Source organism: Antechinus flavipes, chromosome 6 (genome assembly GCF_016432865.1).
Source record: "Antechinus flavipes isolate AdamAnt ecotype Samford, QLD, Australia chromosome 6, AdamAnt_v2, whole genome shotgun sequence".
Lineage (NCBI taxonomy): Eukaryota > Metazoa > Chordata > Mammalia > Dasyuromorphia > Dasyuridae > Antechinus > Antechinus flavipes.
In genome coordinates, this window is record NC_067403.1 from 261008135 (window position 1) to 261080223 (window position 72089).

Consider the following 72089-nt stretch of genomic DNA (forward strand, 5'->3'; position numbering starts at 1 on the left):
AGAGAGGTGACAGAAGTTCTCTGATTAAGGGTACTTCTGTTAAAAGATGCAGGAATTACGAGTCCACTTGTTCTCAATCAAGGAAGTCTGCTGAATGTAGAGCTCCTTATAGCCCCAAACCATTGTGGATGTTTGGGTGTCCTTTGCTATAGAACAGAGACAACATAGGAAAGAGGAGGCTTACCTTGGCCAAGAAGATGTAGAATTTTGGGGATCCCCCAGTGGGTCACCAAATGTTGAGGGGTGAGGGATACCTGAACAACGATGAGGTTCCCAGGCCAGTCTCTCAGGTTTTTGTAAAAGAATTCGCAGTCCTGATCTCCAAGCAAGTTTTTTTTTTTTTTTTTTTTTTTTTTTTTGGCAAAATGGGTTTATTCACTGAGAAACTTTCTCTTAGCAGACTATTTCCTGATTAAGAAGATGGTAAAGGCTTGGGTACAGAATCTGATTGTTTAATTAGCTTTCTATGGTTTGGGGCTAGGGAGCAATTAGGGGCCAATTTTCAAATCAATAAAGGATGGTGATTATTTCCCAGACCAAAGTGATTCCCACATTAGTTGGAGGTGGGAGTTCCCTGTGGGAACCAGATAGAAGAGTGGGGATCATTTTTAGGAATTTCCCCAGGCTAGGAGGCCCACCTTCCACAAAGATCAGAGGATACAGTTCTATTACATCAGTAGGATTCTCTAAACCAGGGGGAAGAGATACTCTTTTCTCTCTCAATCAATTAATTAGCTTGTATTTTATGAAACATATTTTATACTGTTAAATTGATTGGGGCAGGAAGACATGCAGTCACTATCAAGGGGCATTGTTTTAAAAATATTCCTTAATATTTTTATTTCAGTGGCATTAAGACTTTACCTGAAATTTCCTTTTCAAAACTCCAAAACCTTTTCTTTCATACTTTGAATGTGCATTGAAAATGCACACACTGTTTCTAATTGACCTAAGTAACTGATTTAAATTGCAGTCGTATCATTAAATTTCACCTATCTTTGCTTTCTGATTTCAAAATAAGTTTCCCTTTCCTGAAAGCACATTGGGATTCACCTTCGATAAGAAGTCCCAATCAGGACTTGCTTGGTGCCGTCAGGTAACTTATATTAAATTGTTTAAAAGCAGTAATAACAGAAGGGAAAATGAAGTCCAGTTCTACATTTCTACTATTTATTCTGTTCTGAAAACGGTCTAACTTTACCTTATTCTGCCTTCTAAGAATGAAAATTCCTTCTATCATAAACTTATCCCAAAATTAAGTAAAGTTTTTAAGGATACCTTTATTCTACTTTTAAATTAAATCTAATTTCACACGTTGATATACCAATATTTCAGACTTGTAGATTGGTTAGCTGAAACTTTTTCAAGCTTAGCAAATGAATTGCAGAACTATTTCAGCTCACAAGATTTGTAATCAATTTTCTTCTATGCCATTTCCTAAGTTTTTCCTCTTATAATACTTCCTTGAATTCCTGTTTTCATAAATTCCTCTTAAAGATATCTAATGATAAATAAGGTAGTTCTCAAAAGGCAACCTTCAAAGTGAAATCTAATTCTAGTTATTTTAAGAATCCCTTTTAAAGAATGACTGATCTGTGAATTTTTTTCTTATTATATTTTATTAATCTCTAGGGTTTGATAGTATCCCCATATGTTCATCCTAATAATTTGCAAAGACAACTAAATTATAATTTATAAATTTTTTAAAAAGCAATTTTTCTTTTTTTTTTTTTTACAACTTGGTTTCAAATCATTTCCTTTTGGGGGGATATTAATTTCCAATTATTTTCTTTCGGGGATTTTGAAGTCAAGATCTTACCTGTCTCCTAGAATAAGTATAGAACTGATGAACATCTTTTAAGTTGGGGTTCTGTTGTCAACCTGAGAGAATTCTTCTGTTCCCTAATTGTGCTAATTTTTTTCAGACTAATAATAATGTAATGGAGTAACAATACAAAATGGTGTTATTCTAATTTACCAATTGGGTTCATCATTTAAAGTGCACTCCCTATTTAGTTCTGTGTGGGGAAAAAGTGAAGAACTTACAGATCAAGCACATATTGATCAGAGACTGTTATCTAAAATCTTAAAGGCCTCAGTTTAGGAAGGATGTGATTTTAGATAAGGCCTGGATTATATTCTATTATTCAAAGAAGGATACTAGTTTGAAAGCTATACATCTACTGCATTCCACTGACCAAATAAGGGAATAGAGACTTATGTGACCAATCACACCAAATAGAGGTGGCATTTTGGGAGTTTTTTGTCTGAAATGTATAAAAGCTGTGAATACTCTCAATGGAATGACTCTCCTTCTGTGGGCACCTTTACTGTCCTTTCGGGCCCACAGGACAAGATAGTCCACTTCTTGAGACTCTAATAAATTCTTTCTGTACATCATTTGGAGCGACTCCTGAGAAGTCAATTTGGGCAGGTGTAATAGTCCTGAAGAGTTCCTAACAAATAGAAGAGCTGGTTAGATTTCTTTTTCTTAGATTTTTTGCCAAAGTATAACCATAGAAAGAAAAATTGAGAATGACAAAGAATTGAACACTATCAGTACTTCATTTGTTCAAAGGTGATCTTGTGAGATTGTTCAATAAAATTCCATATCTTCTTAAGTAATTCAAAGTTCTTCACTTTGGACAGAACAATCCATTCTATCCCTTTTTAATTCTCCAATCAAACTTTTCAGAACTTAATATGTCTTTCTTTAGTCATCCTCCTAGAGGGAGTACACCCTGTCCCAACTGAGATCCTATAGGATTCATTTTTTCTCTTCTTACTTACCCTTGTCTCCTGTGAATATCCCCAGTCAGGAGTGGCACTCTAAGTTGGAGCATCCCCTGAAAGAAGTGGGCTTGATTTCTGAAGTATCGACCTTTCAGCTAGTGCCCTCTGAGATCTTCTCCCAAAAGGTGCTAGAGTCTATTATGATTTGAAGAAGGTAATCTTTTTTTGTAATAACTTTTTATTGACAATACACATGCATGGGTAATTTTTTACAACATTATCCCTTGCACTGACTTCTGTTCCAACTTTTCCCTTCCCTCCTTCCACCCTCTCCCCTAGATGGCAGACAGTCTTAGACATGTTAAATATGTTATAGTATATCCTAAATACAATATATGTGTGCAGAACCTAACAGTTCTCTTGTTGCACAGGAAGAATTGGATTCAGAAGGTAAAAATAACTTGAGAAGAAAAATAAAAATGCAGAGTTCACACTCATTTCCCAGTGTTCTGTCTCTGGGTGTAGTTCATTCTGTCCATCATTGATCAATTGGAACTGAATTAGATCTTCTCTTTGTTGAAGATATTCACTTCCATCAGAATACATTCTCATACAATATTGTTGTTATGAAGGATATAATCTAACCACCTGAGTTCTGCCTATGTGTCTTTTACAGTAATACTATAATATTCAGAGATTCATTCTGGCAAATCTCCAAAACTTTCAATTCTTAATTTCTTAGTTTAAACTTCAGGGTTCTAAGAATGGTCAACCAGGGCCTATTGGTCCTTGAGAAATGAATATTCAGCAAATTTTATACCTGTTTCCTTTAAAACTTTCTGAAAATTGAGGTTTGATGGTCACTGACTGACTGAATCCTAAGCAAATATAAGTGAAATAACCTTTGCCATTCCTCATTTCTGTAAATCCAAAAGGAGCCTTCTTCTTAGTTTAGAGGAGGGTGGGATTCGTCCAGGATAGTTATAGACCCTGACAGCTCCTCACTGAGGGGAGAAATCTGTCCCCTAAGGCTATTGGCTTGTATTATGACTCCTTCAAGATGTTGTTAGAGCTCTCTAGAAGGGAAACACTCCTTGAAGGCCCACCCATCTAGGAACTGATTAGGGGAGTCCTTTAGATGGGTTCCTTACCCCACTTTGAAACACTGAAAGCTCCCCTTTGAGCGCAAACAATAAGGGGAACCAAAGATCTCTGAACCAAGTGTCTGAGGTGGAATCATTAGTGAAAATTCTATCCAGGGTGTACTTCCTTTTTGGGGTCCCTTACAGGACTCGGACTTAAGAGATTCAGTTCCATGCATCAGCATCCCATCTCAGGATGCCAAAATTATGGAGATTAAAGGTATCCAATCTACAGTAAGAGAGTCTGAGGTAGAACTCTGAGCCAATGGTTTATAGTCCCCTCTAATAAAGTGGACCTCAGATCTATCTTCTGACACAATGACCTATTCTTCCAGAGCCTTGTGTTTATATAAAGTTTGATATCCAAATATGCAAAAAAAAAAGGCATAGTGAAATAGAGAACTCATGGGATGATAGAGCTGGCTCTTAAAGTTCAAACATGACACATCAGCAAGGGGGGTAACAGATTGGAGGCATCTACTCCAAATAAATGCTCATGACATAGTCATATAACGGTCACCTGCTCATGTTGGACAGGAAAAAAAGGTTCCTGAGGTACAAAACTAAATTGGAGGATTTTCCATGGAGTAGAGTCTCCTCTACCACAATGAGATTGTCATACTGACAAGAAGAACCAGAGGAAGAAAGACCTCTAGTTGAGCTCTATATGATATGAGCAAGTAAACTTGCAATATGCAATCATACTTCTGGGGCTTAATACACAGAATTTATCATCGCTAACACTTTGTAATCCTCTGAAATGGATTAATACCAATAGAAAGAAAGTAGCCATCCAAATGGCTAAATATATTTTTCAATATATTTCAAAATATATTTTTCTCTTTTTTTTATTCTTTCATGTGGGACAGGACACTAGACACACCCTTTCTCTAAATGACTACTTGGAAGCATCTCCAGATAGAAAGATAAAGCATTTGTTTCATCCTTGCAAGAAGAGGTTCAAGCACATCAACTGGACAGTTCAGCAGAGAATGGATTATATAGCAGAGCAGATGTGGATACCCCCATTTCTGTTGATTTTAAAATTCATTTGATGGATGAAAAAGGAAGTAGCCATTGCTCAAAGGTCAACCATGCTGCCTACTTCCTGGGGATTAAGTGACTTCCTGAAGTTTAGATCTAAGTTCTGACCTACTTTACTCTATAGTCTCTGAGGAATCTTCACTGATCCCATTCATTTTATGTAGTGTCTGGGCTAGTTTTCTGGAGGGCCTTGGGACTAGCCTTGGTCTCAGCAGAATAATCACCATGAGAATAGTCAGAAATAAAGTCCAGGTCTTTATTGTCCCTTCACAGTCTGTGTCTGTCATAGTGTGACCCAGTCTCCTCTGCCAGTCTGATCTTAGTGCAGGAGGCAGGACAACCACCACTAGTTTGGTCAAAGATAGAATCTCTGTGGCTGACTTTGTCCTCAGTTTAAATACCCTATTACAATTACATCAATTGTAGAACTATTACATCACTATGCTAAGCACTAAGTATATGTAAACTAGATAACCATTGTCTCATCAATTTCTCTGAGTTAATGCCTTGTTTCAAGAATACTTCTCTCTTGGCTTTCTACAATTTTGAGTTTAAAACATGGTTTTTCTGTGGTGGAGAGCATATACAACAATATAAATTATGTTTAAGGAAAAGTTATTGATAAATATTTTAAAATATAAATAAATAAAAAATTGGACGGATGAATTTATGAACTGATCAAAGAATAAAGAAACAAAAATGCATGCATACATCCATCAAATAAACAAATGTCCATTGTTTTAAATGAAGTGGTTCAGCCCACCCTTAGGACTATGCACAGTACTTTTAGAAGGAAGCCAAACTTCTATGTACTAAAGAAAGAGGAGAAGAGAGAAGGAAACAAAGAGTGAATTTCAGTGTGGTCAGAGAAGAAAGGTGAGACAAGTGTACCCCCAATCTTCTCCAAAAGATTCATTTCTGTACCTCTCTCACATCATGACAACATGAAGAGGCAAAGGGGAAAATGAACCCAGCTTTTTTTTAATGGGGTACTTGGGTGCTAGGTAGAATGTTAAGAACACAACAAATGCTGTCTCATTTGATCTTTTGAAGATCTCTGTGAAGTTGCTGCTAATTTTGGTCTTAGTTTGGAACCTGGGGGAGAGAAATGTTGAATAATATGTCCAGGGCTACACATGTAGAAGACCCTTACCCAAAATGACTACTCAGAGATCACTCAAAATAGAAAGCAGGAAGTGTGGTGTTCTCTTCTTTTCTCTAAAATATGATCATTCTCTGGGAGCAGGTTTCTTGGGGAGGTTTCTGGAGGCAGCCTCAGTTTTAGTTCCAAGTAATAATCACCTCAAATGCAGCCAGCTTGTTAAAAGTCCAGTATTTTATTGTCTCTTCCAAAATATCCCAGTTAACTTTCCTTGGTTCCCAGAGCTCCTGCCACTAGTCCTTTGTCTCTTCCAGCTTCAGCTTTAGCTCTCTCTGAATCCTGGCTCTGAATCTCCCAACTGAATTCTGGCTCTCAATTTCTTTAACTGACTCCTGCTTTCTCAATCTCTTCAACTGACCCCTGACTGAAACTCTAAGAGCTTCTTATATATGATCTCTTAAAGGTGTGAACCCAAAGGTTGACTCCTCCTCTGAGAGTGGGATTGTGGGAGGTGTAAACTTGTGAATCTACCAGACTTGTGAACTCTAATGTGTGATCTAATATGTGAACTCTCAAAGGTGTAAACCTAAGCACACAAGCATTGTTTCCATCAATTCCAGTGAATCAACACCTTGTTTCAAGTTCTGGCCCATAACAAGAAAGATCTTTTATTATACCTTCAGAGGATGAGCCTTTCTATCACAAGATATGGGAAAGAGAAAGCTCAAGGTAGAAGGGCTAAAGAAGTAGTAAAGATACACAGCTTTTATACAAGAGATTACATCACAAGTAAGAGAGCATTGAGAAGGGGAGGGCGGGGATCTAATTGGTTGTTGCAATCCTGAGATATTGGAATGGAAAGTTTCTGTTTCCCCGAAATCACCTGATTTCTAGGAAACAGAAAATCAGGGCTTCAGGCTTCAGATACAGGTGGCCAAGGCTCAAGTACATATGGGCCTGCACATATTATACCAGTCATAGGGGAAATACAGAAATAATGAAAATAAATACAGAAAAAGAATTCACATATTCCTGTAAGTTCTTCATGTTATTATCTATTCCACACTTTCATGATGGAAAATCATGTACCTCAAGGATTTGAGCAAATTCATGCATCAGCAATGACCTTCAGAGACTGACTGAATAATGGATAGTGGGCTAGTTTCTAAATGAGGAAATAGGATGGGAAAAGCTTAATCCTAATTGAATAATTAGATATTAATATCCATGAAATAATGATTTTTCTCACTAGTAAGTTTCTGAAACAAGGTTATAATTCATCTTTTCCCTAGGCCTATATGCACTGTGACACTCCCTAGCTTCACCCTAGAAACAGGCAGTGAGGAAGAGGACTCTGACTTTTGAAAGGAGAGAGAGGCATAAATGGCCTGGAAACTCCCTGATGTCCTTCTATGTCTCTGTGTCCCCAGGGTGTCTGAGAGGAGCAGGGCTTCATGGAGCACGGACCATCCAATATGATTGTGACTCCACCTGAACATCGGGTAAACGATTCTTACAATTCAACGGAAAATAGTGAAAATAAGAGTTCATCTGGAAGACTTAACTTTTATGACTGGATGAAGATCCTCTCTCTATTCATTGCCCTGCTTGGGCTGGTTGGCAACGGCCCCGTCCTGTGGCTGCTGGGCTTCCGCATCCGGAGGAACCCCTTCTCCGTCTACATCCTCAACCTGGCGGCGGCCGACGCCCTCTTCCTTTGCTGCTCCTTTCCGATATATATAAATAGATTTGTTGAATATATTGATCGTTTAATGGGGAAAATGCTGTTCTTCCTCAGATTAATGTTCTACACCACGGGCCTGAGTCTCCTGGCGGCGATCAGCACCGAGCGCTGTCTCTCCGCGCTCTTCCCCATCTGGTACCGATGTCGCCGCCCCAAGCACACGTCGGCCTCGGTCTGCGCCTGGCTCTGGGCTCTGACCGGGGTGTTCTGTCTACTACCTTTAGTTCTTCCAGATAGTTTTTATAATTACTTTTCCACCTTCTTTACCATCCTGGGTGCGTGGCTCCTCCTCCTCACCTGTGTGATGGGCGTGTCCAGCCTGACTCTGCTGCTGAGGGTCCAGTGCAGCTCCCGGCCCCGGCGGCTCCCCAGGCTCTACCTCCTGGTCCTGTTCACGGTCCTCGTGTTCCTGATCTTCGGCCTGCCCTTGGGGATCCGGGATTTCATGTATTTTAACCTCAACATAGACCTCATGCCTTATTGGTTCTGTGATCTTCTGACCCTTGTGAACAGCAGCGTGAACCCCCTCATTTACTTCTTCGTGGGCAGGCTAAGGAATAGGAGGAGGGAGCCTCTCAGGGTGGTGCTCCAGAGGGCCCTTGGGGATGAGCAGGAGTTAGGAGACGAGATAACAAGCACCCCCCACACCAGCAGCCAGGAGACTACATTCTGAGCCTAAGAAAATGTTCAGATACATCAGGCCCTTGAAATCCCCACCCCTCCCCCCCACTCCATAGCAGCTCCCCCCTCTCTGGGGGGAAAATCAGGATTCTCCTGTTATTCCTTATTTTGGTGCCTAGGGTGTGAACTCTAGGTGATGAACATTTATTAGGTGCCTAGTGTATGCCAGGCAGCTGAATATCCAAAAAGGACAGAACCCCAAGGCCTGCAATAGGAAGAACTTAAGTCACATTTAGTCTGAGAAACTAGCTTTATAACCTTGCACAAATCACTCAACTCTGCCTCAGTTTCTTCATCTGTAAAATGAATGATCAAGAAAAATGGCAAATCTCTACAATATATTTCCTCAGAAAACCACAGATGTGGTCATATGACTGAACAAGAATATATTATGAATATAAGCCCTTCCAAATATCTCATTTAATCCTCACAATACACCTGGGAGATGTGTTCTCCACACATCCATTTTACACTTGAGGAAATTGAAGCAGACAGAGGTTCAGTGATTTGTTCAGACTCCCTAAACAAGTAAACATCTGAGACTGGGTTTGAACTCAAATAGTCCTAATTCCAGGCCCAATCAATGCTATGTGTACTGGGTGCTCCATAGCTTGCTGGAGGCTCCTTTTCCTAGGGACAGAGATCCAGGGACTCGTGTGTCAACAGCTCAGAGGAAGATTTACACAACAAATGGTCACTGTCCCTGTCCTGAAGAATAGAGGAAAGAAACACACACACACACACACACACACACACACAGACACACACACACACACACACACACACACTGAACAACAATTTCCTGTAGAATATCCTGGGATAAATCATTCAGCCTCCATTTTATTTCTCCAGTAATAATGACCTTCTTCCTCTGTCCTTTCAGATCCCATATTGTATCTGGTCTAGACACAAAATAGGGTAATTATGTGATATTTCTAAACTTTTTTTATTTATATAATCAATTATGTTGATATTTTCTTTACATTAAAATATCCTCCCTGCATTTCTGACATAAAGTCTATACCTGATATATAAAGTCTAACCTTTGTAATATATTGCTATAATTTTAACTAATATTTTATTTATTATTTTTGCCTCCATACTCATTAGTTAAATTAGTCTATATTTTTCTTCCTCTGTTTTTACTCTTTGCGGTTTAAGTATCCATATCACAATTATTTCTAAATAGGAGGTTGGGAGAATTCCAACTTTGCCTATTATTCCAAACAATTTATTTAATATTAGAATTAGTTAATTTTAAATGATTGATAAAATTCACATACAATTTCATCAGTATCGGGTATTTTTTTTCTCTAAAAGCTCATTTATGGCCTGTTCAATTTCTTTTTCTAAAATAGGTTTATTCATAACACTCTTTACCAAGATAAGTTTAAAATGAATTAATGATTTAGAAATAAACATTGAAATCATAAGCAAATTTGAGAACAATAAATAGTCTACTTCTCAGATCTTTGGAGAAAGGAGAAAGTTAAGACCAAAAGAGAACTAGAGAGCATTATGAAAGGCAAGATGAATAATTTTGATTACATTAAATTTAAAAAGTTTTACAAAAATACACCAAAAAATGCAAGTTTAGAAGGGAAGCAGAAATATGGGGAAATAATTTTATAGCCAGTATTTCTGATAAAAGTCTCATTTCTAATATATATAGAGAGAATTGGTTTAAATTTCTAAGAACACAAGCCATTAGGGGCAGTTAGGTGGCACAGTGGATATCCATCTTAAGAATACCTGGCATATCATTCTCCAATTGATAAATGGTCAAAGGATATGAACAGACAATTTTCAGATGATGAAATTGAAACTATTACCACTCATATGAAAGAGTGTTCCAAATCATTATTGATCAGATAAATGCAAATTAAGACAACTCTGAGATATCACTACACACCTGTCAGATTGGCTAAGATGACAGGAAAAAATAATGATGAATGTTGGAGGGGATGCGGGAAAACGGGGACACTGATGCATTGTTGGTGGAGTTGTGAACGAATCCAACCATTCTGGAGAGCAATCTGGAATTATGCCCAAAAAGTTATCAAACTGTGCATACCCTTTGATCCAGCAATGTTTCTATTGGGCTTATACCCCAAAGAGATACTAAAAAAAAGGAAAGGGACGTGTATGTGCCAAAATGTTTGTGGCAGCCCTGTTTGTAGTGGCTAGAAACTGGAAAATGAATGGATGCCCATCAATTGGAGAATGGCTGGGTAAATTATGGTATATGAATGTTATGGAATATTATTGTTCTGTAAGAAATGACCAACAGGATGAATACAAAGAGGCTTGGAGAGACCTACATGGACTGATGCTAAGTGAGATGAGCAGAACCAGGAGATCATTATACACTTCGACAACGATGTTGTATGAGGATGTATTCTGATGGAAGTGGATTTCTATGACAAAGAGACCTAACTGAGTTTCAATGGATAAATGATGGACAGAAACAGCTACACCCAAAGAAGGAACACTGGGAAATGAATGTGAACTATTTGCATTTTTGATTTTCTTCCTGAGTTATTTTTACCTTCTGAATCCAATTCTCCCTGTGCAATAGGGAGAACTGTTTGGTTCTGCAAATATGTATTATATCTAGGATATACTGCAACATATTTAACATATATAGGACTGCTTGCCATCTTGGGGGGGGGGTGGAGGGAGGGAGGGGAAAAAACGAAACATAAGCAAGTGCAAGGGATAATGTTGTAAAAAATTACCCTGGCATGGATTCTGTCAATACAAAGTTATTATTAAATAAAATTAAATTAAAAAAAAAAGAATACCTGGCATACAGAAACTGGAAACTGAGTGGATGCCCCTCAATTGGAGAATGGTTGAATAAATTGTGGTATATGAATGTTATGGAATATTACTCTTCTCTAAGAAATGACCAACAGGATGACTTCAGAAAGGCCTGGAGAGACTTATATGAACTGATGTTGAGTGAAATGAGCAGAACTAGGATATCGTTTTATACTTCAACAACAACACTATATGAGGATCAATTCTGATGGACATGGCCATCTCCAGCAATGAGATGAATCAAATCAGCTCCAATAGAGCAGTAATGAATTGAACCAGCTACACCTAGCAAAAGAACTCTGGGAGATGAGTGTGAACCACTACATAAAAATCCCAATCCCTATATTTTTGTCTGCCTGCATTTTTTAATTCCTTCACAGGTTAATTGTACACTATTTCAAAGCCAGATTCTTCTTGTACAGCGAAATAACTGTATGGACACATATACATATATTGTATTTAACATATACTTTAACATATTTAACATGTATTGGTCTACTTACCATCTGGGGGAGGGAGTGGGGGGAAGGAAGGGAAAAATTGGAACAAAAGGTTTTGCAACTGCCAAAGCTGAAAAATTACCCATGCATATACCTTGTAAATAAAAAGCTATAATAAAAAATTTTTAAATTTTTAAAAAAGGAAAGTATTCCCCCCCAAAAAAGAATACCTGGCATAAACAGAAAGATACACACACACATATACATACACAGGTGTGTCTTACAATATGTATTATATTGTATATGTGTGTGTGCCTATATTCCTATTATAAATATGTATATTTATATTGCATGTATATATTTTGAAAATGAATAAGTGTACATATATGTAAACTTTTCCCCTGTATGAACTTTAAAATTTAAGGTTCCTGCTAGTCCAAGCACCACTCCATACTTACTTCTATACTCCAGGGAAATCTGAGGCTCTTCCTGAATTTCCATGGAAAACTAAGCCAACAGGAAAAATATCCCAACTTCACATCCTTTTAAAAAAAAATTTAAATACAAACTAAGAAAAGAAAAAAAAAATTTCCACGTGCACAGCAGAATGTGAGAGGATTCAAAATATGAGACAATAAATTTCCATTTCAAGAAAGCTATATAATAAATGCTACACATTGCATTCAGAGCTGTCTACCTTTTTTTTTTTTTTTTTTGCTTCCTTGTAGTTTTTTGTTCTGTGCTTTTCACTTTTTAATTTTATTTTTCCCCTTCTGCTCACTCCAAAAAACTGCAATTAAATGCAAACATATCTTACACATACAAAAATATACACACATAGATATACATAGATAACTATAATCATACATGTATATATACATGTGTGTTCATATGAATATATATAAGAGTATCATGCTTATTTCCACTTGTTCAATCTTTCTATCAGGTGGATAGTATCTTCCTTCATAAATCGAAGTCTTCCATATTTTTCTAAATCCAGTAACACATCACTTCCTACACCGCAGAAATGTTCCAACTTTTTTACAGTCTAGCTATTTAATAGTCAAAACAAAATTGTTTCATGTGATTGACATATAGTAGAGTTTCCACATTTTTCTCATTTGATCAAATCTATTTTAACTTTAATTTTGTCTGTCTTCAATCATGTCTTCAACTGCTGCTTTTTATTTACAGATGTACTTCATTTACATGAGATAATAACTCTTTTTACCTTTTCCTACATACTTTTGCTTTATAGAGTCACAATATACTCAGCTCTACTTCAACTTTCTTTTGATCTACCCAATTACTGATGACAAATTTAAACATACAATTTGTATTTCCACAAATAAAAAGTAAACAAACTGGCCTTATTGAGTTCTTTCTATTTAATCTTTGATATTTACCTTTCATTTCTCTTGGATTCTGTATGTCAATTTTTCTATTCATTTCAGGTCTTTTGCAACAAAATTCTAAAAGACTGGCAGTTCATTGAATAGCTAGTATTTTTTTCATTCAAAATTATACTTAACTTTGTTGGTTATGACATTTCTGGCCACAACCTTAATTCTTTTGTTCTTTAATATATAGAGCTCCAAAAACTATGGTGGCAACTTGTGCATTTTAAAAAAATTCTACTTTCATCTCTTGTTCTAAAATTTCAGGACAATTTTCTTTAATTATTTCTTGCAGCATTGTATTATAATACTTTTTTCTGATCATATCTTCAGTTACTCTGATTATTTTTGTTTTCTCTTCTTGATCTTGATCAGTAGTTTTTCTTATGATGTATGTCACATTCTACTTTTTCATTCTTTATATTTTGCTTCATTACTTCTTGGTCTCTTCTAACTTTGCTGCCTTCCCCTTGCCCAATTCTAATTATCTTCCTTGAGATTCTGGATTTCTTTTTTCAATTGGTTGACTTTTTTCATAATCTTTTTTCTTGTATTGTTCTTATTTTTATTTTCCCTCAATTTCTTTCATTTGATTTATCAAAAAAAACTTTTTTGGCTTGGCCAAGTCACTTAACCCAAATTGTCTTAGCAAAAAACAAAAAACAAAAAACCACTTTTTTGCGTTTTTCTATGAATTTTTTTTGGGCAAGTGACCATTTGACGTTATTCTTTGGGGCACAATAGGCTTTTTCCTTTTTTACTTCATTATCCTACCCTGGAGATGAACCCTGATTTTTCCCCATTCCCATAGTAACTGAGTATGATGGGATTCTTTCCCTTTTGCTTCCTCATATTTCATTTAGTAGCATATTCTTGTAATCACTTCTAGTCCTAAGTTATGAGAGATGGTGCCTCTGACCTTAGGTCCCTCTAACTGTTATTTTCCAAGTTTTGTTCTGGGCCCAACCTCTGCATCCTTTCCCCTCTAAGCTGTAGTTAGCATTCCCAGCCCCAGCACACTATGTTGAAAATGCTCTTGTTCTATGAAACCTTCAAGTGTTATAATAATCAGGTGCCAGCTCTGGCCTGGGACTGAAAACAAGAACTCAGCTCTGCAGCAACTGCCCACAGGCATCAAGGTCCTTGCCATCCTGCTCCTGCACTTACTTGGAGATGGGCTAGTTCCTTCTCCTACATGACCACATTTTGTCCAAACCACTGGACCTAGCATCCCTTCCCAGAAGACGGTCGCTAATCTTCCCCTAAGGAGAAATATTATCCTCTCCATACCACCCAGGAGGTGGAAATTCCTGAAGCTGAGACCAAGGCCATCTCCTGCCCACTTATCCTTAGTACTTGCAGCTGTTTTGTGGACGAGTATAAAATGTAATGCTGGAGAAACTGCAGCAAAATAAAGATTAGACAAGGTTTTTAGTATTTTATTAGTGTAGAATCTGGACTGGGGACAAAACAGGATCCATTTCCGATCCCCAGATGGCTGAATCAGACTCTTGTCTCAAAGCATTCAGTGACAAGAAAGGGATTCCAGAGACTCTTATAGGGCTCTAGCAATCAGGGAAACAAAGGCAGGGGGAGTAGAGTACTGCTTCGAGGGAACTCCAGGAAAGGACCATAAATTCAGTTCTGAGAGGTTGGGGTAAGGAGCAAGGATCATAAACTCTAAAAAATGAAGAAGCTAGAAACAGGGACGGGAAATGTACAATGCATGCTGTGCATGCCACGGCCACTGCAGGGGGAATTCACTGCAGCAGTGAAGGTCAGAAGCAGGAGAGCGAAGTGTGGGAGAGAGAGAGTGTGGGAAATGGATGCATCACAATGCAGAGGCAGCTCGGAGGAAGTTGGGCATTGCAGTCTATATGTCTCTGTGTGGGCAAAGTTATTGCTGGTATATTGTTTTTGTAGCACTGTGTATATATATATATGTGTGTGTGTGTGTATGTATGTATATGTATGTATATATATATACATGTATGTATGTATGTATCTTTGTATGTATGTATTTTACTAATAGCAATTTGGAATCCCTAGGAAATAATGATGTCAAGAAAAAGAAAAATTGACCCAGAGTGTAGGATATTCAAAGAACAGTGGACTTATGATTACTTTTTCATGCAGTACAAGGAAAGAACTATATGTCTGATATGCCAGACATTATATTCTGTGTTCAAAGAATATAATTTGCATCGACACTATGATCTCAATATAAAGATAAATGATTGTTTGGTTGGAGAAGTGAAAAAAGATAAAATATTAAAGCTGAAAAATACATTGACAACTCAGCAAAATACTTTTGTGAAGCAGAAGTAACTAAATATTTCACACACTGGCAGACCATCCGTGGAGGGAGAATTTGTTAAAGAATGCCTTCTTTCTGTAGCCAAAGAGATGTGTCCAGAGAAGGCCGATTTATTTAGTACAGTGAGTCTTTCAGGACCTACAATTACACGGAGGATTGAAGAAATGGGAGACAATCTGCATCAGCATTTGCAAACCTCCATAAAAAAATTTTTATATTTTTCCTTGCAATTTCCAGTTCTTTGATCCTACAAAGAAGGCTGCTATAACATTTTAGGACATGTAGGTTCTTTTGCTTTTTTCCTAATCATCTTTGAAAATTGATCAAGAGGTAGTATAGCTGGATCATAGGGAATAGGAAGTTAAAAAAATATTAATTGCAGATTTCTCATGAACTATTTTTTAAAGCTAACAGGATACATTTATGTCTTAGGGAACAAGAAAGGGGCATCCATTCCTTTGTCTCACTGGGGTATTTTTTTGACAAGACAATTGGGGTTAAGTGACTTGCCAAAGGTCACCCAGCCAAGAAGTTTAAATATCTGAGGCTTCATTGGACTCAAGTCCTCCTGACTCCAGGGACAATATTTATCCATTAGGTCAAAGAAGTGACCCTCTCTCACTATTTCCTGAAACACTAAACATTGTAGATCTATTTATTTATCTGGGCAATACAGTGGATAGAGAGCGTAGCCTAGAATCAAGAAGGTCTGAGTTCAAATTCAATCTCAGTTCCTAGACATGTGACTCTGGGCAAAGCAATAAACCTCTTCCTACTTCAACTTACCAATAATAGCATCTGCCTCACAGGGTTGGGATGAGGATCAAATGGAATAATATTTTTAATATTGTTAGCAGAATTCTTGGCATACAGTAAGCACAGAATTGATGTTTATTGTCTTGTTCTTTATCTTTTCCTTTTTATCTCTAGTATCTCTCTCTCTGACTCTCTTTGCCTCCTTCTCGCTCTAACACAGCCAGAATTGCCTCTTGTTGGTTTCCATCTGAGCTAGCTCGATCTTTCAGCTGGGTATTTGTGGGGCTGTCCCCAATGTCTGGACCACAGTCCCTCCCCACTCCCCTCCCTCAGAATCTCTCATGTACTTGAAGGTTCAGCTCAAGCAAATCTTGACTATGAGGAATGCTGAGTGTGGTGTTTCATGCCCATCATGCGGAAGTCTGCTCTTAGTGACCTCTAGGGCTACAAGCCTTGGAATTCTAAAGACTCAGAGAGTCAGGCTTTCTAATGAGTTTACAACTTGAACGATTATTCATGAAACCTGGCATAAATAGAAATAGAAGTATGCACCTAAGTGTAATGTCCAGACTAGCTCTCTGGAGGATCTCTGGAAGGGCCTTGGTCTTTGGGTGGAGAAGTGAGGAAGGCAGGAGAGCTACCATGAGGCTGGTGAAAGATAAAGTCTGGAGCCTGGAGTCTTCTCTTGTATCTATGTTTGAGACTCTGTGTCTGAGAGATTCCTCTCGGGCCCTTAAATACCTCAGTGAGATTACATCACTACAGAGACTGAGCAAGTGCCAACTGTGGTTTCATCATTACATCACATTAAGTATACGCTAAACTAGAGAACTGTTATCCCATCAGTCACACTGAGTAGGTGCTTCACTATAAGCACCCTGCTGTCCTTGATTCAAGTATACCTCTTCAGAGTTCTGGCCCTTGACACCTAAGTGGTTTTATATAATAATATGCATATTATATTGTATGCTTACACATGTGCATTCTTATATGTTCAATTATGTCTGTTTATATTGTAGGTGTATATTTTGTGAATGAATAAATCTACATATATGTATATATCTGACTTCCTAAGTGTATCTACATTTTTTTCCCTTAACTCCTACAAGTCCAAACTTCACTCAAATACAAACCTGAAGTTTCAGGAAATCTGAGTCTCTTAGATCTTGATGATCTAAGACTACCAGAGAATACATAATTTCTCTTTCAGAAAAGTTCCATGAGAGCTAGAAAGGAGCCCCCTGGGCACCTGCTATAGGAACTATGAAGGAAATACAATCTTGCTTGTAGGAACTGTGCTGCTAAGTATGCAAGAATACTTGGCTATTGGGAGTATGCACTCCAATGCACTTTTGGGAAAGACCAGTCAGTGCATTGGAGATAATGAGCCACATCACTCTAACAGTAATTTCTTTTATGCCCTACTATGCATTAGTGATTAATGAGAATTAAAGTCTTGACCAGAGACACACCATTTAGGAAGCTGTATCTGTCCTTGAAGGCTTTGGGGAGTTCATCTCCCCTTAGGCTAATTTTTGTGAAATTCCCACCCTCTGGGCCTAGAAGCAAATAGCAAATCATTTTGGCTAGGACTCTGTGATTGGGAGAAAAGGGAAGGGTATATAAGTGGAAGAGAGGAATTGTCCTTTGTCTGGCTCCTCTCCCACCCCTTATGCCCCTGACTCTGACCAAGAGATTCCTGAGAATTTCTGAGGGATGAGCATCAACAGCAGGATCAGGCACAGAAGTCATCAGGACCCTGGAGAGGGAAAAGGCTAATTCTCAATCTGGAGTTTCCCTTGTAATTATTTGTGATCCTTGGATTTACTGAGGAATTTTCTGTGAGTTTAATCCTTTCTTTATATATTGGAATTATTTATACATTAATACATTAATGTCCTCAATGTGCATAGCTGGAAAATCAGTCAGTCTGGGAGATAGGGCTGCAGAATTTTTAGTTGCTGTATTCTGATATTCTCTTTTATCCTGGGAGCAACTTTTAACCATTAGACATATTTTAATATAGCCCCCAGCAAGAAAGGATGCTTTTGTTTGGAGTGTTTCAAAAGTCCTACAGCTTAGTCCCAGGTTTTGGCACAGGGTGAGTGAACCCCATATTGATGAGATTAGTGGTAGTTGTGACAGGGAGGAGTGGGGAATCCCCTCTGGTCAGCACAGGTCCAATGTGAAAGAATTCACAAACCAGAAATCTTTTGGCAAAGGGGATTTCTTGACACCGAGAAGAGAGTATCAACACCAATGGGCAAAAATCTTGGCAGGACAGCTTTGCTAAGGCAGCTTCCTTGGCAAGCATAACTCTGTTAGGACTTCTGTGAAGATAGCTTGACCAACCCCTGATTATATGGGTAAATCTTGGTCTGCGGGCTAAGGAGCAGTTGGAACTGACTTTCAAGTGAGATCTCCAAGTGAATAAAATCACTTAACTGGGAGTTTGTGCTACTGGGAATGGTTCCAGACTAATTTTCAACTCAATAGAGGCCAGGTCCCTGGCCAAAATCTCCAACTAAATGATTCCTTAATTTGATTCCCTGAGGATGGACCTCTCCCAGAGGAGAGTCTGAGACCCAGGAACCTCTACAAAGAAGGGTAAATTTCAGTGTTCATCCCCATCATTTCTCCCCAAAAGATCTCAGTTTATATCATTCCCCTTTCAAGCACTCCCCCAAATTCACTTGGGGTAACAGGATGAAGGTCTCCTCTTCTGTAATTGCTTTGACCTGACAAGGGTTGTTTAGCTGTCCCTAAGTTCACTGGGGGTTCAAGGCAGGAGGGGAAATGTGAGATCTGAAGACAGCAGCAGCAGATTCTAAGGGGTGTTGTGTATCCTAGTTAGTCATCCCATGATCTCCAGGCTGAAGGAGAAGTTGAAAATTCATAGCTTGAAGTCTGGAGGAAACAAATCTCATGAGCAGAATAAAAATGCAGGAGCCAAATATAAGTAAAAAAAAATAATAATTAGAAGAGGAGTTAGTATAGGGGTTAGTGGAGACCATGGCCAGAAACCCCATCCAGAGGAAGACTGGTGGCGGAGAAGGGGAGTGGGGAGGGGGGGAAGGGATGAAAAAGTTTCCCATGAATGTCTTGCATCCAGCCAGCTTTCTCTAAGATTCTCTTGGTGTCAGGAGTCTTACAAGATACTAAAGAAAGGTCCAGCAATGCTAGTCCTCTGGGTGGGATACTTAAAACATGAAAATATCCTCTCCAACCTGACAGCCACAATCAACCAACTGGCCAATGTAACCTTCTTTCTAGATCTGATTTTTCTTGTGCAGCAAGATAACTGTATAAATATGTATACATATTCAACATATACTTTAACATATTTAACATGTATTGGACTACTTGCCATCTATGGGAGGGGTTAGGGGGAAAGAGGAGAAAAGTTGGAACAGAAGGTTTTGCAAGATTTAATGTTGAAAAATTACACATTCGTGTGTTTTATAAATAAAAAGCTGTAATAATAAAAAAAGAAAAAGAAAAAAAGAAAATCTAATTATAACTGATCTGTGAATTTGTTGTTATTATAGGGTTTTATTAATCTCTAGGGTTTCATAATGATGAGGTGCAAATGATGAGATTAGTGATACTGAATAGGTGTGAGAATTGAGGTGGGAAATCCCCTCTGGTCAGGGAGGGTCCAATGGAAAGAATTTGCAAATCCAAATTTTGTAGCAAAAGGGATTTATTGTTCACTAAGAAGCAAGCTGTCTTAATGGGCAAAATTCCTGATTAGGAATTTGGCAGAAATGGATTGACAAATCATGATTATATGGGATAGGTTTTGGCCTGGGGCTGGGAACTGTTTGGGCTAATCAATAGAAGACCATCATAGAGAGACCTCCAATTGAATAAAATCACTTAACTGGGAGTTTCAAGGCTTTTCCCAGGGTCTGGATACTCCCTGAAGGGGACTTGGACCACCCCCAAAAGATCTGTTTATGTTAATAGAGGGTGATTGACCAAGATCTCCAATTGAATGAAACCACTTAATTTGGGAAGGGCTTGTCTAGAAAAAAGTATGCTTTTTCCAGGGTTTGAGAGCCTCCCCAAAAGGAACACAGTTTACATCCAGCCCCCCCCTCAAGGTTACATCATTTTTCCCCCAAAAGATCTCAGTCTACATCAGAACCAGAGGGAGAGAAATGTTGAATAATGTATCAGGGTTATACAGCCAAGGTGAGTAATGACAATTCCTGGAGATAATTTCTGGGAAATTAGGAATCAGTTTTTTAATGATGGCTAGGAAATAAGACCTTGAGATCAGGATCTCGGCTGGAAGCCAAAGATGTCTCTGAAAAGTATTGAATTCTTTAAAAGTTTTTAGAAAGACAGCTATACCTGAGGGTAAAAATCAACAATCCCTGAAGGGTTGGACTAGGAACTGGAGAAGAGCCTCTTCTCCACCTGCTAGACAGTGAGTGGGTAAGAATGATACCTACAAAAGCTCCTCTTTTGTGATGTAAAATCATGTATCCAAAGGATGTGAGCAAATTCATACATCAGCAATGTTCTTTAGAGACTGACTTAACCTACAGAGGACTGGTTTCTGAATGAGGAAATCCTAAGTGTATAATTCGTTATTGATATCAGTGAAACAATGATTTGTCTCATTAGTAAGTTTCTGACACAGATTATAATTCATTTTTCCCCTAGGCGAACATTTCTATGCATTGTGATGCCCCCTAACTGCACCCTAAAAAGAGGTAGTGAGGAAGAGGAGGCTCTTACTCTTTAAGGTAGGGACAGGCATAAATGACCTGAAAACTCCCTGATGTCCTCCTATGTCTCTGTGTCCACAGACTGTCTGAGAGGAGCAGGGCTTCATGGAGCAGGGACCACCCACCATGACTGTGTCCTCTACGCATTAATATCCAGAATATTATTTTGACAATTCAACAGACTATATGAGAGTTCATTTGGAAGATTTAACTTTTATGATGGCTGAACATCCTCTCTCTGCTCATTGCCCCACTTGGGCTGGAGGAGAATAGCATAGTCCTGTGGCTCCTGGACTTCCGCAGCGAGAGGAACTCCTTCTCTGACTACATCCTCAACCTGGCGGGGGCCAATGCTCTCTTCCTTTGTTTTTCCTTTTTGATCAGTATAGATAGAATTTTTAGCTATATTTTTGATGAGTTAATATTGATCATACTGTCATTCCTCACATACATGTTCTATACTGTGGGGCTGAGCCTCCTGGCCGCGATCAGCATCGAGCGCTGTCTCTCTGCGCTCTTCCCCCTCTGGTACCGATGTCGCAGCCCCAAGCACACGTTGGCCGCTGTGTGCGCCAGGCTCTGGTCTCTGGCCAAGGTGTTCTGGCTAGTACCTTTTGCCATTCGGGAACCTGAATCTCTGCAGTGTTTCAACTTCATCATCCTGGGTACATGGCTCATTCTCCTCACCTGTGTGCCGTGTGTGTCCAGCCTGACCCTGCTGCTGAGGGTCCAGTGCAGCTCCCGGCCCCCCAGGATCTACCTCCTAGTCCTGCTCATGGTCCTCATGTTCCTGCTCTGCGGAGTGCTGTGGGGGTTCTGGGTTTTCGTGGATTTTCACCTCAATATAGGTGTCATATCTTATTGGCCCTATGAGCCCCTGGCTTATGTGAACAGCAGTGTGAACCCCCTCATTTACTTCTTTGTGGGCAAAGGCATAAGAGGAGGGAGCTTCTCGGGGTAGTGCTCCAGAGGGCCCTTGGGGATGAGCAAGAGTTAGGAGGGGGGACAACAAACACGCCCCACACCTGCAGCCTGGAGACTACATTCTAAGCTCAAGAACAAGATGCTCGGATACAACAGCCCTTGAAATGAGCTCCCTGCCCCAAACCCAGTAGCAGCTCCCCCCTCCTGGGAGGAAAATCAGGATTTCCCTGCCATTATTTATGTGGGTGCCTAAGATGAACTCTAGATGATAAACATTTATTAGGTGCCTATTGTATACCAGGCAGCCGGATGTCCAAAAAGGACAGAACTCCAAGACCTGGAATGAGAAGAACTAAGGTCACATCTAGTCTAAGAAACAAGCTGTATAACCCTGCACAAGTCATTTAACTTTGCCTCAGTTTCCTCATCTATAAAATCAACTATCAAAAGAAATGGTGAAGCTCTCCAGTATCTTTGCCCAGAAAACTTCAGATAAGAGTCATGTTACTGAACAACAAGACTATACCAAGAACTGTACTAAGCTCTTCAAACTATTTCATTTAATCCTCACAATACACTTGGGATGTATGTGTTCTCCACATTTTATACATGAGAAAATTGAGGCAGGCAAAGGTTCAATGACTTGCTCAGGCTTCCAAAACAAGTAAGCATCTGAGGCTGGATGTGAACTCAGATCTTTCTAATTCCAGGCCCAATCGATGCTCTGTGTACTTTGTAGCTCCATAGCTTGCTGAAGCCTTCTCTACCACGGGACTGAGGTCCAGGTCATGTGTCAACAACCCAGAGGAAGACTTCCACAAGAAATGTCCCTGTCCTGAAAAGTAGAGGAAGAAGAAACACACACACACACACACACACACACACACACACACATTGAACAACAATTTCCTGTGGAATATCCTGGAAAAAATCATGTGAACATTTCTGAGCACTAACCCTAAAGGAAGACCTGAGTTCAAATTTGACCTCAGATACTTAACACTTCCTAACTGTGTGACCCTGGGAAAGTCACTTAACCCCAATTGCCTCCAGAAAAAAAAAAGTTGTGAATCACTGTTGATTGGAGAAATGCAAATTAAAGACAACCCTGAGGTCATCTCTTAGGTACCACTTCATACCTCTCAGATTGACTAAGATGACAGGAAAAGATAAGTGATGAATGTTGGAGATGATGAGAGAGGACTGGGACATTGGTGCATTGTTAGTTGAATTGTGAAATGGTCCAGCCATTTTGGAGAGCAATTTAGAGCTATGCTCAAGGGACTATAGAACTGTGCATGCCATTTGATCTAGCATTGTCTCTACTGCTCTATATCCCTTGGAGATCATGGAGGAGGGAAGGGAACCTACATGTACAGAAATCTTTGTATCCACCCTTTTCATACTGTCAAGGAGATGGAGACTGGATGGCCATCTGTCAGGAAGCAACCGAATGGGTTGTGGTATATGAATGTGATGGAGTATTGCTGTTCTATCAGAAGTGATGAGCAGGCTAGAAAGACTTTACATGAACTGCTACCAAGTAAAGTGAGCACAACCAAGACAACATTGTACACAGTAACAACAAACTTTTGTGATGATCAGTTGTGATGGACTTATCTCTTTTGACCAGTGTGGTGACACAAGGAAATATTAATGGACTTGTGATAGAAAGATAGAAAGAAAATGTGATCTGCATTCAGAAACAGAATTATGAACCCTATGTCTGGATTAATACACAGTATTTTCACATATTTGTTATGGTTTTTGTTTGCTTGATTTTTTTTCTTTCTCACATTTTTTCCCCTCCATTTTACCCTGGATTTTCTCATGTAGCATGATGAATATGGAAGAACTGCTTCTTCCTGTATCACATGACTTACATGTATTTGGAAAAATAAAATAGTATTTAAAAAATTAAAGGTAAAAATATTTACATATATACATACACACCTACATACATAAAAAGTGTGGTTTGGAACATGCAGCCGTGAGCCCAGGTATTTGACATCTTCGTAAGATTCCTGTGCTCAGGGAGATGGACTGAAGAGTATTTCATCATGTGAAAGAATCTGGATACATTTATGGGATCATATAATTCTGGACTAAATTGTGCTTCATGTAAATAGGTATAATATGTTGTATACTTGTATATACATATATGTATATTGTGTGTATACATTTTGTGACTATATAAATATATATATGTACATATTTGTTTTCATAAATGGGTACATGGTTTTTGCTTGTTACAACTTTAAAATCTAAGGCTCCTGCCAGTCCAAGCCTCACTCCCATATCCATCTGTATTCTAAAGAAATACAAAGCTCTTAGACTTCCACGGAAAGCTTAAGCAAGAGGAAAACATACAATTACTCTTTCAGAAAAGTTCTGTGAGAGCTAGAAAGAGAACTGATGAACCAGGTGACCCACAGGGAATTTTTCTTCCATAAATTTCAGGAAGCTTGAATGATGAGTATGCAATGATAATGGAAAAGACCAGTGGGTTGGGGATAATGGACCACACCAATCTGACAGTAATTCCTATTATACTCTAGTAAACAACTGATACCTAGAGAAAATCAAAGTTTTTATCAGAGAAACATCTAGACTTGAAGACTATATAGAGTTCATCACTTGAGGTCAGTATTTAGAAATCCCCAGCCTTCTGGCCTAAAAGCAAAGAGAAAATCTTTTTGGCTAGGTCTATGAGAGAAGAGGAATGGGAATATAGAGATAAGAGAGGAAAAATAATTTAATAAAGGTCTACTATGTGCCAAGCATTGTGCTCATTATTTTCCAGATATTAAACTCATTCAAGTCATGCCAGCAGAAGTCTGGGAGTCCGGCCCAAATTGAGGAACAAGATGTTTGTCTCTGAACCTCATTTAATCACAGAGAGATCTAAGCTACATCTGTGATTCTGTGATTGACATGTGCCCTTCATCAATGATCTCATGGGCCATGGCTGGTGAAGGGAATCTCTTTTCCAATGACCAGAAAGTGCGAAATATTAGCTGAAAGCTAGATGGTGCCGAGGGCCTAGAGTCAGAAAGAGATTCAGATCTGACCTATAATATTTGTGTGACCCAGACGAGACAATTTAACTCTACTTGTCTCAGTTTCCTCAATTGTGAAATGGGGTTAATAACAGCACTGACATTACACTATTGGGAAGATCTAATGTGATAATATTTGTCAGGTCTTTAGCATGGTGTCAGGGCCCATCATGAGCCTATATAAATGTTTATTTTCTTCCCTGTTTCCAGTTTTGAACAAGGGGTCTCCAATCCTGTAGGCTTCCCATTTTGGGGGCTTGGGTTTAGCAATGTGTCAATCATGTCTCTAACGAGGGGAGGGGCTGAGGTCACAGTCAATGGGTATTAGTGATTGATGAGAGCACACCATGCTTTGGTGACTGATTGATGCTCACCATCATGTCCATCACAAAAGCAATGACAAGAGGACCTCAGGATGCCCTGTCACCATTCTGCTCCTGGACCAGGTGAAACATGAAACCACTGAGGAGGGAGGGAGGTCATTGTCAATGGAGGATTCTTTGGGGCTGGATGATCTCTCCTAATCAGGATATTCTGGGAGATTGTGAGTATGTGTATGAATGTGTAATTATACATCTATGTCTATTGTATGACAGGTACATTTGTGTGTATTTTGTGTGTGTGTTAACTCTACAGGGTGTGCGACCTGTTGTGTTCTATTTATGTGTGTGAGATGCTGGGTCCCCTTCCCCTGCTCCAAGTCGCATAACACCCGACACTACCTTCTGCACACAGAGACCTCATCAGGAACAAGGTAATGAAAAATGGAGGGATTGGAATAGAGTCATCACAGAGACTCAGAGAGTCTAAGACCTGGAGAAAGAGACTAGAAATGAGAGGATGCTGAGCCCCAGGCTTGACCTCTAGAGAGACACTTATTAGGCTCACTCTCTATGATGGGAGAGGAAGGGGGAAGAGAAAGAACCCATGGCAGGGAAGCTGGAATCTTCTCCTTTTAGGTAAGGAGTAGGGGAGGAGACCTGGGGGAACCTGGGGATTAATCCTGAGAGAAGACAAGGTGGGGGAGCATGGTTCCCAAGCACTTGAGGAGTCTGACCCCTAATCCTCTGCCTTCATTTACTAAGATTGATAAGGAGAGGACAGGGAGATCTGGGGCCTTTGAGGACGTTTCCTCTCCTATTATCCAGGACAGGGACAGAGACTATCTTTTGAAGCATTCTCCTCTGAACTGGTGTGACATTTGAGACCCTGGCCCTCAGTGGACAAATAAATCCTGGAGCTTCCAGTCAGTTAAGGGGCTCCAGAGTGCACTGAGCATTGGGACTGAAGTCAGGAAAAGCTGAGTTCCAATCCTATCTGAGATATTCACTAACTTTGGGACCCAGAACCAGTCCCTGACTCTGCCTATCTCAAGTTTCGTCAGCTGTAGCATGGTGGTCATGAGACTATTTCCTTCCCAGGGATATCATGAAGATACAATGAGATATTCGTGAAATGTCTGGCATGTAGCAGGTGATTAATTAATCCTTGTTCTTCACTTGAAATATAAGGGGATGGGGAAGGAAGGAGCTATGGCTCCCTTTCGGGCAGCTGAGCTTGGGGGGAGGGCTTATTTAATGTTCTCTTTTGGGGTTTCTTGTAGTCTCTGGGAGCAGCCTTCGTTTCAGTTCAGTTATCGCCACATGCAGCCAGGTGTTAAAGTCCAAATCCTTTATTGTCTCTTTCCAAGTCTTGTCTCCTTTCCTGGGGACCCGTTAGCTTTTTTAGAGCTCAGATCCTTTATTATCTCCTTCCTGGGGCTGGGCAACTTTCTGGAGAACCTTTCAGTCTGGCCTTGGACTTAGTGGGGGAAGTGCAGGAATCCAGGCCAGCCACCAGGAAGATTGAAGATCCAATCGAATTTCTCCCCTTGGTTCTGAGAGCTTCTAGCTTATATGCCCCACACTGAGTACACACCAATCATTATATCACTAGGAACCCGTTATTTGTTGTAGAATTAAATCAATGCTAAACTAGATTTAACCATTGTCTCCTCAACTCCACTTAGTACCTCGTTTCAAGTTCTGTTCCATAACAGGCTTATTTCACGGGCTTCCGTGTCTGAGCATCTTGTTCTTAGCATCTCGAAGAAGCCACGGTAACTGGAATGAGGAGCGCTGCTCTTCCCTCCCCTATCTCCTGGACGTGCACCACGGGCCCTGGCTGCAGGACCCGGCTTTTCCTGCTGTTAATTGTTGGGGCACAAAGAGCACCAGCAGCAGAGTCGGCCGGGCTTTGCCGCATCTCGGCCTCAGGGGCGGCTCTGAGCGCCCGGTCTGCAAACGGATACCTGCACCGGCCTCCCCCCTCCCCCGCTCTGGCTCTGGCGTTTAGCCCTTTCCAGTTAAGACTTTCCCCTCCGGGCGGTAGCTGACTGTGATTCTGTGATTTTCCTTCCTGAAGGAGTTGACAGTGTGGCTGAAAACGTCACGCTAAGAAGCATGGGAGCGGGCACCCGGCCGCGTTCACTCCGCGGGTGACTGGGCAAGCTGGAGGGCAGAGCCTGCGCCAGAGCCCCGGCAAGCCGCCGGCACGACAAGGACCCGCGGCGCTGATGAACGTCTCTGGGCAACGGCCTTGTCGGGGGCCTGTCAGTCACTCCCTTCCCAGTAAAGGGAGCTTGTTACTGGATCATTCTGATGGCGAAACCTGCGCCAGCTTCCCGGCTCTCCCTCCCACTCCGGCCACTGCAGAAAAAACTGTGCGTCCAGCCCCTCGTTTGGGACGCTGGCCTTTGTGTGCCAGGCGTGTTTCCCTCGGGGCTGCTGTGGATGCGACACCATTGAGTTCCTCACTGCAGGAGCTGTTCTTCCTTCAGCTACTGGGTTCTGGGTTGTCTCTAGGGGTGCACACACCCCACGTCCAGACGGTGAGAGGAAGCAGCTCTGCGGAAGTTTGGGGGCTTTTTTAGTATTTCACCCACACGGGGGAGCCCGCCCACACGGTCACCAGACCAGGGTTGGGTCAGCAAACAGTCTTGGGGGCACTTCTGCCCCTTCCTCACACCTGGAGGGGAGCAGCGCCTAAAGGCTGCTCTGACTCCCAGAGGGCAGCCAGACTCCATCGCTGCTTCCCGGGAGAAGCCGCCCATTGATGGGACTGCGGGGGGGAGTGGAGGGGTGGAGCAGAGCTGTGACTGCAGCTCCTGGTCTAGGGGCACCTGCTGCCTCCTCTCTCTCCCCTCATCCCAGGGCTCTGAGGCTGGAAATGGTGACATGGTATGAAGAGGCCTTCTGACTCCTACAGAAATTACATTTAAGTGAGCCAGAGTCACCCAGAGTCTTAACTGGATCCCATGGACACCAGAAGTGGAAAACAGTCATGTTAAAGGCTTGGCCAGCTTCAACAAGAGTCTGTCCTAGTCCTTGCTCCAGGGCTGCGAAATCCAAAGCAGATTAAATTGTAATTGGGAAATGCTTAACAAAATTATATATAATTAAATTTTTGCTTTTCTAAGTAGATAAGTAACTCTCAGGCCCCAGTTTCTATTTGTGTTTGACAGCACTGGGAGGACTCTGTGGGGCCTGGGGAGTGTGCAGGCCATTGATAAGGGAAGAGGAGCTCTCCTGACCATTGATGGATTCAAATATAAATCTCTTCCTGTCTTTGGGTTGTATTGGTTTCCTTTGTTTTTGATCAGGTTAAGGAAAGCTTGTCCTATAATCTTTGCATTCCCAGGCTGCATCTTCCCCTGGGGATTTGGGCTCTTTTGCTTTTTTAGTACCAGAGATGACCCTGATTTGTAGAGGAAACCCTCGTTGGGGAACTTGGACAAAAAAGCAAATGGGGCAAATCAGCAAGATCAAGTTGGATCCTTCTAGAATCTGAAGATGATTCACTCTGAGAAGTGGCTCACACCTCTCTGTACCTAAATGGTAAATAAGGGCTTGGTTCAAGGAAGCCAGAGTGGGCTCTCATTAGCACTTAATGGACACTTAGAATTGAAAAATCTCCTTCCTGTTATCCTAAGTCATCTATAGGACAATTACCTCCATGAAAGGAAACTTGGGCACATTTTCTGCCTGGACAAGGCATTTGTTGTTTTTATTTATTTTATTTTATTATTGATTGATAGAATAAAACAATTTTTATAATAGTGCAATAAAAAAGATCATAGATGAAACAACAAATCTGTTATATCGAACTGGCTATTCCTATTGAAATTAAAACACAACTATCATGTAAATACTTTTCTTTTTTTTTAACCTCCCTCTCAACCTAGACATGACTACATTAGACACAAATTAGACATTAGACTACATTAGATATAAATATATGTTTTATATTTTTCCTATGTATAATAGTCAAAATACTTATTTAATCGAAATTATTCTTAAAATAGTGTGTGGCTCTTACTGCATAATATGTTCTCTGGATTCTGTTCATTTTTTCCTTCATTATTTTATGAGTCATTCCATGTTTTTATAAAATCATTGAGCTCATTTCTTTTAGCCCAATAGCATTCCATCACAATCATATGCCAGAACCTGTTCAGTCATTGTCCAATATATGGGCATTTCTACAATTTTCAGTTCTCTGACCCTACAAAGAGAGCTACTATAATCATTTTAGAAAATGTAGGTTCTTTTCCTATTTCTCCTCACCATCTCTTTGGAAATTGACTAAGAAGTAGTGTTGTGCAGTTATAGGATATTGGAAGTTAAGTAACCCTTTGGATAATTTCACAAGGATTTTTAAAAGCAGATTTCATGTATATTTTGGAGAGCAAGAATAGGGCATCCATCTCTTTGTCTCACTTTTTGGCAAGCAATTGGGGTTAGACTTGCCAAAGATCAGCCAACTAGGAAGTGTTAAGTGTCTGAGGATGCATTAGACTCGGGTTCTCCTGACTCCAGGGCCATTGCTTATCCATTGCACCATTTACTTGCCCCTGTCTCAATATTTCTTGAAGTAGGATACTTGCAAGACCTATGGATCTATCTAGGAAACTAGGCAGTACAGTAGATAGAACACTGGGCCTAAAGTGAGGAAGGACTGAGTTCAAATACAGTCTCCGTACCTAGCCATGTGACTGGGCAAGGCAATAAACCATTTTCTGCCTCAATTTAGCATCTACCTCACATGGTTGGGATAAGGAGTACTATTTATAAGGTATTAACATAATTCCTGGAAGAGAATAAGCACTGTGATAATGCTTATAGTTTTGCCCCTTGCCTTTTCCTCTCTATCTCTGAGTCTGTGTCTCTCTCAATATCTTTTTTTCCATATATGTATACTCATGTAAAAGAATTTTTAAAAAACCTTTTTCTTCTCACATAAAACAATCGTTCTTTATTGTCCAACCTGGGTGAATGGTCGAGAGAATGATAGAGAGGGAGGGAGAACTGAAATAGGCATTTATTAGGTATATATTATGTGCTATTCACTTGCTACACATGTTATAAACTTTATTTCTTTTGATCTTTAAAAGTAAAAATATTATAAACCCCATTTTAAAGTTCAGGAAACTAAGATACAGGTTAGATGACTTGTACACAGTCATCCAGGAAGTGCCTGGGATTTGAAATCAGTTAGCTCTTCCTGAGTCTGGTCCCAGCACTCTACCCACTGTACCACCTAGTTGCTCCATTAGCAATCTGACCTGACCGCTTCAGTGACACTATCTCTCACTTAGTTTTCTTGTCCATAGCAAAACAATTTTAAAATAAGTCTTTGTTCTCCAAAAATCAATGTTATGAGTCACTTTGGAGAATCAAGGGGGAAGGCTCTCACCCAATATAAAAAATAATACACTTATGAGGAGATAAAACTCTTAATGCCATTGGATTCCTAACTCTGCCATTCCTGAGGCCATAATGCATGTAGGCAGGAAACTAAGAAGTAGCTAAGGATCAGAAGCAAGGAAGTCTGTTAAGTTAGCTCTGAATTGGGAGTGACCAGATAGGAAACTTTGTAGTCATCTTGACTTCTTCATTCTCACTAACTTCATATATTCAAACTATTTCAAGAAAGAGATGTTCAACCCAATTCAGATGGTGTTCAGGAAAGCCAGTGAGAGAATCTTCCTCACAGCAAATCAGCAACTGAGACCCTCAGTCCTGGCTCAATAGCAGAGCCGAGCAATGGAACAACCTCCTGTCCTGACACAGAAGGCAAATTGCGTGGCCAGGAAACCAAGCTATTGCCTGAAGAGACCACGTGGGCTTACTCTTTACTGTGAGCAAGACACCAAATATATGGAAACCCTGTGTTCAAAGTCAAGGCTCAGAGCTGTACAAGAAGCTTGGGACAGTGTCCCTTGTATCCAAGGAGCATAACTTGAAGTCAAAAGACACACAATAGGAAAAGAGAAAGAGAGAGAGAGAGAGAGAGAGAGAGAGAGAGAGAGAGAATCTTAACTACAGAAAGCTACTATGTATGGTGACAGGGAAGACCAAAACACCAACTAAGAACTCAGACCAAAAAAATGTGTGCAAATCAGCAAGCCTGAGTTGGATCCTTCTAGAGCCAAGGAAGAGGGTCACACCTCTCTGTATCTCTAAGTGGTAAATAAGGACTTGGTTCAAGGAAACAGATAAAACTTTCATTAGCACTTAATGTGTACTTAGAGTTGAAAAATCTTCTTCTTGTTATCCTAAAACATCTGTAGAATAATTACTTTCAAGAAAAGAATCTTGGGCACACTCTATGCTTGGATAAGGCATTTTGTTATTGTTTTGATTGATAGAATAAAATGATAATTTTCATAACAGTCCAATAAAAAGTGCATTGTATTTGAAGCCACAAACCTGTTATATAGAATTTAGAACAAAATTACCATATAAATATTTCTTCCCTCCCATCTAGATATAATTATCATGGCACACAAATTGATGTATAAATATGTTTTATGTATGTGTGAGCATATGTGTGTATATACACATGTATGTGTAAAATTATTCTACATATACTATTCTCTATATATTATCAGTTCTTTCTTTGAATAGAGATGCTATTCTTCATATCTATATTATACTTAATTTTCATAATTATATTAATTGAAATAACTTTTTCACTCAAAGTCATGCTTAAAAGAGCATTGCTCTCAATGATCTCTTAGTTATATTCATTTTATTCTCCATTATTTCATGAAAGTCTTTCCATGTTTTTTTAAAAATCATTGAGCTCATCATTTCTGATAGGACAATACTATTACATCACTATCATATACCAAAACTTGCTTATTTATTCCGCAGTTGATGGGAATCCCTTCAAATTCCACTTCTTTGCCCCAACAAAGAATGCTGCTAAGACAGATAGAGCACTGGGCCTAGAGTCAGGAAGCTCTGAATTCAAATCCAATTCCTAGACATGTGACTCTGGGCAAGGCAATAAATCTATTCTTGCCTCAATTTACTAATAATAGTATCTATCTCACAGGATTGTGATGAGGATCAAATGGAATAATATTTGTAAGATTAGTACCAAGGTTCCTGGCATACAATAAGTACCATATTGATGCTTATTGTCTTGTCTTTTGCCTTTTTTCTTTGTCTTTCTTAGTCTCTATCTCTGTCTCTGTCTCTCTCTGTCTCTCTCTCTCTTATATATATATATATATATATATATATATATATATATATGAGAGAGCAATGAATCTTACATATCTATACAAATATAATAGAATCTTTAAAAAAAAACTATTTCCCTTTTCACATTAAGTAATTATTCTTTAGTGCCCACCCTAGGTGAATGGTCCAGAGAGGAAAACAGAGATGGAGAAAGGGAAGGAGAACAGAAATAAACTCTATTAGGCACCTACTATGTGCTATCCACTTGCTAAGCACTTTATAAACTTTATTTCATTTGATGCTCCCAACAACCTGGGAAGGATATGATATTATAATTCCCATTTTACCATTCAGGAAACTGAGATATAGGCTCAGTGACTTGTACAAGGTCAGCCAGAAAGTGATTGAAACTGGATTTGAAGGCAGGCAGGTCTTCTTGAATGTGACCTGACCACATCAGTAGCAATGTCCCTCATTTAGACCTCTTGATTATAGAAAATCAATTTTAAAGTAAGTCTTTGTTCTCCAAAAATAGATAAGTCACTTGAGAGTAATAAGGGGAAAAGAACTCACATAATATTAAGAAAAATTAGTACAATCCTAAGGAGAGAAAACTCAATATAAATTTTGCTTCTGATTTTGTCATTCCTGGGGCTACAAGTGGAGGCAGGAAACCAAGAAGTTTGTTGTCTAAGTACTGGGGAGAACTGGGGATGTCAGGTCTGAATTGGAAATGAGCAGATAGGAAACTCTGGAGTTATCTTGGTCTCTTTATTCTCACTAACTCCATGTCCTGAAACTATTTCTGAGCCTTGTTTCTATCTCCAGCACATCACTAAGTTACATCCCATCTCTCCCCTCAGTGACAATCATAGGTGAGGCCTTTAGCACCCAAATCTGTTTTATTGCCAAACAAATCTGCACACATCACTCTCCAATTTCAACAGACTTCAATGGTTTCCTCTCATAATCCAATATTTAATTCTCCATTTGGGATTAACACTCATTACCTAACTAATCCAAAACCATCTTTCCAGCTTTACCAAGCTCTCTTCCTCTCTACATTCACACCAGCACAGCCACAATCATGCCCAACACTCTCCTTCAGCTGAGCATGTGTGGGCCTGTCCCCAATGTCTGGAATGGAGTCTCTCCCCACTCCTCTCCCTCAGAATCCCTCATGTACTTAAAGGCTCAGCTCAAGGAAATCTTGACTGTATCAGTCATCCTCTAAGTCCTACTGCCTTCTCCTCCAATGCTGTCTCTTAGTTTCAAGCATGACTCTAATTAGTTGTATGTTAAAAATAGGTTTCTGGAGAGTACCATGTGCACTCTATTTAAAGAGATTCCTGGTCCTTAATTACTAGAGAATGCTATGTTGTGTTTCATACCCACCATAAGGGATTGACTTGAGGTGATTTGAAGCAGGTTAAGAGAGATCCTTTAGGAGGGTGGTTAAAGACAGAGATAAAATGGCTCCCTCAGGCTCTTCAAGTTATAAACTCATTTTAAAGCCTGACTCTCCATGTCCTTACAATTCCAAGACTTGAGGCCCCAGAACTCCTAAAAGCACACTTCCTACAGGAGAGAATTCCCTCTTCTGATCTGAGCTGATTTCTTATAGTGTTCTAGTTTGCTTTCTGGTCTTTAACCAGCCTTAGTTTCAGCAGAGTAATCACCACCAGAATAGCCAGGGATAAAGTCCAAATTCTTTATTATTTCCTTCACAGTCTGTTTCCTTGTCTGGGGCCCAGCTAGCTTTCTCGTGGCCTTCAGAAGAGCCTTGGTCTCAGTAAAGAAATGCAAGAGGACAGGCCAGCCATCATGAGGCTGATGAAGATGGAATGTCTCTCCTTGCCTCCAAGAGCTTGAGCTCCAGCCTCCAGTGTTCTGTCTTCTCCAAGTCTGTTTGTGTCCCCCTTTAGATCTGACTCTGGCCTCTTAAATACTAAAAATTACAATTAAATCCATTCATCGTACTGAGTATAAGCCAATAATTATATCACTAAGAAACCATTATTTGTTGTAAGATTAAATCAATCATACTGAACGAGAGAACTATTAATCACCATGTTAAACTAGATAATCATTGTCTTAACAATTCCACTGATTTAACACCTTGTTGTGGGACTAAATCAGTCATACTGAGCCTTAAGTATACTTCTCCAGAATTTTGGCCCCATTACAAGATCTGATCACTCTCTGAATCAAAGAGGTCACCTCCTCTAGACTCTTCTTTGGTAAATTCTCATCAGTAGAACTTCTCTGATTTCTGTTGGCCTTTGCTTAGACAAATAAAAGACTTGATACTCACAGTTTCTGGTGATCTTTATATGGTCCTGTCAAGTTGGCCGATCTATTCTCTTCAGATATGGAGTTGACCTTAGATTATATCTGTCCTTCCACCTGTGAGCCATGTGTATAAAAACACACACTTCTAGAGCCCATGGATACATTGTCCTAAACATATCTATATTTTTATTATACCCAATTCTATAGAAAGCCCTTTGAAAGTAGAAACTGTTTTGTTTTGTCTCTATCCCCAGCTATTAACAGAGTTTCTGGTTCCTAGTAGGAGTTTCATAAAATACTTCTTATGTATTAGACCTCCTGTGGTGATTTTCTTCTTTTAAAATAAAATAGTGGTTCTCTCTGGGAGAAAGCAGGTTTCTTGGGGAGATTTTCTTGGAGGTAGCCTTAGTTACAGTTGAAAATAATAATCACCTCAAAACACAGCCTGGTGATAAAAGTTCAGATCTTTTATTGTTTCCAATATAGCCTGATTAGCTTAGAGGCCTATCTCTTTGCTTGGTTCCAAGAGTTCTTGCAGCTTCTGCCTGTTCCAGCCAGCAAAAAGATGAATCTGTCTCTCTTGCCTTCCGAAGTAATTCTTTCCTGGCTCTAGCTCAACTCCGACTCGTGGATTCTTCTGACTTGACGCTCCTCTCTCCATGTAATTTGGCTGAATTCTCCTCACTGGGCCTTTGCTTTCTTTTTATATACCAGAGAGAGGGATTATGGGTTTTCTCCCATAGTGCTCTCTGGCCCTAAGAGCTTCAAGGGAGGTGTGAATTCACAAAGTTACAAAGTTTACTTTGTGAATCTCCCATACTTGTGAATTCCAATGAGTAAAGGTGTAAACACAAGCATTTTTCAATTAGTTCTACTTAGTACCTTGTTTCAGGTTCTGGCCTAAAACATCAACTCTAATGAATTAGCAGTTTGTAAAGATTCCAACAACCTCCAATTGACTGAAGAGGGAAGTGCAACATATATATGTGTGTCTGTATGTGTATACGTGTGATTGTGTGTAATAATCATATTATGATTGTTATATGTGCACATATGTACATAAATATGGAGTTATTTCAATATACATCTGCATCATATTTTGTTATAGGTATTTTCTGTAATGTGATGATGCATATGGAAACCTTCTCTTAAAAATAATTTATCATTCAAAGATTTTTTACCAGAGAAACACCATTCAGAAAGCTTTATCTGCACTTGAAGGCTGTGGGGAATTCATCTCCTGATTCTTATATTTATGAATTCCCCTCCTCTGTGCCTAAAAGCAAATAGCAAATTATTTGGCTAGCCCTATGGGATTAGGAGAAGAGGGAGTGGAATATAAGGGTAAGAGAGTAATTGCTCTGGATCTGTGGTGCCTATCAAATCCCTTATGCCCCTGACTCTGACTGACCAAGAGAACCTGAAAGGTTCGAGCATCAGCAGCAGTACCAAATACAGAAATGATCAGGACCCTGGAGAGGGAAAAGGCTAATTCTCAATCTGGAGCTTCTTCCGTGTAATTATTTGTGATCTTTGCATATACTGAAGAGTTTTCTGTGAGTATAATCCTTTTTTATATATTTAAATTGATCTCCTCAATGTGCACAGCTGGAAATTGGTCAGTCTGGGAAATGGGGGTTGCAGAAGCTTGTGCTGCTATATTCTTTTTTAAAAAATAATTATAACTTTTTTGATAAAGCCCATGCCTGGGTAATTTTTTACAACATTATCCCTTGCACTCACTTCTATTCTGATTTTTTCCCTCCTTCCCTCCACCCCCTCCCTCAGATGGCAAGCAATCCTATACATGTTAGATATGTCACAGTATATCCTAGATACAATATGTGTGTGAGAACCGAACAGGTTCTCTTGTTTGTGCTGCTGTATTCTAATGTTTTCTTTCTCTGGGGAGCATGTTTTCAACCATACTTTAATATGGCTCCCAGTAGGAAGAGAGAATTTAGTTTGCAGTATTTCAAAAGTTCTTATACTTGAGGGTGTGAAAGTTCTTGTTCTCAATTCTCCTAGCCCAGGCTCTAACTGAGGGTGAGGGTGATATGGTTTGAATGCTCAGAGGTTAGTGGCAATAAGAGAGTTGTTAGGAATCCCTTTTAAATCAGCCACAGGTTTTAGGAGTGAAAGAATTCACTCATTCCCAAATTATTAGTTGCAAAATGAAAGTTTATTGTTGGACAGAAATCAGTTTCTAAGGGACTGACTTCTATGGTGGCAAAGTTCTATTTGGAAAAGGAATTTTGGCGCTGAGAGAATGCTCAGCTGGCAGAGTCCTAGCAAAGTGCATGGGCCATCTGCAAAGACCTTAGTTGAGAGAAGCTGTTATATTGGGTATCTTGATGAGGGCTAGGACAGACCATATCTCCTATTGAAATTAACAGCACTTCAAAGGACTGCTTTTTGACCAGGATTTCTAATTGAATCAAAGGTTCTGGCATTCTGTAAAGAATTTATCTGGGGGGATATCTTCCCCAAGAGGGGCTGAGACTCTGAAAGGGATCACAGATGAAAAGGAAATACACTTTCTTAAAGGGACCACAACTTTAATAAAGGAAACAGTTCCTTCAAAGGAAACATATCTCCCTGATTTTTCTCCTAATCTCAATCTGGATTCACAGACTCACCCTTTCACAGATATTTGTGCCTAAGAATATAATTTGTCACCAAAGACAGGCAGAACCCAAAGCAATGAACAATCCAGACACCTGCACTTAGTCATGTTCTGTGCAGGTCAGTTGCCTGGTTGACCATTAGATGAGCACCTATTCCAGCATCTGCTGGAATATCTGCTTTTAGCAAGACTCTTTAAAACAGAGTAAAGAGAAGTTTAGGCCTAAGATCTGACCTACATTGCCCTGTAGTCCCTGAGGAATCCTCACTGGTCCCATTCAGTCCCTCCTTTTTGTTTTCTACCTTGGAAGATTCCTCATATCAGTCCTGACGGATCTTTTCCTCTAGAACAGTCTTAATATTGAGGCCTTCAGGCTTGTCCCTCTCTTCAGTGTCAATGGTAACCCACTCTCTACCAACCAACACCCACACATCAGCTTTTACTAAGGCCATTGTAGCTAGAAATCTGGAACTGTTCCAGAGATTAATGCTGCTTAAAGCATTGAGCAGGAACTAGAGAAGCTGCTTGCACCAGCTCCCACCATTTCTCTTGGAAACCCTGTCATCACACCCAATAGACTGGTATCTATCAGGCAGTGTTATTCATAGAACCTCAGCACTGTCGAGCTCCAGGAGTCTCAGGGCCATCATCCCATCAATACCCTCTCAAGCAGTCCAGACCCAATTCATTTGGGATAAAGGGACAAAGGTCTCCTCTTCTGGATCTGCTTCAGGCTGATGGGGGACATAGAGCCGGTCCTGACTAGTGGGGTCACTACTAGTGGGAGGGGAGACACGTGACTTGTAGATGGATTTAGCAGCATCCGCAGGGTGCTGACTGTCAGAATCAGATATCAGGTGATTTCAGGCTGACTAAGTATTGGAATTTCATGGCTGATAGTCTGGAAGAAACAACTCTCACAAGTAGATTAAAAACACAAGGACCAATTTTTTTTTCATGATTTGTATCACATTGTCTTCTATTTTTTCATTCTTCATATTTTTCCTTTATTACTTCTTGGTCTCTTCTAACTTTGTTGCCTTCCCCTTGCCCAATTCTAATTTTCTTCCTTGAGATTCTGGACCTCCTTTTTCAATTGGTTGACTTTCTTTTCATAATCTTCTTTTTTCTTGTATTGTTCTTATTTTTATTTTCCCTCAATATCTCTCATTTGATTAAAAAAAAACCTGAGCAAGTCAGTTAATCCCAATCACCTCAGCAAAAAACAAAAACAAACTAACAAACAAAAACCCACTTTTTGAGTTTTTCTATGAATTCTTTTTGGGCAGGTTGTAATGCCAGAGAAACTGAGGCAAGATAGGGATTAGAGAGTTTTTAATATTTTATTAATTGGAGAGTATGATTGACTGGACAGGATTCTCATCTCAAAGTATCCAGTGGCAAATGTGAGAATCTCAAGTCTTTTATAGGACTTTGAAACAAAGAAAAGCGTGGTAAGTTTTGGGACTATTTGGTTTTAGCAGGACTGGGGTATGGGGGAGGGAGGCTATAAGTTCTTACTAGAAAGCCAGAGTCAGGATGTCTGAACAAATAAAAGTAAAGGTGTCAATGAGGTATCTGGGATAGTCTTTATCTTTTGGTATGTTCAGAGAGGGTAGTACCATAACTTCTTTAGGACAGGAGTTAGGAGCTAGGAAGTCTGATCTCCCCCTTATCTTGAGTCTCACTTTAACAATTTATAACCTCAGAGCAGTGGTCTTCACTCTGAAGGGGGATTTTGCAACTAAGAGGATTGAAGCAGAACACTTAAGGAAACTGAGGTAGAACAATTCAGGGAAACTCTGTCAGGACAATTAGGCAAACTAGTGCAAGGAAACTGAAATAGAATAGTTCAAGGAGACTGTGGCATAACAAGGTGACCATTTGACATTATTCTTTGGGGGCACAATAGGCTTTTTTCTTTTTTACTTTGGTATCTGCCCTGCAGATGAACCCTAATTTTTCTCTATTCTCAAAATAGCTGACTATGGTTGAATTCTTTCTCCTTTGCTTCCTCATATTTTATTTATTTTATTTAGCAGCTTGTTCTTATAATCACCTCTAGTCCTAAGCTGTGAGGGATGGTACCTCTGGCCTCAGGTCCCTCTTACTGTTATTTTCCAAGCTTTATTCTGGGCCCAACCTCTGCATCCTTTCCCCCTCTAAGCTGTAGTTAGCCTCCCCAGCCCCAGCACACTATGTTGGAAATGCTCTTGTTTCATGAAAACCTTCAAGTGTTATAATTGCCAGCTCTGGCCTGGAACTGAAGCCAAGAACTCAGCTCTGCAGCAAGTGCCCACAGCCAGCAGGGTCCCCGCCATCCTGCTCCTGCATTCATTTGGAGATGGACTAGTTACTTCTCCTGCGTGACCCCATTTTGGCCAAACAACTGGACCTAGCATTCCTTCCCAGCAGAGGTTCTCTAATCTTCCCCTAAGGAAAAATACCCCCCTTTCCATACTACCCAGGAAGTGGAAATTCCTGAGTCTAAGACCAAGTCCTCCTCCTGCCCAGCTCTCCTTATGCTTGCAGCTTGCTGTTTCATGGACAAGTATAAACCTGAATGAGTTTATACTTCATTTGGGAAAGCCTTCCATCCTGGGATCTTCCCCATAAACAGAACAAAATAGAGCTTAAAAGAGAATGTGGAAGAGGAAAAATTGGAGCAAAATCTCCAAGAACAATGATCTTATACTCCTAGGGAAGATCTGTGTACTTTGGAACTGTATGACCCACTCTTCCATCTTCCCAGAACCCTCTCTCCCAACTTCTCTTTCAGAGAACTTCTGTGAGGGCCACAAATGGGACCAATGGACCTGATGAACTCCCAGAGGTCATTTTTCCCTTAAACTGCAGGAAATGCGACTGATAAGTACCAAGGATGAAGGGACCCTGAAACTCCTTGAAGGAGAGATTCTCCTTGGACCCTGCATCTGTGGGACCTTGGCCGAGGGAAACAAGATAAATAGCTTCATTCTGTTATCTAGGTGGGACTAGTTGAGTCAGGAGTTGGAGATTCAATTGGAGATTTTCTATTCAATTCCAGCTAAAACTCTATCCAACAGCCTCATGTGGAGGGAGAGTAGGCCTAAGTTTGTAGCCAAAGGCTTCTATTATTAAAATGGCAATTTTAAACCCAATCCTTGCAGAGGACCTAACATGCCAGGCCATGCCAAGGAAACCTCTGCCCTCTGGGATGATATTCTCTTCCAGTATTACCCTCTCTTTATCCTCACCTATTTCCCTAACAAGACTTATATTTCTCTAATGGGAGCTTGCCACTAAGGAATTCAGCCTTTCTATTCATGCATAGCAAAGGCGGGCTCCCCATTGCCTATAATAAACCTCTTTTACCAATCTAGGTTTTCGGGATCGTAAATTCCTTTACAAAGGCTCTCTGTGCCACCAGAAGGGGGGTTCCCAACACTCCCTACCCTTGCGCCAAATCCCAAGGAGATGTAGGGGAGCCAAACCTCTCCTTTTGGTTCCTTGAACCCCAAACCTACACTAGACCTCATCATTTAACCCCTGACCACCAGGAATCCTAATCTCATAATTTGGTTCCCTAAATCTAGACCTCATCAAGGAGATTAGAAAGATCAGTGGATGGAGGAAAATGGGGCAGATGATCCAGCAGTCATTCCTCTGATGCCCTTGTACACAGGCAAGTGTTTGGAGAAAACTGCAGTCTTTGCCAGAGACATTATGGGGCCCTTTGTCGGGAGCTGATACTGGGAGGAGTTCATCTCTTGAGGACAGTTTAGGGGAGATTCCCTATCCTGGATGCCTCAAAGCAGGTAGAATATCAGTGGGGTTAGGCCAATGGGACTGGGAGAGGAAGGAGGGAAATAGAAGAATAAGAGAGGAGCTGCCTGGAACTCTGATCCAAGCCCACCCACCATCCCCAAGTGTCTGGCCAGATGACTCCCGCTGAGACTAGAGGCTCCAGCAGAAAATAGAGGCTCCAGCAGCAGGACCAGGAAACAGGAGAGGAAAAGGGGAAGATCTCAGTCTGAGTCCTTTCCTTATAATACTTTGGATCTGGGGAAGTTTTCTCTGTGGCTTTAATCTTTCCTTAATATTTACATTGATCTAGAGAAATGCAAATTAAGACAACTCTGAGATATCACTACACACCTGTCAGATTGGCTAAGATGACAGGAAAAAATAATGATGAATGTTGGAGGGGATGCAGGAAAGCGGGGACACTGATGCATTGTTGGTGGGGTTGTGAACGAATCCAACCATTCTGGAGAGCAATCTGGAATTATGCCCAAAAAGTTATCAAAATGTGCATACCCTTTGATCCAGCAGTGTTTCTATTGGGCTTATACCCCAAAGAGACACTAAAAAAGGGAAAGGGATCTGTATGTGCCAAAACGTTTGTAGCAGCCCTGTTTGTAGTGGATAGAAAGTGAAAAATGAATGGATGCCCATCAATTGGAGAATGGCTGGGTAAATTGTGGTATATGAATGTTATGGAATATTATTGCTCTGTAAGGAATGACCAGCAGGATGTATACAGAGAGGCTTGGAGAGACTTACATGAACTGATGCTAAGTGAGATGAGCAGAACCAGGAGATCATTATACACTTCGACAACGATATTGTATGAGGATGTATTCTGATGGAAGTGGATTTCTATGACAAAGAGATCTAACTGAGTTTCAATGGATAAATGATGGACAGAAACAGCTACACCCAAAGAAGGAACACTGGGAAACGAATGTGAACTATTTGCATTTTTGATTTTCTTCCCGAGTTATTTTTACCTTCTGAATCCAATTTTCCCTGTGCAACAGGAGAACTGTTCGGTTCTGCAAATATGTATTGTATCTAGGATATACTGCAACATATTTAACATATATAGGACTGCTTGCCATCTTGGGGGGGGGTGGAGGGAGGGAGGGGAAAAATCGAAACATAAGCGAGTGCAAGGGATAATGTTGTAAATAATTACCCTGGCATGGATTCTGTCAATACAAAGTTATTATTAAATAAAATAAAATTAAAATTAAAAAAAATTTTTTTAAATTAAAAATATTTACATTGATCTCTTCAATGCACACAATTGTAATTGTAAATTATATACTTATTTAAATTTTTGTCTTTCAAAGTCAATCTAACTCTCAGGCTCAGATTCTATGTGAATTTGACAGCACCGTGAGGACTCTGTGGGGCCTGAGGAGTGTGGGGGCCATTGATGAGGAAAGGGGAGCTGCTATGATCATGGATGGATTCAAATACAAATCTCTTCTGTCCTCTGGGTTGTCTCCAGATTGGTTTTGGTTTTTGATCATGCTAAGGATTGTTTGTCCTGAGACTTCTACACTCCAGGGCTGCATCTTCCTGTGGAGATTCAGGTGTTTTTGCTTTGTTGACCCAAGTCAGCATCTATGGAGGAAACCCTTGTTGGAAAACAAGGACAAAAGCAAAACAAAACAAATGGCAAATCAGCAAGATTGAGTTGGATCCTTGTTGAGTCAGAAGAGTCATTCATTCTGGGAAGTAGTTCACATTTCTCTGTTCCTCTACGTGGTAAATAAGAGCTTGCTTTAAGAAAGTCAAAGAGGGCTCTCCTTAGCACTTAATGAACACTTAGAGTTGACAGTTTTCCTTCCTTTTATCCTAAAACATCTATAGGATAACTACCTCCTAGCAAGTTATCTTAGGCACAATCTAGGCCTGGACAAGGCATTTTGTTGTCTTTATTTATTTTTAATTTATAATATAAAACAATGAGATTCATAACAGTGCAATAAAAAGATGATCATATATGAAAATTTAATTATGAGCAACTTGCTATTTCTTTTGAATTTAGGACAAAATAATCATGTAAATATCTTCCCCTCTCTCTTATGCTAGACATGGCTACCATTAGATACAATTAGTTGCGTATATAAATATGTATTTATATATACATATAAATATATGTGCATATGTATGTGCAAAATTATTCTATACATATTTTGTTATGCCACAGTTTCCTTGAATTATTCTACTTCAGTTTCCCTGAATTATTCTACCTCAATCTTTCTAATGACACCCCCCCCCAACTTCCTGACCATTAGGACTGATATAATTCAAGCTGGGAGCCTTGACCACTAGCATTCCATAGAGTCATAAAATACAGATAATTTATTTCAAGATAGGTGAGCACATCTTCTGTTTCAGATATCCTGACTCCTAGTCCTCCTAATTTATCAGGATTTATAATCCTTCCTTACCCCCAACCTATCAGGACTGAATTTATGGTCCATTCCTGGAAGTTCCTGCTCACCAGTGCTCAATCCTCTTCTGCCTATGTTTTCCTTATCATTGAAGTCCTATAAGAATCCCTGGAATCTGTAGCTCCCTGCTGGATACTTTAAGACAATAGTCCTATTCAGCCGAGTAGTCAAGCTCTCCATTAAAAAACATTGAAAACTCTCTAATCTCTATCTTGCCTCAGTTTTTCCAGCACTGCAATTTCTATTTATCCATTCATTCTCTGAATAAAGAGACTTTTCATATTAATTTTATTTTTAATTTTCATATTTATAATAACAAAAAAAACTTATTCACTTAAAATCATTCTTAAAACAGTATTTCTCTTACTGTATACAATGTTCTCTTGGTTCTGCTCATTTTACTCTCCATTATTTACTGAAAGTCTTTCCGTGTTTTTCTTAAATCATTAAACTCATCATTTCTTATATCATGCTATTCCAGCACAATAATATGCCAAACCATGTACATTTATTCCCCAATGGATGGGCATCCCTGCAAATTTCAATTATTTGATTCTACAAAGAGAGCTTCTTTTCCTTTTTTTCCTAATCATCTTTGGAAATTGATCAAGAAGTAGTATTGCTGTATTGCAGGGTATAGGAATTTAAATAACTATTAATTTCAGACTGCTGAAAGAGTATTTTTAAAAGCTAACATCTTCATTTATTTCTTGGGGAACAAAAAAGGGGCATCCATTGCTTTGTCTCACTAGGATATCTTTGGCAATTCAGTTGAGGTTAAGTGACTTGCCAAAGGTCACCCAGCTAGGAAGTATTAAATGTCTGAGGCTGCATTGGACTCAAGTCCTTTTGACTCCAGGGCCCTGGTCTTTATTCTTGGTCTTTAGGGGTAGAAGTGAAGGGGATGGACACAGGATCTCCGCGACCTCCTTTCTTCTCATCTACCACCAAAAGTGACTCTGGCTAGTCGCACTCCACCCCCTCCTACAATTCTCTGTATACACCAAATGATTGAACTAGCACAGAATAGTGGGAAGGGCCATTTTCCAAGCATATGCTAATACAGTATTGTCCAATCGATAATTAGCCTTAAGTGCTTGGTTGTCCGACCTTAGTGCATCAACTCAGAGTTTCAGACCTTTACACTTATCTATCTAGGAAACTGGGCAATACAGTGGATAGAGAGCATGGCCTAGAGTCAGGAAGGTCTGAGTTCAAATTCATTCTGAGTTCCTAGACATGTGACTCTGGGCAAGGCAATAAACCTCTTCCTACCTCAACTTACCAATAATAGCATCTACCTCACAGGGTTGGGATGAGGATCAAATGGAATAATATTTTTAATATTATTAGCAGAATTCCTGGCATACAGTAAGTATTGTACTCATGCTTTTGTTCTTTATCTTTTCTTTTGAATCTCTATGTATCTCTCTCTCAGACTCTCTTTGTCTCCTTCTCTATCCATATATATTTATAAATATGTAGCTAACATATCTAGACATATACAATACAATCTTAAAAAACCTATTTCCCTTCTCACATTAAATAATTACTCTTTAGTGCCTATCCTAGGTGAATGGTCCAGAGAGAATAATAGGAATGATGAAGGGAGGGAGAATACAAATAAACATTTATTAGGCACTTCCTATTTGCTACCCACTTCCTAAGAACTTGGTAAACTTATTTCATTCAATCCTCACACCAACCTAGGAAGTAGATGTTATTATATAATCCCCATTTTACAGTTCTGTAAACTGAGATACTAGTTAAATGACTTGTACAAGATCAGCCAGGAAGTGTCTGAGAATGGCTTAGGAGTTAGGCAGGTCTTCTCGAGTCCAGACTCAGCACTCTACCTGACTTCCCCAACAGCAGTGTGACCTGACCCCTTCAGTGCCAGTGTCTCTCACTTAGTCCTCTTGTCTTTAGAAAAGCAACTTTAAAGTAAATCTTTGTTCTCCAAAAATTTATATTATGAATCACTTGGAAATAGCAAGGGAAAGAGAACTCACCTGATATAAAAAAAAAGTAGCACAATTATAGGGAGATAAACTCAATGCCAATTTTGCTTCTGATTCTGCCATTCCTGAGGCTACAAGTGGAGGCAGGAAACTAAGGAGTTTGCTGTCTAAGTACTAGGGAGAACTGAAGGCTGGGATGTCAGGTCTGGATTGGGAATGAGCAGAGAGGAAACTCTGGAGTCATCTTGGCCTCTTCATTCTCACTAACTCTATGTATTCAAACTATTTCTGAGTTTTGTTTCTACCTGCAGGACATCCCTAAGTTCCATCCCATCTCTCCCCTCAGAAATAATCACAGCCCTCAGCACCCAAATCTGTTTTACTACCAGACATCAGCACAGGTCACTCTCCAATTTCAGCTCCAGTGATTCCCTCCCATCACCAAGATCCAATAGGAACTTCCCCATTTGGGATGAACAGTCATTGCTAACTAATCCAAAATCACCTTTCCAGCTTTATCAGGCTCTCTTCCTCTCCACACTTACACCAGCACAGCCAGAATTGCCTGTTATTAGTTCCTATTATATCTAGCTGGTTCTCTCAGCTGAGCATTTGTGGGTCTCTCCCCACTCTCCTCCCTCAGAATTCTTCATGTACTTGAAGGCTCAGTTCAAGCAAATTTTGACTCTATTAATCATCCTTCAATTCCTGCTGCCTTTCACCTCAATATTGTCTTTTACCTAGTATCAACATAAAGCTCCAATGACTGGTGACCCAAAAGAGGCCTTTGTGGAGTATTGAGTACACTGTTTTGAAAGAGAATCCAGATTCTTAATTATGAGAGAATGCTGAGTGTGGTATTTCATACTCACCATGAGGTGATTGGAAGCAGACCAAGAGAGATCCTCTAGGAAGGTAGTTAAAGACAGAGATAGAATGGCTCCCTCCAGCTCTTTGAGCTGTAAAGTCATTAGAAAGCCTGACTCTCCATGTCCCTAGAATCCCAAGGCTTGTAGCCCTAGAAGCCCCTAAGAGCAGACTTCCCCCAGAAGAGAATTCCCTCTCCTAACAATAAACTGGGAAAACATTTTTACAATCAAAGGTTCTGATAAAGTCCTCATTTCCAAAATATAGAGAGAATTGACTCTAATTTATAAGAAATCAAACCATTCTCCAATTGATAAATAGTCAAAGGATATGAACAAATAATTTTCAGATGAAGAAATTGAAACTATTTACAGACATATGAAAATATGCTCCAAATCATTATTAATCAGAGAAGTGCAAATTAAGACAACTCTGAGATACCACTACACACCTGTCAGATTGGCTAGAGTGACAGGGAAAGATAATGTGGAATGTTGGAGGGGATGCGGGAAAACAGGGACACTGATACATTGTTGGTGGAATTGTGAACACATCCAGCCATTCTGGAGAGCAATTTGGAACTATGCTCAAAAAAGTATCAAACTGTGCATACCCTTTGATCCAGCAGTGTTCCTACTGGGCTTATACCCCAAAGAGATACTAAAGAAGGGAAAGGGACCTGTATGTGCCAAAATGTTTGTAGCAGCCTTGTTTGTAGTGGCTAGAAGCTGGAAAATGAAAGGATGCCCATCAATTGGAGAATGGTTGGGTAAATTGTAATATATGAATGTTATGGAATATTATTGTTCTGTAAGGAATGACCAGCAGGATGAATACAGAGAGGACTTGAGAGACTTACAGGAACTGATGCTGAGGGAAATGAGCAGAACCAGGAGATCATTATATACCTCAACAATGATACTGTTTGAGGATGTATTCTGATGGAAGTGGATCTCTTCCATAAAGAGAGCTTTAATTGATCAAAGATGGACAGAAGCAGCTACACCCAAAGAAAGAACACTGGGAAATAAATATAAACTGCTTGCATTTTTGTTTTTCTTCCCGGGTTATTTATACCTTCTGAATCCAATTCTCCCTGTGCAACAAGAGAACTGTTCGGTTCTGCACACATATATTGCATCTAGGATATACTGTAACCTATTCAACACGTAAAGGACTGCTTGCCATCTAGGGAAGGGGGTGGAGGGAGGGAAGGGAAAAATCAGAACAGAAGTGAATGCAAGGGATAATGCTGTAAAAAATTACCCTGGCATGGGTTCTATCAATAAAAAGTTATTTAAAAAAAAAGAGAATTCCCTCTCCTGATCTAAGCTCTCTCTGAATCAAGGAGGTCACCTCCTCTAGACCCTTCTTTGGTACATTCTCAGCTTTAGAATTTCTCTGATTTCTATTGGCTTTTGCTTAGACAAATACCACACCTGCTACTCACTGTTACTGGTGATCTTTGTATGGTCGTGTCAGGATGGTGGATCTACTCTCTTCAGATGTGGAATTGACCTCAGATTATATCTGGCCTTCCATCTGTGAGCCAAGTCTATATATTTACACAACTCACACATATCTAGAGCCCATTTATACATTTTCTGAATATATCTACATGCATGTTTTTATTATACCCAATTCTATAGTAAGCTCTTTGAAAGCTGAAACTGCTTTGTATTTTCTCTTTATCCCCAGCAATTAGAAGACTTTCTAGCTCTTAGTAGGAGTTCCATAAAATACTTCTTGTGTGTTAGACTTTCATTTGACTAAAGAGTGAAGTTCAGTATATATATATATATATATATATATATCATATTATTGTAGTTATGTGTGGCCATATGTACATATATGTGCTGGCATATGAATGCATGTTTGTATATTTTCTGTTTTTTCTGTCTATACATATTTTCTGTATTGTAATAATGCATATGGAAGCTTCCTCTTAAAAATAATTTCTTAATTGAAGAAACAGTGACATCGAATTAGAGGTTAATGAAAATGAAGAGAATTTCCCTCCCTCCAAAATCCCAGAATAGCCAAAAACCTGGCATAAACAGAAATAGAAGTATGCATGTAAGTGGTTATAAATATGTATATTATATCGTATGCTTACATGTGTGCATTCTTATATGCTCATATATATGTTTATAATAGGTAGATATTTTGTGAATGAATAATTATACATATATGTAAATATCTGTCTTCCTAAGTGTGTATACATTTTTTTCCCTTAGCTCCAGCAAGTCCAAACTTCACTCTAATACAAAACTGAAGTCTAAGGAAATCTGAGGCTCTTAGATCTTCATGGAAAGCAGAGGCTTTCTCTTTCTGAAAAGTTCCATCAGAGGTAGAAAAGAGACCCTGGGTACCTGTTATAGGAACTATGTAGTAACTACAACCCTACTTGTAGAACTAGGCTGCTAAGTATGCAAGAATGATGAGAAAGACCAGGGCATTAGGGATAATGGGGCCACACCAGTCTAACAATAATTCCTGTTATGCCCTACTATAAAGGTTAATGTTTAAAGAGAATCAGTCTTTACCAGAGAAACACCATTTAGGAAGCTTTATTTGCCCTTGAAGGTTATGGGGAGTCCATCTCCTGAGGCTAGTATTTGTGAAATCCCCACCCTCTGTCCCTAAAAGCAAAGAGCAAATCTTATCAATTACAATCCCAAGGATTTCAAACAATCAATTAAGAACTGTTCCTACAGAACTGGAGAATACCCAAATTGTCTTGCATGAGTAAGAAATTGATCAAACACTAGAAATAACTGTAATCTGCCTTCTCCCTTCCTTCCCATTCATAGTTTTGCATAAAATCTCTATCTTCCCTGCAACAGGAGGAGATCTCCTGCCTGGGACAGCTTCCAATTTGCAAACTGCATTCTTTACTTTGAAAATGATGAATTAAACTTTGGTCAGGACCTATGTTTTGAAGCTCTGGCTTCATGGAGAGCTCCAGTTTTTTACCAAGGATTATTCCTTCCCCAGGGAGGATCCCACAGGCTTTGCTGAGCAGTTCCCATTCACCCTGTATTCATACACATACGGGTATCTGGAACTGTATCAACCAATGGTTATCTTAGTTAGGGAAATTAAGCTGAGTAATGTTGATTGGCAATTCACTGGGATCCTCCTTGAGACTGCAGCACAGCTGGCAGTTTCTCTTGCAGAGCAAGATAAAAATAATAAAAAGGAACTTGAGGAGGCAAAAAGGAACTCTTCCCTTGCAACCCTTCTGCGGGGCAGCAGCTCATTTCTTATTTTCTCTACTCTGTATCATCAAAATCAAGCAGGGTAGGAGTTTGTTTTACTTGTGGAAAACCAAGTCATGGAAGGAAAGAGTGTAAGAGGGAGCTGGAGGAGATGCTGCAAAGAAAAGAGAAAGCCCCCAGACCACCCTGAAAGACCAGCACTCTATCCCCATTCACTCAGCATGATACATCTCCAGGGAAGGGCGGCAGGAAGGCTGGCACAAGGAGGGGATATTCAGGCCACCATGCTGATGACTCCTGTTGGAAGTGGCTCCTTGCTCGTACAGAGCCAAGAAGGGTCTGTCCTAGTTGACACTGGTGCCACATTCTCAGTGTTAAACCTGGCTCCTTTCCCCACTCTCCTCCTCCCAGAGTCAAGAGTGTATCTCAGCTGGGGAGATTGCTAAGAAGACCATTCCAGCCTATATCTCAGAACCTCTCTTCCCTTTTATGATACTATCAGTATCACCCTATTGTCTTAGTGCTTGAGACCCTTAGCCACTCACTAGAATGTGACCTGCTCCATAAATTACAGATCACTACTTCATTTGATCTTAAAGGAATCATTACCTTGTTTTTATCCCCGAAACCCTCCATCTCTGAAAGTGTCCCATTCCTTTAGGTCTCTTTCCCTTCACCCCTTCTGAACATCCAGCACTTATCTTGGGATTTTCAGAGGCTGATGACATCGGGTTAGTTAGTAGTGTCATTGTTGTGCACCTGGACTCATCTAAATCCTTACTCTCCTTAGGTCAATTTATCCTCAGCACTGAAGACATTGAAGGATTGTGACCCCTTATCAATGCCTACCTATTTAAGAGCTTCATTATTCTGTGTACTTACCCAGTGAGCACACACATCTTTCTAATCCATAAATCAAGGGGATAGAGCTGGAAGAAAATAATTCCTTGAAAACTAGGATTAAGCTAGTGGAATAAAATTGTGTTAAAAGATTGAAAAATTAAGAAAATCTGATAGAGAAACAAGTGATCTGGAGAACAGATTGAGAAGAGACAACATAAGAATTGTCAGACTACCCAAAAGTTATAATTTTTTTTAAATCTGGGTACATTATTGCAAGAAATTATTAAGGAAAATTGCCAAAAGTAATAGAATAAGAAAGTATAGTAAAAATAGAAAGCTTCTACTGACCATCCCCTCTAAGAGATCCTATGAAGAAAATTACCGGAATGCCATAGCCGTGTTTCAAAATTTCCTGATAAAAGAGAAAATATTGCAAGCAACAAGAAAAAAAATTAAATACTGGGGAAAATAATCAGGATTTCATAAGACCTGGTAGGTTCTATACTAAAAGACAGTAGATTTTGGAATATAATGTTTCAAAGAACAAAGTAAAATGATTATATCCAAGAATAACCAATGGATTAATTCATTCAGAATGAATGAAAATGTCTATTAGATGGACTGAATTTGTGAATTGATCAAAGAGTAAAGAAACAGAAAATGGCATGCATACATCCATGAAATGAATTTTAAAATGTCCATTGTTTTGAATGAAGTAGTTCAGCCCACCCTTAGGCCTATCCACATTGGGTTTTGAAGGAAGCCAAACCCCCATGTACTAAAGAAAGAGGAGAAGAGAGAGGGAAACAAAGGCTGAATTTGAGTGTGGTCAGAGAAGAAAGGTGAGACATATGAACCTCCATCTTCTCCAAAAGACTCATTTCTATACCTCTCTGTCACATCATCACAAGAGGGAGATGCAAAGGGGAAAATGAAACCAGCTTTTTCGAATGACCTACTTGAGTCCTAGGCACAATGTTAAGCACACCACAAATACTGCCTCATTGGATCTAAAGATCTCTGTGAGGTTCCTGCTCTTTTTGGTCTCATTTTGCAATTTGGAACCCGAGGAATACAAATGTTGAATAATATGTCCAGGGTTACACAGCCAATGAAGTAATGACAAGTCCTGGAGACAATGTGGGGGTAATTAATAATCAGTTTTTAATGATGGCTAGGAAATAAGACATTGAGATCAGGATCTTGGCTGGAAGCCAAAGATGCCTCTGAAGAGAATTCAATGCTCTGAATTCTTTAAAAGTCTTTAGGAAGGAGGCTATACCTGAAGGTAGAAACCAACAATCCGTGAGGGGGTGGACCAGGAGCTGGACAAGAGTGACCTTCTCTACCTGCTGAGGGCATGAGGAGCTTAGCTGACTCCAGGTACCTGGACAAAGGCATTCATTTCTCCCCAGACAATGAACCACTAATAATGATCGGGTAATAATTCCTACATAAGCTTCTCTTTAGTGATGAAAAATCATGTATCTCAAGGATTGGAGCAAATTCGTGCATCAGCAATGTCCTTTAGAGACGCAGAAATAATCTACAAGGGACTGGTTTCTGAAGGAGGAAATAGGAAGGGAAAGTCTTAACCCTAATTGAATAATTAATTATTAATATCCATGAAATAATGATTTTTCTCACTAATGAGTTTCCAAGACAAGATTTCAATTCATTTTTCCCTAGACTCATACCTCTATGCACTGTGGGGCCCTCTAGGGGCATCCTAGAAAGAGACAGTGAGGAAGAGGAGCCTTGAAGGGAGAGAGAGTCATAAATGGCCAGGAAACTCCCTGATGTCCTTTGATGTCTCTGTGTCCGCAGGGTGTCTGAGAGGAGCAGGGCTTCATGGAGCGCGGACCCCCCAACATGACTGTGTCCCCCACGCCTGAATATCCTGGATATGGTTCTCTCCATAAAATGGGGTATGGTCTGGGTCCACTTGGAAGAATTAACTTTTATGACTGGAGGAACATCCTCTCTCTGCTCATTGCCCTGCTTGGGCTGGTCGGGAACGGTGCCGTCCTGTGGCTCCTGGGCTTCCGCATCCGGAGGAACCCCTTCTCCGTCTACATCCTCAACCTGGCGGCGGCCGACTCCCTCTTCCTTTGTAGCTCCTTTCTTAAATCCATACATGCTTCTTTTGGATATTTTTGGGATTTAACATGGAAAATACTGTTCTTCCTCAAATTCATGTCCTACACTACGGGCATGAGCCTCCTGGCCGCGATCAGCACCGAGCGCTGTCTCTCCGCGCTCTTCCCCATCTCCGACCGATGTCACCACCCCAAGCACAATTCAGCTGAGGTCTGCGCTGTTCTTTGGGCTCTGACCGGGACGCTCTGGTTACTATCTTTTGGTCTTTCGTTTACTTTTTTTGGTGAGATTTTCACCTTCCTGATCTTGGGCGTGTGGTTCCTCCTCCTCACCTCGGTGCTGTGCGTGTCCAGCCTGACTCTGCTGCTGAGGGTCCAGTGCAGCTCCCGGCGCCGGCGGCCCCCCAGGCTCTACCTCCTGGTCATGCTCACGGTCCTCGTGTTCCTGCTCTGCGGCCTGCCCTGGGGGGTGTTAGATTTCATGCATGCTTACTTAATAATGGACCTGTCTTATTGGCCCTATGATGCCCTGGCTTGTGTGAACAGCAGTGTGAACCCCTTCATTTACTTCTTCGTGGGCAAATTAGGGAACAGGAGGAGGGAGCCTCTCAGGGTGGTGCTCCAGAGGGCCCTTGGGGATGAGCAGGAGTTAGGAGACGAGACAACAAGCACCCCCCACACCAGCAACCAGGAGACTACACTCTAAGACTAAGAAGATGTTCAGACACAGCAGCCCTTGAAATTAGCCTTCTACCCCAGACCCAGTAGCAGCTCTCCTCTCCCTGGGAGGAAAATCAGGATTCCCATGCCATTATTCATGTGAACACCTAAGATATGAACTCTAGGTGATGAACATTTATTAGGTGCCTGTTGTATACCAGACAGCTGATATCCAAAAAAGACAGAACTCCAAGGCCTAGAATGGGAAGAACTGAGATCACATCTAGTATAAAAACATAGTTGTATAACCCTGCACAAGTCACTCAACTCTGCCTCAGTTTCCTCATCTGTAAAATGAATTATCAAAAGAAATGGCAAAGCTCCCAAGTATCTTTGTCCAGAAAACCCCAGATAGGGTCATATGACTGAACAACAAGACTATACCAGGAACTGTTCTAAGTCCTTCAAAACATTGCATTTAGGGACTGATAGGTGGCATACTGGATAGAGCACCAGCTCTTAAGTCAAGAGGACGTGAATTCAAATCTGGTCTCAGACACTTAACACTCCCTAGCTGTGTGACTCTGGGCAAGTCACTTAACCCCAATTGTCTCAGCAAAGAAAAAAAAATCCAGTTTAATCCTCACAACACACCTGGAAGGGATGTGTTCTGCACACATCCATTTTACACTTAAGGAAACAGAGGCAGGCAGTAGTTCAGTCACTTGCTCAGTCAAAACTAGTAACTATCTGAGACTGGATTTGAACTCAGAGCTAATTCCAGACTTTGGAGCTCCATAACTTGCTGGAGATTCCTTTATCTAGGGACTTCAGGGTAGAGGTTCATGTGTCAACAGCCCAGAGGAAGATTTCCTCAACAATTGGTCACTGCCACTATCCCGAAGAGTAGAGGAAAAAGAAACACAAACATACACACCCACACACAGCAACTATTTCCTGTGAAATATCCTGGAAGAAATCTTTGAGCCACCATTTGATTTCTTTTTTTTATTTTTTTTTAATCCCAAATAGACAAATCTTTTCCTTTGTAATTCAGCTAAGAGAAACACAGAAGACAAAATAAAGACTCATACACACAAACACAAACTGCTTTTTAAAATCAATCAAGTTTCTGTTCTCAGCCCCACCTTGGGGTGGAAGCAAGGAAGGGAGTCCTGGAGCAGATGCATTAGGAGTTGGTTGGCCAGGTATTGAAGGTTCCTTTGAATTTATACCCAGTGCTCAGTTCCTCCAAGTGCACTTTATAATAGACTGGTTTTAGATACAGTCCTAGTGGCCTCATTCCATTAACTTTTTGGAGTTCCCTGGGTCTCAAGATCTTTGTCCCAACTAGGAGCTCCATACATCCTAGAGAAATGACCATTGGCCGATTTAATTTCCCCTGTGAAAGTTTGGATTTCTCAAAAAGAGGTTTGGGGAATCATGGAGGTGAAACTGTTGGGAGGAACCTCACCCTCCAATAACAACTGAAGTTCTGAGTAACTAGGGTTAATGTCTTTACGTGGAAAGGAGACCCTTAGCTGACTAACAATCCTGAATGTCTGGATAAAGGTAAAGGAGCATCCTTCCCATTTCCAAAGAGAAGCCCCTTCGCAGAGGATTTTGTACGGGTGAAGATTTTATGGCTTCATTGGTCTCACAAAGAACAGCCCAGTTGGTGAGCCCTGGAAGATATGGTAGGTCTTGGTCCAAAGCAAGTCTGGTATCAAAACTGGCAGCAGAAGAGACTGCATATGAAAGGGGGACTGTTTCTTTGCCATCTCACCACAGAGGATAGTTAATTGTTTGGCAAGTGCTGGGATCATCCTTTGTCTCCTCCTGTTTTCTATCACCAATATCCTGCTGGAGATGACTAGGAAACACCATCACAATGTGGAAGATTTGGTATTTGATTCATTTGAAGAAGGGGGTGGTAGTAAAGCTTAGGATTTTGTCTTTGTCTTGTTCCATGTTCGCTGACTATATTCTTTAATGGTATCATCATTTCTTGTGACTTATCTGAGAAACATTTGGAAAAATGATAGTTGTGTTTATTTCCTTTCGTAGGTGTTCCTTCATTTTAATTAGCAAGGGACTATTGCTCAGGAGGTTTAATTCACCTTTTTTGTTTTTATTCTCAGCCTTCATTTCTAGTCCCTTTTTTTCTCCAGCTTTTTTAAACATTAATCTTTTCTTAACTTCCAGCATTTTCTCCCCCAGGTTCCCAGTTAGCTGCTGGCTTTCAGAACTGAACCATTAACAGATAAAATGTTTTTCATAATTGCCAAGATTGGTTCAAAGTCACCATCCCCTTTTCCCACCTTTTTCTCAAGGGTGTGAGCCACCCGGATCCTTTGTAAAGCTAGAGGTTTTGCTTCTAACTAATCTTCATTTCTTCTATTTCCTTTCTAGATCTTCAAGCCTTTGAATCATGCCATCTTCTGCACACTCCCCCGTGGGACTCACTTCACTTGCTTCCCCCTCTGCCTTCTAGTCCAGTAGTTGTCCTTTAATTCGCTCTTCATTCTGAGCAGCTGCCGAACTATATTTCAATCTCCAGCCTCCTCCTTCTTTCTTTTTCTCCAGCCTCTTTCCCACAGGACGTGGCTGGAGGGGCCTGGTCTGCTCCGGGCAGTGGGCACGGTCCGTGGGGGCCGGGGGCCCGCACAGATGGCAGCGTCCCGGCCCGGGGTGGGCGCTAGGCGCTGGGCCTTCGCACCAGCTTTTCTCTTCACACATCCTTGCCCAGGCGGCTGGAGGCGACAACCCGGACTTTATTCCTGCTTCTGGCTGGTGCGGGACGTGTCTTCGTCCTCCTCCCAAGCGCGTATTTGACCCGGGCAGGCGCTACCCGCCTGCTCCCCAGTCCGAGCTTTTCCTCTCACACTCTGCAGTCCCCGCTAATGCTGCTCCTGCCCCGGTGCTGCCTCCCTACCCTTCGTGAGTTCCTGCCCGTCCTACTTTGACCGTTTCCAGGTGTAGCACCTGACCTTGACCTTCCCCACTAGTACAGCTTTTGCGGCGCGGAGACAGGGGTGGGGGAATGGGGGGTAGGGGGTGGGGAGCGGCTTCCTCTTCTTTCTCTTGCATATTCAAGTCCTTACTAATTCTGCGCTTGGAGCCCAAGGATCTGTTGTTCCCTCCTTCCTTTTCCTCCTCCTTCCGGGGACGCTGGTTTAAATTTTGTCTGGCGCCTGGGACGCGGGTTCCCCGGACCCTCACTTCTCCTCCTCCGGAGAGTTGGGGCCCAGGGTGTTGTGACTTCCTCCTGGTCCTGCGGCAACTGCGCTGGGCTGTCGGGACTCAGGGATCAGCTCTTCCTACAGGGGATGATGTGTGCCGGAGCTGATCCGGGCGCGCTACAATCCGCCCCCCATCCCCACCCTGGTTCTTCCACCTCACAGAGAGGGTCCCCTCCTTTTGATTTCTTCAGCGAGAATGACCTTACTCCTTCCTCAATCCTTTCAGATCCCTTATTTTATCTCGTCCAGACACAGAATAAGGTGATCACATGATAATTTTAAACTTTTATCGTTTATATAATCAATTATGTTGATAATATTCTTCAGGTTAAAACATCCTCCATGTGTTTCTGATATAAAATCCACTTGGTCATAAAGTATAATCTTTGTCATATACTGTTATAATTTTTAGCCAGTGTTTTGTTTAGTATTTTTGTCTCCATATTCATTAGTTAAATTAGTCTATATTTTTTCCCTCTGTTTTTATCATTTGTAGTTTGATATCCAAATTGTATTTATTTCTTAATAGGTTGGAGGATTCCAACTTTGCCTATTATTCCAAACAATTTATTTAATATTATAATTAGTTAATTTTGAATGTTGGATAAAATTTTCTTATAAATCCATCTATACCAGATGTTTTGTTTTTCCCCCTAAAAGTTCATTTACGGCCTGTTCAATTTCTTTTCCTAAAAAATAAGTCTATTCATAGCACCCTATACCAAAATAAGTTTAAAATAGTTTCAAGATATAAAAATAAAGGGTGATACCATAAGCAAATTATGAGAACAACAGCCTACCTCTCAAATCTGTGGGGAAATGAAAAATTTAAGGCCAAAGAAGAACTAGAGAGCATCATGAAAAGCAAAAGGGATAATTTTAATTACAATAAATTAAAAGGTTTTACACAAATAAAACCAATGCTGCCAAGTTTAGAAGGGAACAGAAAGCTGGGAAAACCAGCCAGTGTTTCTGAGAAAAGCCTCATTTCTAACATATATGGACAGAATTTCCCCAAATTTGTAAGAATACAAGCCATCCTCACACTTATAAATGATCAAAGAATGCGAACACATAATTTTCAGATGAAGAAATTAAGGCTATTTCTAATGATGTGAAAGAATATTCTGAATCAATGTTGATTGGAAAAATGCTAATTAAAAACAATTCTGAAGTACCAACTGATTAGCTAAGATGTCAGGAAAGGACAGTGTTGAATGTTGGAGGGGATGTGGGAGGACTTGGACATTGGTACATTGTTGATGGAATTGTTAAATGACCTAGCCATTTTGGAGAGCAATTTAGAGCTATGCTCAAGGGACTATAGAACTGTGCATGTTCTTTGATCCAGCAGTGTCTGTACTGGGTCTGTATCCCTTGGAGATCATAGAAGGGTAAGGAGACCCATAGGTATAGAAGTCTTCGGATCTGCCCTTTTTGTAGTGGCAACGAGCTGGCATATGAATGTGATGGATTGTTGTTGTTCTATCAGAAGCAATGGGCAGGCTGGAAAGATTTGCATGGACCGCTACTGGTAAAGTGAGCAGAACCAAGACAACATTATACACAGTAACAACCAAATTATGGGATGATCCATTGTGGTGGACTTATCTCTTTTGAAGTGTGGTGATTCAAGAAAATTCCAATGGACTTGTGATGGAAATTGCCATCTGCATCAAGAGACAGAATTATGGACGCTAGGTCTGGATTAAAGCATAGTATTTTCACATATTTGCTGCGGTTTTTGTTCGTTTGCTTTTTTTTTTCCTCTGACATTTTTTTTTCTCCCTCTTGACCTGGATTTCCTCATGCAGCATGATGAATATGGAAATATGTTTGGAGAAACTGCACATGTTGAACCTGTATTGGATGGCTTGCTATTTGGAGGATGAAGGAAAAGGGAGAAAATTTTGGAACACAGTGTTTACAGGAGTTAATATTAAGAACTATCTTTGCATGTATTTGAAAAAATAAAATACCTATTTAATAAAAATTAAAGATAAAAATATTTATACATACATACATACATACAAATAGATAAAGTGTGTACATATAGCCATTCTATTTCTATTTCTAATCTAGGCAATTTATATTTTTGTAAATATGCTTTCATTTCACTTGAATTGCTAAATATATTGACATATAATTAGACAAAATAACTTCTTACAATTGATTTCATTTCAACTTCATTAGTCGTAGCTTAACACTTTACATTTTTAATATCAGTAATACAGTTTCCTTCTCTATTTTTTAGAATTAAAATAGATAAATAATTGGCTAATTTGATTGAGGATTTTCAATTTGTTCTTTTTCCCATTTTAATTGCATACCAAATTCATTGGTCTGTTCTTTCTCTACTTTATTGATGCAAGTATTTAAGGATGTAAATTTTCCTGTGATTTTTGCTTTGCCTGTATCCCCTAGGTTTTAAAGTGTTGTCTCATTATTGGTATTTCTTAAATCAAGTTTTTGTAAATATGCTTCCATTTCTCTTGAAATGCTAAATATGTTGACATGTAATTGGACAAAAATAATTTCTTACAATTGATTTCATTTCGACTTCATTAGTGGTAGCTTAACACTTTGCATTTTTAATATTAGTGATATAGTTGCCTTCTCTATTTTTAGAATTAACATAGATAAATAATTGACTAATTTGCTTGGGAATTTTTAGTTTGTTCTTTTCCCAATTTTAATTGCATACCCAATTCATTGGTCTATTCTTTCTCTACTTTATTGATGCAATTATTTAAGGATATAAATTTTCTGTGATTCTTGCTTTGCCTGTATCCCATAGGTTTTGACATGTTGTCTTATTATTAGTATTCTTAAATCAAGCTATTGTTTCTTTTATTTCTTCTTTAACCCACTCATACTTTAAGATTAGGTGGTTTCATTGCCAATTAGTTTTTAATCTGTGTTTCTGTGGTCTATTATTAAATGTAACCCTTCTTGCATTGTGATCTAAAAAGGATACTTTCATTGTTTCTGATTTTAACTATGAAATTGTATATTCTAATAGATGGTGAATCTTTGTAAAGCTATCATAATGTGCTGAAAAAAAATTGTTTATTTATTTCTATTTCTAGGCAATTCTTTACAGATAGCTATCACATCTAGTTTATCTAAATTTCTATCCATTTCCTTAACTTTTTTCTTATTTACTTTTGGTTAGATTTATCATTCTCAATGACGAATATTAAAGCCTCACACTATTAAAATATTAATATCTATGATCCACCTATAATTCATTAATTTTCAAAAGTTAGTTTCTAGAATTGCATATGCTTAACATATATTGATTGCTTGTTGTCTAGGGAAAGGATGTGGGGGGAAAAGAAGAAAAAATTTGGAAGATAAGGTGTTGCATGGGGTGAATGTTGAACACTATCTTTGCCTGTATTTCAAAAATAAAAAGTTATTATTTAAAAATTAAATTAAATTAAATTAAGTTTCCATTGTATTTGGTTCATGTAGTACAATACAGAACTCATTATCTCATATTAAAATATAGCTACTGTTTTTATCTTTTTTATTTGAATCTATTTTAGCCTTAACTTTGTTTAATATCATGATTGCTATTCCTGCCTTTTTTCTCTCAGGTGAAGCACAGTAAATTGTTTGCCACTCTCCATTTTAATTCTGTATATCTCCCACTTATAAGTGTGTTTCTGGTAAATAACATATTGTTGGGTTCTGATTTTTACTCCATTTTTCTATCTACTTTTACTGTAGTATACTGGCAAACTTTAATATAATTTTTTGGGGGTGACACAATTGGGGTTAACTGACTTGCCCAGGGTCACACAATCAGGAAGTGTTAAGTGTCGGAAGCCAGATTTGAACTCAGGTCCTCCTGATTCAGGGCTGGTGCTCTATCCCCCAAACCAACTAGCTGCGCCCTAATTTTTCATTTTAAAAATTGACATTTAACAAACTAAAAACCTTTTAGATATTTGTGACATTATCAGAATTAAATGGAAATTTTGGTATAGAAGATTCAGAAGAAATATAAGAAAAACATTAAAGACTAAATATAAGGGACTCATTAAATTCAAACATTAAATTAATAATTCCAGTCAATGAAAATGTTATCAGTATTGTCCTTAGGGTGAAAATCATTACCTGCTACTTTGAAACAAAGGTTGAGGCTGGATTGAATATTATGGAGTGAGTCTAAAAATCAACATTGGGAGGAAAAGGTAAAAAGGAGGAATTATTCCATAAAAAAAGAGACATGAAAGGAAGAATTGACACAGAGATGGAACAGAAGATTTATTAAAATGACCCAAAGCTTGTCCCAATTTTCTGGTTAATAGTTCTTTTGCTGATGAAGGTTTCCTTTCTCACAGTCAGGTCCACTCCTTGGACTCTGGATCTCAGGAAATCAGGAGATTGCCAGATACATTTGCTGGAAGGCTGTGTTTTGCCATTTCATCAGGGTAGGAGAAGCAGAAAAGGCTGCCAGAGTAGCTGGTGCAAAGGTGTCCAACTGAAGCTACTTTCCACATAGGAACAGCAGCAGGACAGGAGCAGAGAACACATGGCCCTTACTATGGGAAATCTGAAGACAGAGTGGGTGATTTGTCTCAAAGGGGATTTGAATCAACAGTCTAAGACAGAAGTTCTTTTCCTCTCATTAGATGTCTATGCACTATCAAAGTCTCTCCATCTATACCCAGAGACAATGGCTTCATTTCAAAGCATCCTGGTCCTTCAGCACTGAGTCACTCCCTGTATGGAAGCAGCCTGGTTCCTCCTCTCTGAAACAGCCATGACTTAGGGGAGAAGGAAGTCAAGGAGGACCAATGAGAACATGGTCCATGGAATGACTCAGCAGGAGGGTCCATGAAAGCATTCCCCCTCTTCATCCTGACCAGTCTCAACTGCATTCTCCCTCTCAGAAAAGGCAACTTCTCCCCATAGTCCTGGCAGTCAGGGTCTCCTCTTTTGGGACTGAAGTAGCCCTGAAGCTGTAAAGATAAGAGCTTGCCTGGGAGGGGTCTAGGGCCTCAGAGGTGTTTGGCCCTGGGAGGAAAACAGCAAATGGCTGTTCTCCCTGTCCTGAGGAGGAGAGCAGAAGGAATGGCCTCCTCTGAAGCCCTGCACCATTCCTGGCCAGTCTCTGCATGGACACGTTGCCCTCAGGGCCCCTACCTGGTTCTGCAGTGTCTGCTCCCCTCCCTCTCCACACTCCCCTCTCCTCCATCACAGGAAATGATTCTCTCATCTCATAGGCAATCCTGAGGCTTGGTGTCCTCTTCCCCTTTCTGTTTTTACTCTGCCTGAACTAGTTCTAGAATTGATCATTGTTCTATGTGATTCATATAAGAGACAAGTTACCTTATTGCAGTCAAAAAAGGAACTAATCACCTTTCTCATGTCTTACCCATGTGAATGGCTCTCTGTTTCTGGCTCTCTCTCTCCCTTACTCCTCCTCTCTCTGTCTCCCCTTCCCTTTCTTTTTCTTTCCCTTGCTTTCTCCTTCTTTCCCTCTTTCTGTCTATGTTTCTGCCTCTGTCTGTCTGTCTGTCAATCTGTCTCACTCTCTGTCTCTGTCTCTGTCTCTGTCTCTGTCTCTGTCTCTTGTGTGTGTGTGTGTGTGTGTGTGTGTGTGTGTCTTCCTTTCCCTCTTTTTCTCTGCTCCTACCCCAGTTTTAGAGATGAGACAATAATAGATGTAGAAGGCCTGTGATTTCCCTACAGGTGACTAGGTAATGTCATATGCAAGTGTCCTAACTCCAAGAACAGCTCTCCACTCATTTCTTTCAGAAAACATCTGTCAAGATCTTTCTAATAAACTCCCTCATGCTGGGCACTGGGCTGTCTCATTAGATGCAAATGCCTCATGGGAAGTATCTGAGGTGGTACTAAGGAAAGGAACACATCAAGAAGATATGAATCAAAGTCAGCTTACACAAAGGAAGTCACTTTGGGAGGAAACCTGTTATTGAGGATTCTGTGAGATAAATTCCCCATAAATCCCAAAAGTAGAATTTGGCCAGATATTTGGCAGAAAGCATCATTGCTCAATTTGTACCTCAAAAGGAGATTGATAAAATATCACTGACTATTGCCTCACATGTTGATTTTTATCTCTAGCTTGGGAAATTCTAGCTGAATGTACCATTCAAAGTCAATTACTTTAGAAGTTTCTGAATTAACACAGGATAGGACAGGGTCAAGTGCCCAGATTCTACCTGAAGAATTCAGGCCTTTTCACCTTGAGATTGTCACCAGTACAGCCCCACACACCTGACTCTTCTGAATGCCAATACAAGCTTCTTATTGCCCTTTCATTCCTATAAATTGCTTTTACAATCAACCAATCTTATTCTTTGATTTTAAAACCACCTTTTTAAAAATTTTCTATAAAACTTTATAAACTCTACCTCATATATTTTATTGAATGGAGAAAGCAAGAGAAACTTAAAGATTCTGAATATAGGTAATATCTAAATAACTTCAGACCCGATTTCACAAAACTTATACCACATGTCCAGCAGAGCATAGCTCTTACAATTTTTACAAATTGTCCAATATATAATTTAGAAAGCAACATAGGATAATGAGGACAAAGAAGAACCATCTCCAATAAGATCAGGGGTGAAACAAGGTTGCCCACTATCACCATTACTATTCAATATTGTATTGGAAATGTTAGCTTTGGGAATAAGAGAAGAAAAAGAAATTAAAGGAATTAGAGTAGATCATCAGGAAACCAAATTATTGCTCTTTGCAAATTATATGATGGTTTACTAAGAGAACCCTAGAGAATCAATTAAAAAACTAGTAGAAACAATTCACAACTTCAGCAAAGTTGCAGGATACAAAATAAATCCACATAAATCATCAGCATTTTTATATATTACCAATAAAGTCCAGCAGCAAGAGATACAAAGAAAAATCCCATTCAAAATAACTGTCTATAGTATAAAATATCTGGGAATCTATCTGCCAAGGGAAAGTCAGGAACTATGTGAACACAACTACAAAACACTTTCCACACAGATAAAGTCAGACCTAATCAGTTGGAAAAATATCAAGTGCCCATGGATAGGCCAAGCAAATATAATAAAGATGACAATACTACCTAAATTAATCTACTTATTCAGTGTCTTACCAAACAAACTCCCAAAACATTATTTTACAGAGCCAGAAAAAATTATAACAAAGTTCATCCAAAAGAACAAAAGGTCAAGAATTTCAAGGAAATTAATGAAAAAAAAAATTGCCCGTGAAGGTGGCCTAGTTGGGCCAGACCTAAAACTATATTACAAAGCAGTGGTCATCAAAACCATTTGACTCTGGCTAAGACATAGAATAATCAATCAGTGAAATAGTTCACAGGACAAAATAGTCAATGACTACAGTAACCTAATGTTTGACAAACCCCAAAACCCCAGCTTTTGGGATAAGAATTCACTATTTCACAAAAACTCCTGGAAAATTTGGAAACTAGTGTGAGGGATGTAGAAGACCCTTACCCAAAATGACTACTCAGAGATCGCTCAGTAGAAAGCAGAAAAGTTATTTATTAATAAATTCTCATGAAAATGAGCAATTCTAGTGCGAGGAGGGAAAGAGAGAAAGCTCGCAGGAGAAGGGGTAAAGAGTTAGGAAAGACATACAGTTTTTATAGGTTTGGTTACAGAGGATTACATCATAGGTTGGGGAGCATTGAGAAATAGGTGCCCTCTCCCCTAATTGAATGTTAAACATTAGTGCCAAAGGCAAATTAGAATGGAATGCTTTGTTTCCCTGATTCCAAGAGGAATCATCAGTCAGACCTTCAAACTTCAGATTTCTGAGCTAATGGCATTTAATAATCTAAATATTGGTAACATTGAACAAGGATAAATGTCATCATTTCTGGTTAAGTAAATTTATCTAGTTTTAAGTAAAAATTGGCTTGCACACACTGTACTTATGCAGGTCACAGAGACAAAGAAATAATAAAAAATACAGAAAAAGAATTTAAACATTCCTGTAAGTTCTTCACTTTATCTCTCCATTCCACACACTAGTGTGTCAGAAACTATGCACAGACCCACATCTAACATCACATACGAAGATAAGATCAAAATGGGTTCATGATATAAAGACATAAGAGTGATATTATAAGCAAATTAGAAGAACAAAGGATAGTTTACCTCTCAGATCTATGGAGAAGGAAGGAATGTGTGACCAAAGAAGAACTGGAGCTCATAATTGAACACAAAGTAGATAGTTTTGATTATATTAAGTTTAAAACTCTTTGTACCAAAAAAAAAAAAAAACCTAAAGCACAAAAGATTAGAAGGGAAGCAATACAGTGGGAAAACATTTTTACATTCAAGGGTTTTCATAAAGACCTCATTTTTAAAGTATAGAAATAATTGACTCACATTTAATAAGAATTCAAACCATTCTCCAATTGATAAATGGTCAAAGGATATGAACAGATAATTTTCAGATAATGAAATTAAAACTATTTCTAGTCATATAAAAATATGCTCCAAATCACTATTGATCAGAGAAATGCAAATGAAGATAACTCTGAGATACCACTACAAACCTCTCAGATGGGCTAAGATGACAGGAAAAGATAATGATGAATATTGGAGGGGATGTGGGGAAAATACATTGTTTTTTAGAATTGCGAATGGATCAGGCCATTCTGGAGAACAATTTGGAACTATGCTCAAAAAACTGTGCATCCCCTTTCATCCAGCAGTGTTTCTACTCTTTCCAATATTGAGCTAATTGAGGCCACTTTCAATGATCTTGTGATGAAGAAAGCCATCTGCACCCAGCGAGAGGACCCAGAGAGAGGACCCTGGGAACTGAGTGTGAATCACAACATAGCATTCTCACTTTTTGTTGTTGTTCCTTGCATTTTGTTTTCTTTTTCTTTTTCTTTTTGATCTGATTTTTCTTGTGTAGCATGATAATTGTAGAAATATGTATACATATATTGCATTTAACATATATTTTAACATGTTTGACATATTTTGGATTACTTGCCATCTAGAGGGAAGGGTGGGGAGACAGGAAGGAAAAATTTGAAAGATATTGCAAGGGTCAATGATGAAAAATTATCTATGCATATGTTTTCAAAATAAAAAGCTTTAATTAAAAAAGACTTAGAACTGAAGAGAATTCTCCAAATATGGTCTAAGGAGATCATACATCAATCAAGTTGATCCTTAGAATTCTGCTAATTCACACTTACATCAAGTTGGTTTTTTTCTATTTCAGGCCTTGACTTTTATATAAATGCTGCTCTCACATGATTTGAAGAAATTCAATGTAATATTATTGTTGAAATAAATAACATCCTTAAAAAAAAAGCAACATAATACCATAAATATATTTCATTTAATTAAGAGGTACAAAGAGGTGACCTCTTTAAGTAAGTTACCCAACTCTTTTAATATCCATTGTTTTAATTAAAATCAAGTCAAATGCAGATTTAAATTTCTGGTCACAATACTTCAATATTAATACACAATTATTTCTAAAATCTTAATCCCAAATGCATCAATAGAAAGTAATTCTATCAAATACAATTTAAATTTAAACACACAGATAAATTTAAGTCACATTTTTGGAAGAAAACTCCTCTTCCCCTCAAAAAACTCCATGCTTTTAGACTTTCCCAAAATTTTGAAGTAGTAAACTATCTTAGACCTGAGATGGAGACATAAGCCCTGAGCATAAAGTGGCAATGGCTCCTATCTCTACCCCACCTAAATTTAGAGATAGATCACACCATTTTACAAGGTCCAGAGTCTCCTGAGAAGGGTTTGGGGAGTGTGGGAAGATTGGGGAACGCAGGGCCCCATCTAGAGAGAAACTGAGGCTTCTTCCAGAGTATGGGGTGGAGGATTTGGGGGAGCCTACCATTCTTTGGAGAGGCTGAAGTGGACACAAGTTCAAATGCCATTCCCCAGTCCCCTTTGGAAGAGAAGTTTGAAAGCTTAAGAAAAACAGTTTAGACTGGAGAAATATAAATTATCAATGCTCTCAAAATGATATTCAGGACAAAATCTAATCACCGACCTTCTGGGCTGAGCCCTTCAAGTTCCTGATCTGGGTTTGCATCAGGTCAACAGGAATAGCTGAGGGACACTATTTATAGAGCGTCCCACTTGGATTCTGGAATATGGATTCACACCCTGGCCACACTTTCTTCAGAAAATCCTGATATTCCAAGACTCAGTGCTCTTCCCCATCCTCATCACCTTCCTGGGGAGCAATGACAAAGCCCCAGAAGTCACCTTTCATATCCTGTGTGCCCAAGGTTGGGAAGACAGAACAAAAAAAAAATTGTTTTGGTTTGTTGAAGACCTATTGGGACAGTTTTGTTGTTTGTTTGTTTTTTTCAGCAAGAAGTTATCAACTGTCACATTAGGCCAATCACTTAACATCTCAAGACTCAGTTCACTCAACTGTAAAATGGAAGGATTTTCTAGAGATACCTTGAAGCACAATCCAATGCAAAGTTCTATGATCCCATAAGAGTATCCAGATTCTTCCACATGGGGAAATATTGTTCAACCTATCTTTATTAGCATGTAGCATAATGTAGGAATCTATTACTATAAGCATAGGAATCTTATTCTAAAAAATCAAACATACAGCCCCTGGGTCCAGGCCACATGCAACAAAATGGATAAAATTATAATTGCAAATAATATATTTACTTAAACTTTTGTTTTTCTAAGTCAATCTGTAACTCTCAGGCCTCAGTTCCCATGTGAATTTCACAACACTTGTGAGTCCTCACAAAGACTCTGTGGGGACTGAAGGTGGGGTCCATTGATGAGGGAAGGAGAGCTTCTATGATCACTGATGGATTGGAATACAAATCTCTTCTTGATGAGGTGATGAGATGATGAGGTTAGGCAGGAACAAGTGAGGTTCCTGTTCTCCAGACAAGAGTTCTAAGGGAAAGAATTTTTTTTTTTTGAGCTTCAAATGTATTTTTATTATTTTTTTTAATTTAATATTTATTTAATAATTACTTTATATTGACACTCGTTTCTGTTCCGATTTTTTTTCCCTCCCTCCCTCCACCCCCTCCCCTAGATGGCAAGCAGTACTTTATATGTTGGATATGTTGCAGTATATCCTAGATACAATGTATGTTTGCAGAACCGAACAGTTCTCTTGTTGCATAGGGAGAATTGGATTCAGAAGGTATAAATAACCCGGGAAGAAAAACAAAAATGCAGATGGTTCACATTCGTTTCCCAGTGTTCTTTCTTTGGGTGTAGCTGCTTTTGTCCGTCATTTATCAATTGAAACTCAGGTCTCTTTGTCAAAGAAATCCACTTCCATCAAAATATGTCCTCATATAATATCGTTGTCGAAGTGTATAATGATCTCCTGGTTCTGCTCATTTCACTTAGCATCAGTTCATGTAAGTCTCGCCAGTCCTCTCTGTATTCATCCTGCTGGTCATTTCTTACAGAACAATAATATTCCATAACATTCATATACCACAATTTACCCAGCCATTCTCCAATGGATGGGCATCCATTCATTTTCCAGTTTCTAGCCACTACAAACAGGGCTGCTACAAACATTTTGTAAGGGAAAGAATTTGCTAAAACCAGAGGCTATGGTAAAAAGGCTTTATTATTAAAGAGACACCAAGAGGGATTCTCTTAGTGGGCATAGCATTCTCAAGGGAGAAACCTATCTGCAAAGAGTCATTTCTTGAAGACCCATTTTATGTATGAGTTTAGGGGAAGTTTGATCATTCTCAACTGAATGTGAAATCTTGTCTGGGGTTGTGACTGACAAGATCAATAGGACTTTGATTTGCTCTTGAATGATACAACTTATCTCTCTCTGAGAGGATGCAGACTATTTGGAGGTATAAATCAAAATGGACATGGTCCTGTGATTTTACATAATTTTACAGGACTCATTCAGGTCATACAGAGTTCACTCTTGTCATTCTGTCCTCTGGGTTGTATCTCCTTTGGTTTTGGTTTTTGATCAAGCAAAGGAAAGTTTGTCCTGTGAGTGCCTGGGCTGCATTTCACATGGGGATTAAGATCCCTTTGCTTTGTTAATGCCAAAGCCAGGCCAAGCCACTAGTCTACAGAGGAAATCCTTATTGGGGAAGTAGGTCCAAAAAACCAAAGTGGTGACAAGTCAGGAAAATTGAGTTGGCTCCTTCTTGAGTTATGAGTCATTCATTCTGGAAAGTGATTCACACCTCTCTGTACCTCTAAGTGATAAATAAGGGCTTGCTTAAAGGAAATCAGAGAGGATTCTCATTAGCACTTAATGGACACTTAGAGTTGAAAAATCTCCTTCCTGTTATCCTAAAACATCTGTAGGATAATTACCTCCAAGAAAGAAATCTTGGACATAATTTCTGCCCAGGCAAGGCATTTTGTTGTTTTTATTTATTTTTAATTCACAGAATAAAGCAATAGGGTTCAGAACAGTCCAATAAAAAAGATGATTGTATATGAAACTTGAAATTTGTTATGTGCAACTTGCTATTCCTTTTGAATTTAGAACAAAATTATCATGTGAATAATTTCCCCTCCCTCTGAACCTAGATATGACTACCATTAGACACAAATAGGTGTGTATATAAATATATGTTTATATATATATGTATGTATGTGTGTACATATATATGAATGTGTAAAATTGTTCTATACATATTTCTACTTGGTTTTTTCTCTGAATAGAGAGACTTTTCTTCATATGAATGTATCTCTCTCTGTGTTTCTCTGTATCTTTCCTTCTCTTTCCATATATATTTATAGATATGTATCTAGACATGTATAATAGAAACTTTAAAAACCTATTTCCCTTCTCACATTAAACAATTACTCTTTAGTTCCTTTAGACATTCACTGAGTGAATGGTCTAGAGAAGATGGCAAGAATGGAGGAATGGAGGGAGAGTAAAAATAAACATTTATTAGGCACTTACTATTTGCTACATACTTTCTAAGTACTTTATAAACTTATCTCATTTGATCCTCACAACAACCAGGGAAGTAGATGTTATTATAGTCCCCATTTTACAATTCAGGAAGTTGAGATACTAGTTAAGTGAATTACACAATGTCAGAGAATGGATTTCAAGTCAGGTGATTTTCCTGAATCTAGACCCAGCACTCTATCTGGCTGCCCCACCAGCGGGCACTTTCACTTCAATGCCTTTGTCTATTAGGCCTTTTGTCTATAAAATAAAGCAATTTCAGGGGCAGTGGATAGTTGGCCCAGTGGACAGAATACCAGCCCTGAAGTCAGGAAGACCTGAGTTTAAATCTGGCCTCAGATACTTAATACTTCCTAGCTATGTGGTGCTAGTCAAGTCACTTAACCCCAATTGCCTTAGCAAAGAAAAGACAAAAAAAGAAAAGAAAAGAAAAGAAATTTTAAAGTAAATCTCTGTTCTCCAAAAATAGATATTATGATTCACTTAGAAGTAACAAGGAAAAGAGACCTCACCCAATATTAAAAATAGTACAATTATACAGAGATAAGACTCAATACCAATTTTGCTTCTGATTCTGCCATTTCTGGGTCTATAAGTGGAGGCAGGAAACCAAGGAGTTTATTGTCTAAGTACTAGGGAGAACTGAAGGCTGGGATGTCAGGGAATCCCTGAATTGGGAATGAGTAGAGAGGAAACTCTGGAGTCATCTTGGCCTCTTCATTCTCACTAACTCTATGTATTCAAACTATTTCTGAGCCTAGTTTCTACCTGCAGGACATCCCTAAGTTCCATCCCATCTCTTCCCCCAGAGACAATCACAGCCCTCAGTACCCAAGTCTGTTTTACTACCAGACATCTGCACATGTCACTCTCCAATTTCATCAGACTCTAGTGGTTCCCTCTCATCACCAAGATCCAACAGGAACTCCCCCCATTTGGGATGAACAGTCATTTGCTAACTAATCCAGAACCACCTTTCCAGCTTTATCAGACTCTCCTCCTCTCCACACTCACACCAGCACAGCCAGAATTGCCTCTTGTGGGTTCCCATCATATCTCAAGCTCGCTCTTTCAGCTGGGCATTTGTGGGCCTGTCCCCAGTGTCTAGAACACAGTCTCTCCTCATTCCCCTCCCTTGGAATTCCTTATGTACTTGAAGATTCAGCTCAAGCAAATCTTGACTATGAGGTATGCTGAGTGTGGTGTTTCCTACTCACGATGAGGAAGTCTGCTCTTAGGGGCCTCTAGGTCTCAAACCTTGGGATTGTAAGGACTCAGAGAGTGAGGCTTTCTAATGAGTTTACAATTTGAAGGGCCTGAGGGAGCCATTCTATCCCTGTCTTTAATCACCCTCCTAGAGAATTTCTCTTGATCTGCTTCCAATCTCCTCAAATGACTCCCTCATAGTGGGTAGGAAACACCACACTCAGCATTCCTCATAATTAAGGGCCAGGACTCTCTTTCAATACAGGCACTCAGTACTCCTTGAAGGCCTAGTTTGGGTCACCACTCATTGGATTTTATGTTGAAACTAGGTAAAAGACAATATTGAGGTGGAAGGCAGTATGCACTCCAATGTACTTTGGGAAAGATCAGTGCATTGGGGATAATGGGCCATACCATTCTAACAGTAATTTCTTTTATGCCCTACTATACAGGTTAATGATTAACAGGAATCAAAGTCTTGACAAGAAAAACACCATTTTAGGAAGCTGTATCTGCCCTTGAAGGCTATGGGGAATCCATCTCCCCTTAGGCTAATTTTTGTGAAATTCCCACCCTCTGGGCCTAGAAGCAAATAGCAAATCATTGTGGCTAGGATTGTGTGATTGGGGAAGAAGGAGTGGACTATAAGGATAAGAGAGAAATTGCCCTTGATCTGGATTTTCTCCCACCTCTTATGCCCCTGGCTCTGACCAAGAGATTCCTGAGGACTTCTGAGGTGTGAGCATCAACAGCAGGATCAGGCACAGAAGTCATCAAGACCCTGGAGAGGGAAAAGGCTAATTCTCAATCTGGAGTTTCCTTTGTAATCATTTGTGATTCTTAGATTTACTGAAGAATTTTCTGTGAGTTTAATCCTTTCTTTATATATTTACATTGATGTCCTCAATGGGCACAGCTGGAAAATCGGTCAGTCTGCAGATGGGGACAAACAGAGTTTGCTGTATTCTGATACTTTCTTTTATCCTGGGAACAACTTCTGAATGTCAGATTTATTTTAATATAGCCCTTAGCAATAAAGGAGGTTTTTATTTGGAGTGTTTCAAAAGTTCTGCAGCTAGAGGATGTGAAAGTTCTTGTTCTCATTCTTTCAGTCCCAGGTTTTGGCTTGGGGTGAGTGAACCCCATATTGCTTAGGTTAGTGGTAGTTGTGACGGGGAGCAAGAATTGAGGTGGGGAATCCCCTCTGGTCGACACATGTCCAATGCAAAATAATTTGCAAACCAGAAACCTTATGGCAAAAGAGGTTTCTTGGCACCGAGAAAAGAGTATCTACACCAGCGGGCAAAAGTCCTGGCAGGACAGCTTTGCTAAGGCAGCTTCCTTGGCAATCATAACTCTGTTAGGGTTTCTGTGAAGATAGTTTGACCAACCCATAATTATATGGGTAAATCTTAGCCTGGGGCTGAGGAGCAGTTTGAACTGACTATCAGGCCTAGATCTCCAAGTGAA

At 39.6% G+C, this 72089-nt stretch overlaps 3 pseudogenes; all 3 read left to right on the top strand.

Annotated features, from left to right (window-relative positions):
* The first annotated feature begins 7404 nt into the window (after positions 1 to 7404).
* Positions 7405 to 8438, top strand: LOC127540225 (mas-related G-protein coupled receptor member X4-like; annotated as a pseudogene).
* A 12606-nt stretch (positions 8439 to 21044) lies between these two features.
* LOC127540240 (mas-related G-protein coupled receptor member X2-like) lies at positions 21045 to 21968 on the top strand (annotated as a pseudogene).
* A 30264-nt stretch (positions 21969 to 52232) lies between these two features.
* LOC127540226 (mas-related G-protein coupled receptor member X1-like) lies at positions 52233 to 53257 on the top strand (annotated as a pseudogene).
* The last annotated feature ends 18832 nt before the right edge of the window (positions 53258 to 72089 follow it).